The sequence below is a fragment of the Lethenteron reissneri genome, unplaced genomic scaffold (assembly GCF_015708825.2).
Source record: "Lethenteron reissneri isolate LAM-NWPU_2019-01 unplaced genomic scaffold, ASM1570882v1 scaffold_115, whole genome shotgun sequence".
NCBI lineage: Eukaryota > Metazoa > Chordata > Hyperoartia > Petromyzontiformes > Petromyzontidae > Lethenteron > Lethenteron reissneri.
The window spans coordinates 221,745-285,604 of record NW_026890838.1 but is presented as its reverse complement, the minus strand read 5'-3'; the positions used below and the strand labels follow the sequence as shown (position 1 = coordinate 285,604).

Here is a 63,860-nt window from a genome sequence, read left to right as displayed (position 1 = left end):
CAGCAACTTCTGCAGCAGCAGTAACTGCAGCTCCCTTTGATGCTGTTAATCCTACATAATGCAAATGCATATGCAGTACTAATTACATTCCTGCATTTCCCATAAATATGCTAAATTCCTGTTGATATGCAAATTCCTTTGTCAATGCGCCCAGCTTATATATATGCTCTAAGCCCGTGTGCTGTTTCATTCAGACTCTGTCGCCTCGACGGACCTGGTTTTCACCTGAGGACGGCTGCTTGCGTTGTGGCCGAAACGTCGTGAGAATTGTTTTATTATGTTTTATTTTTATTATTTTATTACTTCCCTTCTAAGTGACTTTACCGAAAGAACCAAGAAGAAGACAACTGTCATTCGCCATGAAGTGGCGGTGACGTCACCACGACGCTTGTTCCAGACTATGTTTTCAGTTTCATTTATTAGTTACTAGCGGTAAGTACCCGGCGTTACCCGGGTGAAAAATATCTTTAAAAACTTCTCTTAAAATTTTCGATTTAAAGCTTTCATGACTGCAGGGATTCATCTTCTTGGTTCTTTCGGTAAAGTCACGTAGAAGGGAATTCTCACGTTTCGGCCACAACGCAAGCAGCCGTCCTCAGGTGAAGAACAGGTCTGTCGGAAAGACAGCGTCTGAATGAACACCACCAGGCCTGGCAGCGTATATTTAAGCTGGGTTGGAGGGGGAAGAGCGCCTTGACAAAGGGATTTGCATATCAAGAGGAATTTAGCATATTTATGGAAATGCAGATATGGGATTAGTCACTACTTGTGGAATGAGTTACAGCAGCAGAGGTTAGAGTAAATGCGATTGGTATTACCTTAGAGTCGCGGCATCTCTTCAGAAAGGTGAGAGACTCGATTAGCTGAGCCTTCTTATCACGGAGTTTGTTGTCTCTTAAAAACCTTACATATACACACACAGATACTAAGGTATTGTGAAAGCCCGGTGGGCCGTTTGTACATTTCTCCACCAACAAAATTATAAGAAGCTTGCAAAAGTCCAAAATGTTGTAGAAATTGTGGGGTAAATAGTTGATGTAAAAGGTTTCCGAAAATTGTGGACACCCCCCCCTCAAAAATTATATTTACATCAGCCTACATACAACAGAGGAAGTAGTATCTATTGACTCTGTAGTTGTATCTACTGACTGTACAGTAGTATCTACTGAGCCAGTAGTAGCTACTGACTGGAGTATTATTTACTGATTGTAGTAACGACTGACCGTAGTAGTATCTACTGGGCCTACAGTAGTATCTACCGACTCTATAGTAGTAACTAACTGTATAGTAGTATCCACTGACTATAGTAGTATCCACTGACTAGTAGTAACTACTAACTCTATAGCAAGATCTACTCACTATATAGTAGTATCTACGGACTCTAATAGCTACTCACCGTACTAGTATGTACTGACTGTATAGTAGTATATACTGACTGTAGCAGTATTGACTGACTGTAGTGGTATATACTGTTTTAGTATCTACTAACTCTATATAGCAGTATCTACCAACTCGATAGCAGTATCTACTATCACTACAGCAGTGTATACCGGCTGAGGTGGTACCTGCTATCACTACAGCAGTGCATACTGACAGTGATGGCACCTGCTATGACTACAGCAGTGCATACTGTGTGGTACCTGCTATGATTACAGCAGTGGATACTGATTGTGGTTGTATCCTATGACTACAGCTCTGCATACTGTGGTGGTACCTACTTTCACGACAGCAGTGCATACTGCTGTGGCAGTACCTGCTATGATCACAGCAGTGCATACTGTGGTGGTGGAACCTGCCATGATTACAGCAGTGCATACTGACTGTGGTGTTACCTGCTCTGATGACAGCAGTACATACTGTGCTGGTACCTGCTATGACAGTACATACTGTGGTGATACCTGCTATGACAGCAATACATATCGACTGTGGTGGTACCTGATATGACAGCAGTACATACCGATTGTGGTGGTACCTGCTATGATCACAGCAGTACATACCGAGTGTGGTGGTACCTGCTATGACAGCAGTACATACTGTGGTGGTACCTGCTATGATGAAAGCAGTACATACTGTGGTGGTACCTGCTATGACAGCAATACATACCGAGTGTGGTGGTAGCTGCTATGATTACAGCAGTACATACTGCTGTGGTGGTACCTGCTATGATTACAGCAGTGCATACTGTGGTGGTACCTACTTTACTTAATAAGCAGGCTACAGTCTGCATTATAAACTGCCAGTACACTCACCCAGCTTAATAACCAGGCTACAGTCTGCATTATAGACTGCCAGTACACTCACTTTACTTAATAAACAGGCTACAGTGGACATTACTGACTGCCAGTACACTCACCCAGCTTAATAACCAGGCTACAGTCTGCATTACTGACTGCCAGTACACTCACCCAGCTTAATAACCAGGCTACAGTCTGCATTATAAACTGCCAGTACACTCACCCAGCTTAATAACTATTTATACAGTCTATATTTAAAGAATCGATTCATGGCGCGCTCGGGTTTATTTTAATTTACTGAGTTTGATTTTCATTGCTATGTTATGTTTTAAAGTTTTCAGAAGTTTTTAAATGTATTTCCCCCCCGGGCAATGCTGGGTATATCGACTCTAACAGGAGTGGGGTGTCGAGGCCTAGTCCCGTGCAGAGCCTCTGGCCTCGCCTAGATTGCCCAGCCGGGCGAGGCTGGGGGCTGGGCCGCTACCCCCCACCCCTGCGCTAGAATAAGTCTAATCTCTATAATTGTATTATCTACCGACCCTATAATAGTAATTGCACACATTGGGGTGGGGGGGGGAGAGAGTAGAGGACGTGAAACTTTGATGTATTTACCGCAGCGTCGCATGTAAATGTGTGCGCATATTTTTTAACGCGGGTGAGAAATGGCGTCCACCCTGCAGCAACGGTGTGCTGCCCGTTGCCAGGGGCAACCCTTGGTCAGCGTTTCGCGCATGCGCAACGGTGTGCTAAATAAATAAATATCGCACTAAATGGATAATTAAACCGCTTTAAAGTTTAGGGACTAAAAAACGGAAATGCATATTCCCACCGCGGGGCTCGGGGCGTGCCTCCTGGCAAAACATTTCTCGGTAAACCCCACGGTTCGAGAGCCAAATCCCCCGCAAGCGAGTGTACGCAGACGGACAAAAAATGCCTTTTATAGGTTAGAAAGATATTATGCATGGACTTAGGAAAACACCACTCAGACTCTTCTGTGTTAAACAACTTTAATCTAAAAAAAAACACGTAACGTTCTAATATGCGAACTCTTATGCTAAGAATGCCAACACAGTACTCCTGGAGATGTCCTCATTGATCCGTACATTTAACCCTCAAAAATTATGTTTGTCAAACTGGGTAACAGAACAATTGGCTCATTCTTCAGAGTAAGGTGATCATACACAGCGACAGGAACATTTTTTAAATTAATGTGACAATATTCATACGAACGGTAATAAAGAAACGTGCCTAAGCAAAGGTAGACCTCAATGAATTTGTTAGATTATGCAATTAACGTAATGCCTTGAAATAATGGTGTGCGGTAGTGTGCTTGCTTGTCTAACAAATGTTCATCAATTGGCTAAGGGCTTTAATACATTCGCGGGCAAGATTCTGTGATGAAAATAAAGCTTTTAACACAATTGTCTCCCTGTGTGTGTGTATTCGGTTTGGGCAGCGTTCCCCACAATCCCATAACGGGTTGGAAGTGTTCAAAAAAATTTGCATCAGACTTGCAGTCTCTGTCAAAAAGGGGTGCTGTGGCCTTTGAAGTCGTGACCTATTGTGCAAGAGTGTGCTTGCTGTCACCATGTATTCTGTCCTCTCATCACGAGTTGGAAGTAAAACAAAATTTTATTCACCTCTTATAGCTTGGTACCATACAACTTTCCGCAGTTTTGACTCTGCAAGTGACTCGAAGTACGTTTAGAGCAACATTCACTGCACTCACGTCGCTGTTTGGAATTCTTGCATGGTATTTGATATATTAGGGGAAGACGCCCCCCCGCATACATAATTTACTGCTACCATGTGCTGTTAGCTACTGGAAGACGAAGGCGTTTGGTGAGACTCTGATCCCGTGGAATACATTATCTTGTTCGTGAGATTGACATATTTCACATTGTATCTCTTCTGAATGACCCTAGGTCTAATACTTTCATAATTATTATTTGGTTCATGCTTAACCAAGATATGGTATACCGTAGTTGTTACCGAGTATATTCCGAGGGTTTTATTAACCTTTGTTCCCTGTCTATATCGCCAGGGATCTGTGCTTCTTATTCTCAAGTATATTTTGATATCCTGAGGTTGAAGATATAGCTAAGCTTCGAAATTCACTGTTGTATTTTTAAAAACCCAGTCAGCTCATGATGATTAACTGCCCTTGGGTGGATTTCAAAGTCCAAGGGAGGTTCGTGACCCCTGCTGTTTCCATCTTATGGTTTGCCATTTTTTAAAATTAAATTGTATTACTTTCCAAGCAGGCTTGTGAGTTATTATCCTCCACCGGTCTGGTGGCAAGGTAGGAGGCAGGGGGGGCGACTCACCCTTTCTGTGCCCCAGCGCTACATCCCGATCAAAATTATTACCAAAAAAGGCAGAATCGCTTAATACATTTTTTTGGAAAAGGCATATGCACAACATGCTCTTCAAGTGTTTGTGATGAGATATGATACAAAACTCCGAGCTGCTGAGGCTATTAACAAGCATCATTATAATATTATAACATGAATGCTTGGGAGCGTATTGGCTCTGGCTCCTGGTTAGAGATCTACCCAATCCACAGGTCTGCAAATACTGGCCCCTCTTACTCGGCAGGCTGAACCTAAGAATTGAGGGTGCAACTTCACTTTAATGTAATTAAAGGCCTGTGACAAAGGTGAATCTACTGGGGCTTCATTGTCTCAAGCTTACATATCTACCGGGTCTCCATTTGACTTTGTATTGTCTAAGAAGTCCACCCACACCTCCACTTCCACAAACTCCTGGGAGTTACCTCGCTCTACCTCACAGTGAGAATTCTCCTCCTGCTTTACGTTGCCTTGATCGATGTGAAGGTCACATTTTGGAGTTGATTCTTCATCTTCACATTTTACCATCGCTTCTTCGCTCTTCACCATCACTTCTTCACATTTCACCTTTTCAAAATCCACCTTGACACATTTCATTACGTCCAAGCTAAAATTAAATTCTGGTTCTTTTTTCAGCAGGGATGGGCTCATTGCAGCACTTGGACTTACACAAGCCGATTTCAGACTCCACTCCTTGGGGATCTTCTGATGCCTGTGTGTTCTCTGGTGTCTTTGAAGATGTGATGACCGTGCAAATGCCTTCCCACACACAGTGCACTTGAAGGGTTTCTCCCTTGTGTGCTTTCTCTGGTAACTATGAAGATTAGATGACTTTGCAAATGCCTTCTCAAACATAGTGCACTTGCAGGGTTTCTCTCCTGTGTGTATTCTCTGGTGTCTTTTAAGATTTGATGAATGTGCAAATGCACTTCCACACACAGGGCACTTGAAGGGTTTCTCTCCTGTGTGTATTCTCTGGTGTTTTTTAAGATGTGATGACTCTGTAAATGCCTTCTCACACATAGTGCACTTGAAGGGTGTGTCTCCTGTGTGCGTTCTCTGGTGAATATGAAGATTTGATGGATTTGCAAATGCCTTCTCACACAGAGTGCACTTGACGGGTTTCTGTCCTGTGTGTGTTCTCTGGTGGCTCTGAAGATGTGATGACTGTGCAAATGTGCTTCCACACACAGTGCACTTGAAGGGTTTCTCTCCTGTGTGTGTTCTCTGGTGTCTTTGAAGATTTGATGACTTTGTAAATGCCTTTTCACACATAGTGCACCTGAAGGGTTTCTCTCCTGTGTGTGTTCTCTGGTGACTCTGAAGATTTGAGGACTTTGCAAATGCCTTCTCACACACAGTGCACTTGAAGGGTTTCTCTCCTGTGTGTATTCTCTGGTGTCTTTTAAGATTTGATTTTAAGATTTGATGACTGTGCAAATGCGCTTCCACACACAGTGTACTTGAAGGGTTTCTCTCCTGTGTGCGTTCTCCGGTGTGTTTTAAGATGTGATAACTCTGTAAATGCCTTCTCACATAAAGTGCACTTGAAGGGTTTTTCTCCGGTGTGTATTCTCTGGTGTCTTTTAAGAAGTGATGAATCTGAAAATGCCTTCTCACACACAGTGCACCTGAAGGGTTTCTCTCCTGTGTGTGTTCTCTGGTGTTTTTTAAGATGTGATGACTCTGTAAATGCCTTCTCACACATAGTGCACTTGAAGGGTTTCTCTCCTGTGTGCGTTCTTTGTTGATTTTGAAGACTTGATGACTTTGAAAATGCCTTCTCACATACAGTGCACTTGAAGGGTTTCTCTCCTGTGTGCGTTCTCTGGTGACTCTGAAGATTTGAGGACTTTGCAAATGCCTTCTCACACATAGTGCACTTGAAGGGTTTCTCTCCTTTGTGTATTCTCTGGTGTCTTTTAAGATTTGATGACTGTGCAAATGCGCTTCCACACACAGTGTACTTGAAGGGTTTCTCTCCTGTGTGCGTTCTCCGGTGTGTTTTAAGATGTGATAACTCTGTAAATGCCTTCTCACATACAGTGCACTTGAAGGGTTTTTCTCCGGTGTGTATTCTCTGGTGTCTTTTAAGAAGTGATGAATCTGAAAATGACTTCTCACACACAGTGCACCTGAAGGGTTTCTCTTCTGTGTGTGTTCTCTGGTGTTTTTAAGATGTGATGACTCTGTAAATGCCTTCTCACACATAGTGCACTTGAAGGGTTTCTCTCCTGTGTGCGTTCTCTGGTGACTCTGAAGATTTGATGACTTTGCAAATGCCTTCTCACACACAGTGCACTTGAAAGGTTTCTCCCCTGTGTGCGTTCTCTGGTGTGTTTTAAGATGTGATGACTCTGTAAATGCCTTCTCACACATAGTGCACTTGAAGGGTTTCTCTCCTGTGTGCGTTCTCTGGTGATTTTGAAGACTTGATGACTTTGAAAATGCCTTCTCACATACAGTGCACTTGAAGGGTTTCTCTCCTGTGTGCGTTCTCTGGTGGTCGTGAAGAATTGATGACTCTGTAAATGCCTTCTCACACACAGTGCACTTTAAGGGTTTATCTTCTGTGTGTGTTCTCTGGTGGTGCTTAACATTTGATAACGTTGCAAATGCCTTCTCACACACACTGCACTTGAAGGGTTTCTCTCCTGTGTGCATTCTCTGGTGTGTTTTCAGATGTGATAACGTTGAAAATGCGCTTCCACACACAGTGCACTTGAAGGGTTTCTCTCCTGTGTGGGTTCTCTGGTGGTAGTGAAGAGTTGATGACTCTGTAAATGCATTCTCACACATAGTGCACTTGAAGGGTTTCTCTCCTGTGTGCGTTCTCTGGTGACTCTGAAGAATTGATGACGTTGCAAATGCCTTCTCACACATAGTGTACTTGAAGGGTTTCTCTCCTGTGTGCGTTCTCTGGTGGTAGTGAAGAGTTGATGACTCTGTAAAGCCCTTCTCACACATAGTGCACTTGAAGGGTTTCTCTCCGGTGTGTATTCTCTGGTGTCTTTGAAGATTTGATGACTTTGCAAATGCCTTCTCACACATAGTGCACTTGAAGGGTTTCTCTCCTGTGTGTGTTCTCTGGTGGTCGTGAAGAGTTGATGACTCTGTAAATGCCTTCTCACACATAGTGCACCTGAAGGGTTTCTGCCCTGTGTGTGTTCTTTCGTGGTCGTGTAGATGTGATGACCGTGCAAATACCTTCCCACACACACTGCACTTGAAGGGTTTATCTCCTGTGTGTATTCTCTGATGGGTCTGAAGATTTGAAAACGTTGCAAATGCCTTCTCACACACAGTGCACTTGAAGGGTTTATCTTCTGTGTGTGTTCTCTGGTGGTGCTTAACATTTGATAACGTTGCAAATGCCTTCTCACACACACTGCACTTGAAGTGTTTCTCTCCTGTGTGCATTCTCTGGTGTGTTTTCAGATGTGATAACGTTGAAAATGCCTTCTCACACACAGTGCACTTGAAGGGTTTCTCTCCTGTGTGTGTTCTCTGGTGTCTCTTAAGATCTTTTGACTTTGCAAATGCCTTTTCACACACAATGCACTTGAAGGGTTTCTCTCCCGTGTGTGTTCTTTGGTGTGTTTGAAGATGTGATGACTCTGTAAATGCCTTCTCACACATAGTGCACTTGAAGGGTTTCTCTCCTGTGTGCGTTCTCTGGTGATTTTGAGAACTTGATGACTTTGAAAATGCCTTCTCACATACAGTGCACTTGAATGGTTTCTCTCCTGTGTGCGTTCTCTGGTGGTCGTGAAGAATTGATGACTCTGTAAATGCCTTCTCACACACAGTGCACTTTAAGGGTTTATCTTCTGTGTGTGTTCTCTGGTGGTGCTTAACATTTGATAACGTTGCAAATGCCTTCTCACACACACTGCACTTGAAGGGTTTCTCTCCTGTGTGCATTCTCTGGTGTGTTTTCAGATGTGATAACGTTGAAAATGCGCTTCCACACACAGTGCACTTGAAGGGTTTCTCTCCTGTGTGGGTTCTCTGGTGGTAGTGAAGAGTTGATGACTCTGTAAATGCATTCTCACACATAGTGCACTTGAAGGGTTTCTCTCCTGTGTGCGTTCTCTGGTGACTCTGAAGAATTGATGACGTTGCAAATGCCTTCTCACACATAGTGTACTTGAAGGGTTTCTCTCCTGTGTGCGTTCTCTGGTGGTAGTGAAGAGTTGATGACTCTGTAAAGCCCTTCTCACACATAGTGCACTTGAAGGGTTTCTCTCCGGTGTGTATTCTCTGGTGTCTTTGAAGATTTGATGACTTTGCAAATGCCTTCTCACACATAGTGCACTTGAAGGGTTTCTCTCCTGTGTGTGTTCTCTGGTGGTCGTGAAGAGTTGATGACTCTGTAAATGCCTTCTCACACATAGTGCACCTGAAGGGTTTCTGCCCTGTGTGTGTTCTTTCGTGGTCGTGTAGATGTGATGACCGTGCAAATACCTTCCCACACACACTGCACTTGAAGGGTTTATCTCCTGTGTGTATTCTCTGATGGGTCTGAAGATTTGAAAACGTTGCAAATGCCTTCTCACACACAGTGCACTTGAAGGGTTTATCTTCTGTGTGTGTTCTCTGGTGGTGCTTAACATTTGATAACGTTGCAAATGCCTTCTCACACACACTGCACTTGAAGGGTTTCTCTCCTGTGTGCATTCTCTGGTGTGTTTTCAGATGTGATAACGTTGAAAATGCCTTCTCACACACAGTGCACTTGAAGGGTTTCTCTCCTGTGTGTGTTCTCTGGTGTCTCTTAAGATCTTTTGACTTTGCAAATGCCTTTTCACACACAATGCACTTGAAGGGTTTCTCTCCCGTGTGTGTTCTTTGGTGTGTTTGAAGATATGATGACTTTGCAAATGCTTTATCGCACAAAAGGCACCTGAAGGGTTTCTCTCCCCTGTGTGTTTTCTGGTGTCGTTTCAGAGGAGATGAACCTGAAAATACCTTAACACACAAACTGCACTTGAAAAGTTTCTCTTCCGTGTATGTTCTCTGGTGGATCTGAAGAGTTGATGACCGTGCATATGCCTTGTTACACACAGTGCACTTGAATGGTTTCTCTCCTGTGTGAGTTCTCTGGTGCTGTGTCAAACTTCCAGTACGATCCGTGCTGTCTGCATACTGGTCGCATTGTTTCCTTCTTGTACCGAGCTGCGCCGAGTCCCTTTGCTCCATCAGACCAATTCTGCAGAGGAAGAGTCAGAGGAAGCGTCAGCTGCAGACAGAAAACATATCCACACCATCTACGTCAATATCAAGGCACAGAGGAATGCATATACACAGTCACACATGACATACACATCTATACTTATTCATATTTTCATGATATAGTGAAAATAATTCCCCAATTCATCACGCGGGCTGTTAAGGCACACAATGAGAGGGCCAATGGTCATAAATATGCATGGACACCCTCGTGTCTTCAAAATGAATGCTTACCAAAAACTCCAAGCACACAATTTCGGTTGTCTAGCTACGACAGGAATATTTAAGAAAAATTAGCTAACATAGCAAAGGCTGTTGAAAAGAATATTATTTGTATTATGCAGAAATGTATAAATTAATGTTCATTTGCAACTTAGAGGGGTGGAGCCAGGCTCAGATGAGCTTGAATGCAAGGATGAACAGATCTAACTTCAGCTGCATATGTGCAGTGTTAATTTCCTGACTGTTTCCATTCTTATAAAATCTTGTTCTGTACCTGTTGAATTCCATGACGAAATGGGGCCTTGCATATGTTCTACAAAAAGATCACCTCCATGGGAAAATCTTGACTTAAAACTTTTGTGATAGCGGGAATTCATATTCTTTGGTTATTTCGGTAAAGTCACGTAGATAGAAAATAATAATACAAATAAAGTGAATAGAAGAAAAAAACCGACTAATGTAGACTGTAGCCTGGTTCTTAACCTCGGTGAGCGTACTGGCAGTCTATAATGTAGACTATTGCCTGTTTTTTTGACGAGACCTTTGCAATGGACTAGACCTTTGCAATGGGCTAGACCTTGGCGATGGACACTCACAGCTTTGTATGTGTAATAATGGACTCGACCACGATGTCTGGCTTGGTGTCCTTTATTCGGTTCTTCTCTCTTAACCCGCACGGCTGTCCTTCTATAAGACTCTATACTGACACTGATACTGCTCTCCTGCAGTTTCCCCCCTCGTCGTTCTCTCAGCCTCTCTCTCCTCTCGTCGCTCTCGTAGCCTCTCCCTCACACACAGCCTCGCCGGCTGTGTTCCCCGCAGCTCCTCGTCCGCCTTCTCTCCAGCCGCCCCACCGCTGTCTTCTCTCGCAGCTCCGCTGGCTGCTCCCTTAGCTGGCCACCGCTGGCCGCCGCCGCCACCCCTTGGCTTTGCCCACGTGGCCTTACTCTGGTCCAGTCCCACTCGTTCTGCCTTCCTCTTCCGGTCTCCTCCCTTAAGAACCTTAACCTTTCCTCCCACGTCACCTAACTCCACCTCTCCGTGACGTCACATCCGGGAGGTCGCCCGCGCCCGCATTACACCACCCTCCCCCGTGGAGAAAAACCCAGCCGACCTCGGCTGAACAACACCAACAGTAATGCGGGCGAACCCGAGCGTAACACACCAAAGGACACCAAGCATGCAATATAACAGTAAGAACAATCAACACAACTCAACAATCAATAACGTAGCAGAAGCAGGCAATAAATACACAGTAAGAACAATACAACATAACAATCAACGAAACACAAGGGATTTAGAGCGTGTGCGGGTCGCCGGCCCGTCCCGGACGGTCGGCGGCCCATCCGCGGAACGGGAACGTGATTGAGTTTGAGGAGCGACAGGGTGAAATCCCCCTGTCGCTGTTGGAAGTCCACCAACGTCCCGTGTCCTTGAAGGATCAGTCTTGGGCTTGTCCCGCGGATGCGTCTGCAGCGGGGTCGGAAGGGCTGCAGGGCTCGAAGGACCCGCAGATCTGGCAGGCACCCTCCGAGCAGAGCGCCTCGTCCCCTCCGGTGTCAAGGCCGGCCTGCCTGGAACAGGTACGACAGGCGCTCTAGCAAGATCAATGGACGCAGGCGGGGGAGAGTCGGCAGCAACAGACCCCGGCAAGGCAACATTGGGAGATGATGCATCATGTAGGGGAGCAACATACGGTTTCAAGCGCGACGTGTGAACAAACCAGCGGCGAGAACCAATTTGAACACGCGCCGACTGAGGATTAGGAACCTCAATGAGGCGGACAGGCCCTCGCCAAGGTTTGTGAAATTTGGGAGAGGTACCCGGCCGCACCTGCGGGCAATGGAGCCAGGCCAGGTCCCCAACCTTCCAGGGGCACTCCCCTTTGGAACGCCGTGCGTACCTCTCATTTCGGGCCTGAGCTTTGGCCGTAGCCACACGGGCACTCTCCCGCGCCTCCGAGACCCGGCGAACAGTGTCCCGAATGTAGTCAGGAAGCGGTTTACAAGGTCCCCTCACACCGGTTCCCATCTGCACATCCATTGGCGGCACGTTTTCCCGACCATACATAAGGTAAAATGGCGAATAACCCGTAGCCGCATGAGGAGTCATCCTGTACGCCGAAAGCACCCCCGGGATGTGCAGGTCCCAATCCGATTGTTGCTCACTCACCGTGTGGCACAGCATGGCAGACAATGTCCGGTTTAGCCGCTCAACCATACCATCCGTTTGCGGATGGTATGGGGATGTCCGGACCTTCTTAGTCCCTAGGCCCGCGCATACTTCCGCCAATAATTTCGAAGAAAAATTTCGGCCCTGATCCGTAAGGAGTCTCTCCGGCGCACCCTTGTCCATAACATATCCGAACAAAAAGGCGTCGGTAATGGCCGCGGCCGATTGATCGGGCAACGGCCAGGCCATCGGCCAACGGGAGAGGTACTCAACCCCGACCAGCAAATATTTATTACCCCTCGCCGAAGGTGGGAAAGGTCCCAAAATGTCCAGTGCCACCAATTCATTGACCCGAGACACCCGAATTGACTGTAAGGGTGGCACATAAGGATGTTTAGGAGGCTTACGCCGGGCACAGTCAGGGCACGCGCGGACGTGCCCCACGACATCCGTCGACATGCCGTGCCAAAAATAATGACGTTGCAACGTCAACAAGGTCTTCTGCACACCCAGATGTAATAGCGTGTCACAATGGAGAGTTATAATCAACTCGTATCGGAGGGACGCAGGCACCACTAGACGCCAGTGTTCCTGGAGACTTTCCCTCCACATAAGCAGACCATCTCGGACCGCGGTTTCCGGCGCACCCTCCGTAACCGGACCCCCAACCTCCACTTTGGATCGCTTCCGCAAGGACACTAACGACTCATCCATCATTTGCTCCCTTATCCAAACAGACCGTGGCAGATTCAAAACCCCATCAGTCGGCCCCGGTTCCACAGTAGCATCCGACTTCTCCACAGCCAATACCACCGGCTGAGGGGGGGGTAGGCTGGGCGCACATCTCTGCGTCCCCGACGCACATTTGCAAGGGGAGCGCTGCGGCAACCTAGAAAGTGCGTCTGCGTTCGCATGGCGCACCCCTTTACGATGGTGAATTTGAAATGAAAATTCTTGCAGCGTGTCCAACCAACGCGACAGCTGGCCGGAAGGTTGATCCATTTTAAGGGCATATTGCAAGGCCGCATGATCCGTACGTACGATAAAGGAACGGCCGTACAGGTACGGTCGAAACTGACGTAGGAAAAAAACAACGGCTAAGAGTTCCCTGCGAGTGACACAGTAGCGTGTTTCCGCGGGCGACAGGACCCGGCTACCATACGCAACGACGCGCTCTACGCCCCCTTTAGACTGAGACAACACCGCGCCAATACCTGTGTCGCTCGCATCCGTATCAAGAATGAACGGTTGATTGAAATCCGGATAATCCAATGTTGGGGCGGTAGCCAACAGATTACGCAGACTCTGAAAGGCCGCCTCTTCCGGCGGTCCCCACGCAAACTTACGTCCCTTACCCGTAAGGAGGTGCAAGGGCCTCGCGATGGTCGCAAAATTCGGTACAAATCTTCGATAATACGAGGCAAATCCCAGAAAGCGACGTACATCCCCCACGGTGACCGGAGTCGGCCAATCTCGGACGCACGCCGTTTTTTCCGGGTCCGTAGACACCCCCTCAGCACTCACGATGTGCCCCAAATAACGGACGGACCGTTGCAGTAGGTGACATTTCTTTGGTTTAAATTTCAAGTTCGCGGAGCGCATCCTCGCGAACACCGTCTCCAGCCGCCTTAAATGTTCATCAAATGTGCGGCTGAAGACGATGATATCGTCCAAATATATGAGACATGTCTCCCACTGCAACCCCGTCAAAACGAGTTCCATGAGCCTTTGAAATGTGGCAGGGGCCGCATTCAGCCCCATCGGAAGGCAGTTAAATTGAAACAACCCCTGCGGCGTACGGAATGCGGTCTTCTCCCGTGAGGGCTCGTCAAGGGGAAGCTGCCAAAATCCCGAAGAGAGGTCCAGTGTAGAGAAATACTTAGCCCCCGACAATGCGTCGAGGGAGTCGTCCATACGCGGCAGGGGATACGCATCTGCCACCGATATCTTATTCAATTTTCGAAAGTCAACACAGAATCGCAATTTGCCATCCTTTTTCTTAACCAAAACCACAGGCGCGCCCCATGGGCTGTTCGACGGCGATATAATATCCGCAGCCAACATATCCTCCACTGCCCCCCGAACGTGTTCTCGCTCGGCCGGACTCATTCGGTGCGAATTCAACCGAATAGGGGCAGCGTCGCCTGTAGCAATGTGATGGTGAAGCAATGAGGTGCGTCCCAAATCCAAATCATTGGAGCTAAACACATCGGAATACGTCAATAACAATTTATGAAGCGCACCCCGTTGATCCACAGACAGGGAAGAATTTCCGTCACATAAGCTAGCAATCCAGCGGTCATCCGAAGCCACAGGCTCGGAAACACCAGCAACCACTCCCTGGCTATGCGAACAATCGTGAGCCGTAAATGCCGTGGTGGCATGTGCCACAACCGTGCCGGCTGGGACACAGACATTTTCCGTACCCGCATTGAGCACCTGCAAAAACGGTAATTGATCTGGCCGGACGATGGTCTGCGCTCCGACCAGCGCCGATCCGGCCGTTATCGAGGCTGAAGGTGACAACAAGATCCCAACCGCTCCCAGCCGACCAGGCAGGGGCTTCCGATACCGCAGGGGAATAAGCATCTGTGAACCAGGTGGAATATCAACAGATGCCACGGATAGCGCCTGCACTTGTACGGCCGAAGCAGGTCGCCCCCAGGGCGACGGCAGAAACGAAATTTGACGGCCACCCGGCAGTTCAATACAATTCTCATTAATTTTGATCAAAATAGGCATCTTAGCCAGAAAATCAGTGCCCAATAAACAGGGAACTGCCAAGGATCTTGAAATCAACACAACGCCCGAGGCCGACACATCCCCAATAGATATTTTAGCGTCCACCTGGCCCACGATGCCCATACTACCCCCGTTCGCAGCGACGCACGACCCGTAAACCGGACGCACGGCCCCGGGTGGGATGCCTAACAGATGAAAAATGACATCCGAAATAATAGTCGCGGACGCCCCGGAATCGACCAAAATGCGCACGTCCACCCCTTGTATAGACCCCGGCACGGTGGACGAACCCGTAGCGGCCGCAACAACCCTCCGTGCCAATTTGCGCCACTGCGTCACAGAGCGACAAGGCCCCGTCGAAGGTCCCTCTTTAACAACAACACTATGACCGCACAACGAAGGTGATGGGTGAGGTGTAAAGCCTTGCCGGGTGTCTGGTGCGTGCCGACTTGCCTGTTTCGGTGGATCCTTGGGCGGCTTGGCCGGTAATGAGGCCTCCTGTTGTGGCGGACCCGGGATGCGGGCCCAGCAGTCCTTCGCGTAGTGGCCCTTCCGTCCGCAGCGGAAGCAATCGGCGTCGTTGCGCCGAAGCGCAGGCCTTGCATCGCGCCGCCCGCGTATCGGCGGTGCAGCACGAGAGGCCGGTCCACCGCGGCCTGACCATGGCACCGAGGCGGCCGTCAGCTCCTGAGGGCCCCGCTCATCCGGCACGTATACCGACTTCGTAGGGTCCCAACCCAGAGCGCCACCCTCCGCGACGGGCCCCCCTGTCCACGCCGTGACCTGTTTCCATCGTCGTAGGTTGAATTGTGCATCCAGACATTTCGCCGCCGCCCGGGAGGTGAGCTTCTCATGCCCGCACACCGGCATGGGAATCCCAAGATCCCGCGACAGCTCGAGCATCTTGCCCAAGATGAGAGGCTCGAGCAGGTCAGGCGTTGTATCTGGATACGCGGCCATAGCCAAATCAAGCACTGCACCCCTGTACGCCACAGGCGACTCCTCGGGCGCTCGTTGTCGTTGAGCGAATCGCCGATGCGCGTCGTCAGGTGGCTCGTAGGCGTCGGCCATTTCTTGAAAAACTCCATATAATGTCCTCTTCTTCTCGGCCTTAATGGAGCGAAAAAAACGAACAGATTCGTCGTCCAGAAGAGTCGGCAACACTTCCAAGGCCTCAGCATCGGTCCATCTCGCAGAACGGACCGCCGCTAAAAATCTGCAGGCGAAAGCGCTCCAGTCGCCCCCAATGGCGAATTCCTTGACCGTGGTGAGATGGCGACTCCGACTTCGCTTCACTCCGCCCTCCGCCGATGGTTCCTCCGGAGGCAAATTCAAAATGGCGTCGAATCGCGGCGTGGTCAAGATGGCGGATTCCCGCCGCGGCACGCGCAAGATGGCGGCCTCCTGCCGCGTGGCCCATGGCGCCGGGAGTGAAGAACCCGTGGCGGCCTGTGGAGCACTCTCCGCTCTCTCCGTCGCCGTGCTTGGGGTGACGAGATGACACAATTGGCCCAGGGCGTCCTTGAGAGTCTCCAGTTGCTCAGCCACCTGCAGCCATCGCCGATCAGCGTCTGATGGTGTCGGCGGCCCTGACACTGTGGCTACATCTTCCACTCCCGTCCCCGCACTCGTTTCAGCAGGGCTCTCCTCCACCACCCTGGCAGGATCCATGTTTGGAGGGAAGTCTTCGTCTTCGGACGAAGAAGCCGATGCCGGCGCTGGAACATTTTTCTTTCTCACTTGTTTCGACATGCCGTTGCACTTCCGACACCAATGTAATAATGGACTCGACCACGATGTCTGGCTTGGTGTCCTTTATTCGGTTCTTCTCTCTTAACCCGCACGGCTGTCCTTCTATAAGACTCTATACTGACACTGATACTGCTCTCCTGCAGTTTCCCCCCTCGTCGTTCTCTCAGCCTCTCTCTCCTCTCGTCGCTCTCGTAGCCTCTCCCTCACACACAGCCTCGCCGGCTGTGTTCCCCGCAGCTCCTCGTCCGCCTTCTCTCCAGCCGCCCCACCGCTGTCTTCTCTCGCAGCTCCGCTGGCTGCTCCCTTAGCTGGCCACCGCTGGCCGCCGCCGCCACCCCTTGGCTTTGCCCACGTGGCCTTACTCTGGTCCAGTCCCACTCGTTCTGCCTTCCTCTTCCGGTCTCCTCCCTTAAGAACCTTAACCTTTCCTCCCACGTCACCTAACTCCACCTCTCCGTGACGTCACATCCGGGAGGTCGCCCGCGCCCGCATTACATATGTAAAAAAGTCCAGGCAGCTTCCACATAGTGTTACAGAGCCTAATGAAAGAATGCTGCTAGACTAATTTTAAAGTGAGACTTTGGATGCCAAACCAGAGCTGGTCGTGAACACATTAACCAGGTATAGGAGCTCCTCCACCACGTGTAGAACTACCTGATTATTCATGGAGAGCTGAGCAGGTGCAGTGTTGTATGAGATTAAATTCCCAGGGAGGTGTTCTTTGAGTCTTTCGGTAAAGTCACGTCACTTAACCAAAGAATATGAATTCCTGCAGTTACGAAAGCTTTTGGTCAAGATTTTCCCAGGGAGGTGATATGTTTGTAGAACATATGCAAGGCCCCATTTCGTTATGGAATTCTCCAGGTACAGAACAAGATTCTCCAACTCAATATCATTGAGTAGCCATGACCAGATCATCAACATGCGTAACAAATCCCTTGACTTCAGCCAGGCATCGATTAGCATATCATTGTTACTGTATGAAATGCAATTTTTTATAGGGCCATTGTGAGCTTCTCAAAACACGTAATTATTTGAAAATGCTACGTAATGTAATGCATGGGGCCAGAGGGAATTTCGGCCACAAGCCATGTTGAACAGGAAAGGGATCCGACTCCAGGTCACACAGCTTTAGACGGGCCTGCCTAAAATCATAAAAATCCTCAACGAATGTGAGCAGAGGCAGAGATATTTAAAACAAAAAACAATCCAAAACCCCAAGCCTCTTTATGGTACTATAGGCCGTAATTACACCAAGAAAGCAGAGATCTAGTTTCTGCTGAAAATCCGTACTCCTGTGCTATAGCTGATGGATAGAATTTACAGCAGCCCCTTGAATAGCGCGGAGGTTACATTCTTGGAAAGTGCCGTGCGAAAGCTAAAATGCCAATATTAAATATTTAATCCTTACCTAAATAATGGAGTTAGGTAAACGGCATATAAAATATACATCACAATTTAAATAAGTACTGTACTGTATTCCCAATAAACTAAATTACTGAAATAAACGTCGAGAAACCGTATACAAAACATTCCAAGATGAGTATCTTACCTATAAACGTCACTTTTTGTCTGTCTGTCCGTCTGTCTGTCTGTCTGTCCGTCTGCGTACGCTCCCTTGCGGGGGATGTAGCTCTCGGACCGTGGGGTTCGCCGAGATAAAATTTTGCAGGTGGGCACGCCCCCGACCCTGCGGTAAACTTAGGCATTTCCGATTTTTCGTCTCTAAACTTTAAATCGGACCGATTATCGATTTAGTGCGATTTCTCTTTATTTATTTATTATTGCCGACCAGCACGTAACGAAGCACGCCGTTGCGCATGAGTGAAGGCGGTTGCCCCTGGCAACGGGCGGTTGACCCCTGGCAACGGTTAGCAACGCCGCTTCGAGGTGGACGCCATTTTTAATTCCCGTTAAAAATATGCGCACGCATTAACACGCGACGCTGAGGTAAATTCATCAAAGTTTCACGTCCTCTTCACTCCCCCCCCCCACCCCAATGTGTGCAATTACTATCATAGGGTCGGTAGATAATAAAATAATAGCGATTAGCCAGTATTATTGTAGCGCGGGGGGGGGTGGGGTGACGGCCACAGCACCCAGCCTCGGCCGGGTGGGCAATCTAGGCGAGGCCGGAGGCTCTGCACGGTACTAGGCCTCGACACCCCACGCGTCTCAGGCGACGACTTTGTGGTATAAATTCGATATACCCAGCGTTGCCCGAGAGGTACGTCCCTTGCCCCGCGGTGGGAATAGGCAGGTCCGTTTTTCATCCGTCACCTTTAAAGTGGTTTAATTATCGATTAAATGATATTCAACATTATTTATTTTCCCCTGCCGCTCCGCGCGCGACATTTGCGCATGCGCGAAACGCTGACCGGGGATTGCCCCTGGCAACGCACACACGCGCCGTCGGTGGAAGGGGAGGGGGATTTTCATTCCGTGGACAAGCTTACAAGGTGAGTCGCGCTTATTAACAGCTCTGTTATGTTGTATATGTTGGATTATGAAATTTTGATGAAAATAATAAAAATTAATAATTTTCCGAAAAATGTGCAAATCGCATTAATTATGTTAATGTGTCTTAATATGCATACATTATGATGTGTGTAATTATATGCATAAATTATTATAATCACGGAGATAATCGTAGTAATTTATGCGGAAGCTTGCGACTATGTTAATGTGTGCAGTTATGATAATTAGGCTTAGTTTCGTTTATCCAGAGTTATATCAATCAGGATAACACGATTATCATTGATTAAACATTTACCGATTATCCTAGTGTGTTTTATGATATTTTAGGTCTCCAGTTTCATATCTCATCACAGGCTACAGTTCTCAAGAATAAGACAGTTTTGCATGGACTTGGAAGGAACACTCGATATGCTTCTGTGATAACAATTTTATTATAACAAGCATGTGACATTCTATCATGCAGGTCAAACATGCGTCAATAATTCATGAGCAAGATTATGCAATTAACGAAAATGGATGACAAAACTTATGCATTTGCGAGATTATGCAATTACGAAATTGAATGACTAAAAACCCTCCTAACAATCGTAACCTCTACCTTTCCACCAGGCATCTCATTAGTTCCCCCATGTATCGATCACAATCGGCGACTGGCCGAGTTTGAAAACCAGCATGACACACTTCATATGGCGGTAATAAAAGCACTTATTGTATCCCAGAGGCGAAAGTCTATGTCAATAGATTCATCGGCAAGTATAAAATCCTTTTAACGGAATGTTTGATATAATGGTGGGTGAGGGCGTGTGTGGTGGTGTGAGAGCGAATCTGGCTCTGTTTTAATTAATTCTTCGGCGAGACTCTGACAAAGAAACCGGTTTGACAAGATATTCTCTGTGCGCTTCCTTGAGTCTGTGTGTGGAGAGCGATACGACCGATTAGGAGATTCCTCTGTCCGTGCGAGTTGCAGCCGAGACTTTCTGCGCTGCGAGGTGAGCGGTGGCGCTTGGCGGCGCTCGTTCTGAAGGTTTTGACTCTCTTTCTCCACTGCTCGATTGATTTTGCACGACGCTCGCCGTCGTGTTGCGCGATGATTCCGTCCTCGCTGCTGGACGTCTTGTGGTGCTCACTGGGTGTTGGTGTGCATCAAACACACTGCGCATTCGATAGCTCTTGCTCTCTCTTGGTGGCAGCCCCCGGCTTCTCCACTGCTGGACGATTGTTGAGTCGGCACGATGCTCGCCGTCGCTCTGGACGTATAGTCTGTTCTCACTGGCCGTTGGTCGGTGTGAGCCTCAAACACACAGCGCATGCGATGGCGCTGTGTTGTGTATATGCCCCCTTTTAATTTTTTAGAATATTTTTTTTTTTTAAGAATTATTCTGCCAACATATATAATATCGTTTTTTTAATAGACACGGGGCAATGTGGAACGAACACGCCCCCACACTTCCACAGATGCGCACATACCTCATTTCAAAGGAAAGAGGGCATGAAAGAGGGCAATCAAGGTCATAAAAGCTCCCCGAATTTCACACAAGAGGAACAAGAGAGGGGAGAATTGCAGGCGGGGGGGGGGGGGGGTTAGAATGACACCCTTTCGTTACAAACCAGGCACCACGGAGGAAGAGATAATTATATTCTTAACAAAGAAACAGCACTGACGACAAAAAGCACAGACGGGTCTTTGAACCATGTTAGATACACAAAGTTACCAACTTAGCCATGAAGATTAAGCAAACAGTATCTATCCTCACTCCAATTGGAAATCAGATTACAGTCTGCACCAGAATCGCGACCCATCATTGTTAATTAAATACTGACATTATTTACCTTTAAAGAATTTCTACACGGCCGGGCCGAAGCATCAAAGAATAATTATGGCATCTATTTCGCTCCAAAACAAAGATCCCTAGCCGGGATATCAGATTAAATAATCACAAGAAGTCAAATAATAAGTACGAAATTAAAGTAGAAGAAGAATCAAGGGCGGAGAAGGCTCTCAAAATTAACCAAACACAACACCCCATGGGAAGCGAGCAACACAGCCGTCTTTGTCTTTCCGAGAGAATCTCCACACGCAGGCACAAAGCCAGGAAATGACACCCATAAAGGTTGGGGCAATGGCTCAAAGGAAATTAACACACGCCTTCGAATAAATAAATAAGCGCATGCGCCGGGTGCTTCCACCGTGGAAACAACCGTCTTTGTCTCCCCGCAACACGGACAGCAAAAATTGCCCACGCAAGCAAATAACATTTCCATGAGAGATCGGGTCACGATGAAACATCGTGAACACGGTTTCGGCATAACTTGGGCATAATGGAAATAAGTCGCATTTCAACTTCCAAACCAAAACAACTTAAGCTGTGTGAGACAAAAGATATGATCCCCGAGCAAGGGAGGGAATAATTAAGCTCGCTTAACACGTAGGTTTTCGCGACAAATATTATTCAGTAACAAAAACATGGATTCGAATACCTTTTTTATAACTCAATGCGAACGCGAATCATCGGTCTGGTTAATGGATAACTTAGGTGGCGCCGTCACGAAGCCCCCCCACCCCTTTCTTCCAGAACGACACACAGCTGTGTCTTCAAAGCTAATAAACACACGGACGGACACGCACACGACACACACACGGACGCAGATGGTTCACACCCACAGGAATGTTTTATGACAGACCTTGAACTCGGGAAACTGAGTGGAATTTTCCCATATAAGTCGAAGGAAATCCATTCAACACAGATCGTCAAGGGCTTCGGCCCCCACCACATCTCGTCAGAGGCCCTGGGCCCCATCTCATCTCAACGCCGACAACGAAGAAGTTTTCGTCATCCAGAATGACGAGGTTCGCGGGGTAGCGACGCGCAGCTGAAAGCCGAGGTCTGCACCACCTGAGAAGAATCGCTACCCTGTGTCGCCGAGCTGCGAGTGAAGCCAACAAAGACGCCAACGTCCACCCTGCCACGAACGAAGCATCGCTCCTCGTCAGAGTGACGACCAGCGAACAACCCGCAGGAAAGGCGGAGATCGCCAAGCGAGCAAAGCAGAGAGTCAAAGTCTTCCGAACGAGCGCCACCGAGCGCCACCGAGCGCCACCGAGCGCCACCGAGCGACACCCAGCGCCAACGAGCGACACCGAGCGCCACCGAGCGACAACGAGCGCCACCGAGCGCCACCGAGCGACAACGAGCGACAACGAGCGCCACCGAGCGCCACCGAGCGCCGCCGGTCACCTCGCAGCGGAGAAAGTCTCGGCTGCAACTCGCACGGACAGAGGAATCTCCTAACAGGGTCGTATTGTTTCCACATGCACAGGCTCACGGAAGCACAGAGAACATCTTGTCAAACCGGTTTCTTTGTCAGGGTCTCGCCGAAGAATTAATTAAAACAGAGCCAAATTCGCTCTCCCACACACACGCCTCACCCACCATTGTATCAAACATTCCGTTAAGAGGATTTTATACTTGCCGATGAATCTATTGACATATACTTTCGCCTCGGGTATAATAAGTGCTATATTACCGCCATACGAAATGTGTCATGCTTGTTTTCAAACTCGGCCAGTCGCCGATTGTGATTGCATAATCTTGCTCATGAATTATTGACGCATGTTTGACCTGCATGATAGAATGTCACATGCTTGTTAGAATAAAATTGTTATCACAGAAGCATATCGAGTGTTCCTTCCAAGTCCATGCAAAACTGTCTTATTCATAAGAGCTGTTACCTGCGATGAGATATGAAAATGGAGACCTAAAATATTATAACACACACTAGGATAATCGGTAAATGAATCTATGATAATCGTGTTATCCTGATTGATATAACTCTGGATAAACGAAACTAAGCAAATTATCATATCTGCACACATTAACATAATCGCAAGCATCCGCATAAAGTACTACGATTATCTCCGTGATTATCATACTTAATGCATATACTTACACGCATTATCATAATTTATGCATATTAATACACACATTAACATAATTTATGCGATTTGCACATTTTTCGGAAAATTATTAATTTTTATTATTTTTATCAAAATTTCATAATCCAACATATACAACAGCTGTCCTCCTCCTCACAGCCGTTCAATCAGGCTTTCTCCACTGTTTTGCGCTCTCTGCTTTGCTCGCTTGGCGATCTCCGCCTTTCCTGCGGGTTGATCGCTGGTCGTCACTCTGACGAGGAGCGATGTTTCGTTCGTGGCAGGGTGGACGTTGGTGTCTTTGTTGGCTTCACTCGCAGCTCGGCGACTCAGGGTAGCGATTCTTCTCAGGTGGTGCAGACCTCGGCTTGTTGCTGCACGTCGCTACCTCGCGAACCTCGTCATTCTGGATGACGAAAAACTTCTTCGTTGGTGGTGACGAGAGGAGGTGGAGCCGACGCCCCGGAGACGAGATGGGACCCAGAGCCCCTGACGATCTGTGGTGGGCTGAAGCCCCGGAGACGAGATGGTGGTGGAGCCGAAGCCCCGGAGCCGAGATGCTTTGAATGGATTTTGCCTTTGCTTATATCGGGAAAATCCACTAGTGTTCCCGAGTTTGTTCAAAGGCTGTGTCATGTAACTTTTCTCTTTGTTCGTGTGCATTGTGGGCGTGTTCGTCCGTTCGTTTATTAGCTTTGAATACACAGCTGTGTAATTATTCTGGAAGGAGGGGTGGGGGCCTCGCGACGGCGCCACCTAAGTCATCCATTAACCAGACCGACGATTCGTATCGCATCGAGTTATAAAAAAAATATTCTAATCCATGTTTTTGTTTCTGAATAATATTTGTCGCGAAAATCTACGCGTTAAGCGAGCTTAATTATTCCCTCCCTTGCTCTGGGCGTTATCTTTTGTCTCACACAGCTTAAGTTGTTTTGGTTTGGAAGTTGAAATGCGCTTAGTTCCATTATGCCCAAGTTATGCCGAAACCGTGTTCACTTTGTTTCATCGTGACCCGATCTCCCCTGGAAATGTTATTTGCTCGCGTGTGCAAATCCTGCTGTCCGTGTTGGAACGCCCTGCACGTGTTTTATTTATTAATTTCCTTTCTCGAGTCGTTGCCCGCGCGCTACGATCTTTATGGGGCCATTTCCTGGCTTTGTGCTTGCGTGTGGAGATCCTCTCGGAAAGACAAAGACGGCTGTGTTGCTCGCTTCCCATGGGGTGTTGTGTTTGGTTAATTTTGAGAGACTTCTCCGCCCTTAGCTCCTCTAGGAGATCCACTTTAATTCCGTACTTATTATTTGACTTCTTGTGATTATTTAATCTGATATCCCGGCTAGGAATTTTGTTTTGGAGCGAAATAGATGCCATAATTATTCTTTGATGCTTCGGCCCGGCCGTGTAGAAATTCTTTAAAGGTAAATAATGTCAGTATTTAATTAACAATGATGGGTCGCGATTCTGGTGCAGACTGTAGTCTGGTTTCCAATTGGAGTGAGGATAGATACTATTTGCTTAATCTTCATGGCTAAGTTGGTCACTTTGTGTATCTAACATGGTTCAAAAACCCATCTGTGCGTTTTGTCGTCAATGTTGTTTCCTTTGTTAAGAATATAATTATATATTTCGTGGCCTGGTTTTGTATTTATCAAAGGGTCTTTTTTTTATAAGGCTTTTTAACAAAAGGATGTCATCCTGACCCTCCGCCTGCCATTCCCCCCTCCCTTGTTCCTCTTGTGTGAAATTAGGGGAGTTTTTATGATCTTTATTGCCCTCTTTCATGCCCTCTAGCCCTTTGAGGTGAGGTATGCGCGCATCTGTGGAAGTGTGGGGGCGTGTTCGTTCCACGTTGCCCCGTGTCTATTAAAAAAACGATATTATATATGTTGGCAGAATAATTCTTTAAAAAAATATTAAAAAAATAAAAAGGGGGTATATACACAACAGTTAAAACATAGCTAGATATTACTGTTTACAGTACTACTTTTTCTTACTCTGAATTATTAGGTAAGAAGATGATAGAGGTTGAGCAATGTTTGATGATCGTACACGATGTAACACGATTTTTTCCCCTGGGTAATAAATGTTACCTTTTACGTGCTTATGCCTCAAAAGTTCAAAAAAGGCTATAATTCCCCACAAACTTTGCTTTTGTGACCAGGACTTTACGTGAAGGAATGACACAAATGCACACCGCGTTTTATCATTGAAAATAGCTATACAGTATTTCTAAATATCACTCTCCTTGTCACAAAAGCTACGTTTGAGGGGAATTATAGTATTTTTGGTACTTTTGAGGCATAAGCATGTATAAATTAACCCTGACTACCCAGGGACTAAAACACTAATCACTTTTCTGTTGCAGTGTTTATTATCGATACAAAATTTGATCATTTAAGAGTTTTTTTTTTAATAAATTATAAATAAATCTCTTTCTTTTTCGCTCCAGTTTATTCACACTTCCCTCCTCCTTGCGAGGGCTGGTCAGTGAGATTTGTTGATTCGGGTTTATTTGTGTGAATTTGGACAGTTACAGGTAACATAAGTTTATTAATATGAGTAACTTTTTATTTCACACTTTCGCTCGCGGTAAATTTAAAAATCAAAATGGCGGATAATGTATTATCGTACTTAATTTATTATTTAAAACAGGTGGCTTTCATTTTATATTTGCCTCTTTCGGTAATGTCACGTAAATAGAAACAAGTACAATACATTCAGTTTTAAGCATTTTTTTTAGGTGTGTATGTCCAAGTGTGTGTGTAACGCTTAATACCCAGGGACTAACAAATGTGTCCTTTTTGGTAAATAAATTGTAAATATTTACGATTAAAATTTTATCACTGTTTGTGTCACAAAAACTAAGTTTGAGGAGAATTTTCGCCCATTTATAACTTTTTAAATGTCAGCGCATAGAAAGTAACACTACCCAGGGACTAACAAATGTGTACTTTTTGGAAACATTTTTTAAAATATTTATGAATAAAATTTTGATCACTGTCCATGTCACAAAAACTAAGTTTGAGGGGAATTTTAGCCCTTTTTTAACTTTTGAGATGTCAGCGCATATAAAGTAACACTTACTACCCAGGGACTAACAAATGTGTACTTTTTGGTAAATTTTTTTTAATATTTACGATTAAAATTTTTATCACTGTCCGTGTCACAAAAACTAAATTAGGTTTGTTTTAAGATTTTTTTTTAGGTGTGTACGTCCAAGCGTGTGTGTTTGTGAGTCCATGTATGTGTGTCAGTCCGTGTGCGTGTGTTGGTAGTGTACCCGTAACGGCACTGCACCACGAACCTGTCGACCCCAGTTCCATTCCTGCTCACGACCAACACACGGCACCAGCTACCCCATTTGAGGCTGAATCGACCTAGGGGAGGCCCAGGGCCGGTTCCAATATTCGTCACCAGTGTCTGCCGTGAGTGGGAATCGAACCCGGGTAGCCGGGTTCGTTGCGCAGCGCGCTAACCGCTACACTACCTGCTCTATATACACACCACGCATGCAGCAGCGCGGTGTGCGTGCGTGATAATGACGTCCCGACGCGATGGGCGCGTGCTCTGTGTGCCGCCTTTCTTGCAGAGGAGCTGCCTGGAGGACGCGCGCCGGGTGCCAGGTGAAAATCGTCCAAGCGGGCGTGAGCGAGGTGAGCGTCGCCGCGGTGGCGTCGATTTGTAGTAAACATCGCCATCATGGACTAAAATTTTTTTTTTATACAGTATTTATACTCTTTTTTTTTACTAATTATTTTAGTTCTAAATACGTGACTTTACAGAAAGAATCAAAGAAAGAATGGTTGCTTAATATCTTCATGGTCATTTTTGTTATTTGCCTAATTGATGGTATATTACCATAATTTGATTAGAATATCTTGCAATATTTCAATATTTTATTTATACTGTATTATCACAGTGGCTGACGAGCATTTAGTATTAAATACTCTATATATTTCTATTACATAGTTTGGTTAAATGTTTCATTTTTCGGATATTTTTTAAAATGTTAAATCTTTCCGATGTTATACGTTTAATGTGCATTATGATGCCTAAGTGTTATAATTTTTGACATTCCGCTGGACACTGTATAGGTGAGACAGATTTACAGCTCCCTAAAAACACGTAAATGATTACATTTTCTAAATAGTTTATCTGTTCTTTTATATTCACTGCTAGGGATTAAACTATGTTTCATGATAGTAAATATATTCACATTTAAGAGTTTGATATTTTATACACTTTTTCTAATTTGATTAATATCTAGTATTAACACTTCCAATCAATCCTGTCCATACAGGAATTGAGCCATTAGGTGATGTTCATTCCGTTTGATTGCTGTCCATCTACACATTTACAGGTGTAATGCGGGCGCGAGCGACCTCCCGGATATGACGTCACGAGGAGGTGGAGTTATGTGACGTGGGAGCAAGGTTCGGGTCCTTAGGGGAGGAAACCGGAAGGAGACGGGGGAGAGTGGGAGACTGAGCAAGGGTAAGGCCACGTAGGGCGAAGCTAGGGGAGAGTGGCGCCGTCGGCCAGCGGTGACCAACTAAGGGAGCAACAGCGGAGCTGCGGGAGGAGACAGCAGTGGGGCTGCTGGAGAGAGAGAGCGGTTGAGGAGCTGCAGCGAGTATAGCCGGGGAGGCTGTGTATGGGAGATAGCAGCAAGGCTGCTAGGAGCTACGGGAGCGACAGGGAAACAGCCGCGAGGCTGTCCGAGGCTACGGGAGCGACACAAGGAGAAGCTGCAGCGAGTACAGCCAGGGGGGGCTGCGTGAGGGTAACAGCAGCGAGGCTGCTAAGAGGCTACGGGAACGGCGGAGATCAACAGCGGGGCTGTTAGCGGTGACGGGTGTAACAACAGCGTCGGCACCGTGTGGAAAGTCTCAAAGGAGGACAGCCGTGTGGGAGACAGCAAACGAACCGAATAAAGGACACCAAGCCAGACATCGTGGTCGAGTCTTTTATTTACATTGGTGTCAGAAGTGCAACGGCATGTCGAAGCAAGTGAGAAAGAAAACTATTCCGGCGCCAGCATCGGCTTCTTCGTCCGACGATGACGACTTCCCTCCAACCATGGATTCTGCTGGGGTGGTGGAGGAGAGCCCTGCTGAAACGAGCGCGGGGACTGGAGTTGAAGATGTCGCCGTGGTGTCGGGCCCGCCAACAACATCGGACGCTGATCCGCGATGGCAGCAGATGGCGGAGCAACTGGAGACTCTCAAGGACGTCCTGGCGCAGTTGAGTCATCTCGTCACGCCAAAGGCGGCGACGGTGAGAGCTGAGAGTGCTCCACAGGCCGCCACGTTGTCTTCGCTTCCGACGCCATCGGCCACGCGGCAGGAGGCCGCCATCTTGCGCGTTCCGCGGCGGGAAACCACCATCTTGACCACAACGCGGTTCGACGCCATTTTGAATTTACCACCGGAGGAGCCATCGGTGGAGGGCGGCGTAAAGAAAAGTCGGAGTCGCCATCTTACCACAGTCAAGGAATTCGCCATCGGCGGCGATTGGAGCGCTTTCGCCTGCAGATTCTTGGCGGCGGTCCGTTCGGCGAGGTGGACCGATGCTGAGGCCTTAGAAGTGTTGCCGACTCTTCTGGACGACAAATCAGTTCGATTTTTTCGTTCCATAAAGGCCGAAAAGAAGAAGACATTATATGGAGTTTTTGAAGAAATGGCCGACGCCTACGAGCCACCTGATGATGCGCATCGGCGATTTGCTCAACGACAACGAGCGCCCGATGAATCGCCCGTTGCATACAGGGGTGCGGTGCTTGATTTGGCCATGGCCGCATATCCAGAGACAACACCTGAACTGCTCGAGCCTCTCATCATGGGCAAGATGCTCGAGCTGTCTCGGGATCTTGGGATTCCCATGCCTGTGTGTGGGCATGAGAAGCTCACTTCCCGGGCGGCGGCAAAATGTCTCGATGCACAATTCAACCTCCGACGGTGGAAACAAGTCACGGCGTGGACGGGGGGGCCCGTCGCAGAGGGTGGCGCTCTGGGTTGGGACCCTACGAAGGCGGTCTATGTGCCGGATGAGGGGGGCCCTCAGGAGCTGACGGCCGCCTCCGGTCCATGGTCGGGACGCGGCGGGCCGGGCCCGCGCGCTGCACCACCGGCACGGGGCCGGCGGGATGCAAGGCCTGCGCTTCGGCGCAACGACGCCGAATGCTTCCGCTGCGGGCGGAAGGGCCACTACGCAAAGGACTGCTGGGCCCGCATCCCGGGTCCGCCGCAACAGGAGGCCTCATCAACGGACAAGCCGACCAAGGAACCTCCGAAACAGGCAAGTCGGCACGCACCAGACACCCGGCAAGGCTTTGCACCTCACCCATCACCTTCGTTCCGCGATTCAAATGTTGTTCTTGAGGAGGGGCCATCGACGGAGCCTTGTCGCTCGGTGACGCAGTGGCGCAAGTTGGCACGGAGGGTTGTCGCGGCCGCTACGGGTTCGTCCACTGTACCGGGGTCTATACAAGGTGTGGGCGTGCGCATCTTGGTCGATTCCGGAGCGTCCGCGACTATTATTTCGGATGTCATTTTCCATCTGTTGGGCATCCCACCCGGAGCCGTGCGTCCGGTTTACGGGTCGTGGGTCGCTGCGAACGGGAGTAGCATGGGCATCGTGGGCCAGGTGGACGCTAAAATATCTATTGGGGAGGTGTCGGCCTCGGGCATTGTGTTGATTTCAAGGTCCTTGGCAGTTCCTTGTTTATTGGGCACTGATTTCCTGGCTAAGATGCCTATTTTGATCAAAATTAATGAGAATTGTATTGAACTGCCGGGTGGCCGTCAAATCTCGTTTCTGCCGTCGCCCTGGGGGCGACCTGCTTCAGCCGCACAAGTGCAGGCGCTGTCCGTGGCATCTGTTGACATCCCACCTGGCTCACAGATGCTTATTCCCTTGCGGTATCGGAAGCCCCTGCCTGATCGGCTAGGAGCGGTTGGGGTTTTGTTGTCTCCGTCAGCCTCGATTACGGCCGGATTGGCGCTGGTTGGGGCACAGACCATCGTCCGGCCGGATCAATTACCGTTTTTACAGGTGCTCAATGCGGGTGCGGAAAACGTCTGCGTCCCGGCTGGTACGGTTGTGGCACATGCCACGACGGCATTTACAGCTCAGGATTGTTCGCATAGCCAGGGGGTGGTTGCTGGTGTTTCTGAGCCTGTGGCTTCAGATGATCGCTGGATTGCTAACTTATGTGACGGAAATTCTTCCCTGTCCGTGGATCAACGTGGTGCGCTTCACAAATTGTTATTGGCGTATTCGGATGTGTTCAGCTCCAATGATTTGGATTTGGGACGCACCTTGTTGCTTTCCCATCACATTGATACAGGCGACGCTGCCCCTATTCGGTTGAATTCGCACCGAATGAGTCCCGCCGAACGGGAACACGTTCGGGGGGCAGTGGAAGACATGTTGGCTGCGGACATTATATCGCCATCTAACAGCCCATGGGGCGCGCCTGTGGTTTTGGTTGAGAAAAAGGATGGCACATTGCGATTTTGTGTTGATTTTCGCAAATTGAATAAGATATCGGTGGCAGATGCGTATCCCCTGCCGCGTATGGACGACTCCCTCGATGCATTATCGGGGGCGAAGTTCTTTTCTACACTGGACCTCTCTTCGGGATTTAGGTAGCTTCCCCTTGACGAGCCCTCACGGGAGAAAACCGCATTCCGTACGCCGCAGGGGTTGTTTCAATTCAACTGCCTTCTGATGGGGCTGAATGCGGCCCCTGCCACATTTCAAAGGCTGATGGAGCTCGTGTTGACGGGGTTGCAGTGGGAGACATGTCTCATATATTTGGACGATATTATTGTCTTCAGCCGCACATTTGATGAACATTTAAGGCGGCTGGAGACGGTGTTCACGAGGATGCGCTCCGCGAATTTGAAATTCAAACCAAAGAAATGTCACCTACTGCAATGCTCCGTCCGTTATTTGGGGCACATCGTGAGTGCTGAGGGGGTGTCCACGGACCCGGAAAAAACGGCGTGCGTCCGGGATTGGCCAACTCCGGCCACCGTGGGGGATGTACGTCGGTTTTTGGGATTTGCCTCGTATTATCGAAGATTTGTGCCGAATTTTGCGACGATCGCGAGGCCCTTGCACCTCCTTACGGGTAAGGGACGTAAGTTTGCGTGGGGACCGCCGGAAGAGGCGGCCTTTCAGAGTCTGTTGGCTATGGCCCCAACATTGGATTATCCCGATTTCGATCGCCCATTCATTCTTGATACGGACGCGAGTGACACAGGTATTGGCGCGGTATTATCCCAGTCTAAAGGGGGCGTAGAACGCGTCATGGCGTATGGTAGCCGGGTCTTGTCTCCCGCGGAAACCCGCTACTGTGTCACTCGCAGGGAACTCCTAGCCGTTGTTTTTTTCCTACGTCAGTTTCGACCGTACCTGTACGGTCGTTCCTTTGTCGTGCGTATGGATCATGCGGCCTTGCAATATGCGCTTAAAATGGATCAGCCATCCGGCCAGTTGGCGCGTTGGTTGGACACGCTGCAGGAATTTTCCTTCCAAATTCACCATCGGAAGGGGGTGCGCCACGCCAACGCAGACGCACTTTCCAGATTGCCGCAGCGCTCCCCTTGCAAATGTGCGTCGGGGACGCATAGATGTACGCCCAGTCTATCCCCCCCTCAGCCGCTGGCGTTAGCTGTCGAGAAGTCGGATGCTCCTATGGAACCGGGGCCGACTGACGGGGTTTTGAATCTGCCGCGGTCTGTTTGGATACGGGAGCAGATGATGGATGAGTCGTTGTTGTCCTTGCGGAAGCGATCTAAAGGGGAGAATGGGAGTCCGGGTACGGATGGGGTACCGGAGCGCTCCCCTTGCAAATGTGCGTCGGGGACGCATAGATGTACGCCCAGTCTATCCCCCCCTCAGCCGCTGGCGTTAGCTGTCGAGAAGTCGGATGCTCCTATGGAACCGGGGCCGACTGACGGGGTTTTGAATCTGCCGCGGTCTGTTTGGATACGGGAGCAGATGATGGATGAGTCGTTGTTGTCCTTGCGGAAGCGATCTAAAGGGGAGAATGGGAGTCCGGGTACGGATGGGGTACCGGAAACCGCGCTCCGAGATGGTCTGCTCATGTGGAGGGAAGGTCTCCAGGAGCGCTGGCGTCTGGTTGTGCCAGCGTCCCTGCGATACGAGTTGATTAGAACTCTCCATTGTGACACGCTATTACATCTGGGTGTGCAGAAGACCTTGTTGACGTTGCAACGTCATTACTTTTGGCACGGCATGGCGACAGATGTCGTGGGGCACGTCCGCGCGTGCCCTGATTGTGCCCGACGTAAGCCACCTAAACATCCTTATGTGCCGCCTATACAGTCAATTCAGGTGTCTCGGGTTAATGAATTGGTGGCACTGGACATTTTGGGACCTTTCCCACCATCGGCAAGGGGTAATAAATATTTGCTGGTTGGGGTCGAGTACCTCTCCCGTTGGCCGATGGCCTGGCCGTTGCCCGACCAATCGGCCGCGACCATTACCGACGCCTTTTTGTTCGGGTACGTTATGGATAAGGGTGCGCCTGAGAGACTCCTCACGGACCAGGGCCGAAATTTCTCTTCTAAATTATTGGCGGAAGTGTGCGCGGGCCTTGGGACTAAGAAAGTACGGACGTCCCCATACCATCCGCAAACGGATGGTATGGTTGAGCGGCTAAACCGGACATTGTCTGCCATGCTGTGCCATACGGTGAGTGAACAACAATCGGATTGGGACCTGCACATCCCGGGGGTGCTTTCGGCGTACCGGATGACTCCTCATGCGGCCACAGGTTATTCGCCGTTTTACCTTATGTATGGTCGGGAAAATGTGCCGCCGATGGATGTGCAGTTGGGAACCGGTGTGAGGGGACCTCGTAAACCACTCCCTGATTACATTCGGGACACTGTTCGCCGGGTCTCGGAGGCGCGGGAGAGTGCCCGCGCGGCTACGGCCAAAGCCCAGGCCCAGAACGAGAGGTATGCTCGACGTTCCAAGAATGAGTGCCCCTGGAAGGTTGGGGACCTGGCCTGGCTCCATTGCCCGCAAGTGCGGCCGGGTACCTCTCCTAAATTTCACAAACCTTGGCAAGGGTCTGTTGCTGCCGACTCTCCCCTGCCTGCGTCCATTGATCTTGCGGGAGCGCCTGTTGTGCCTGTTCCAGACAGACCGGCCGTGACGCCGCAGGTGACGAAGAGCCCTGCTCGGAGGGTGCCTGCCAGGACTGCGGGAGCTCCGGGCCCTGCGGCCCTTCCGACCCCGTTGCAGGCACAGTCGCGGGACACGTCCGGGGCTAATTCTTCAGGGACACGGGACGTTGGTGGACCTCCAACATCGACAGGAGGATTACGCCCTGTCACTCCTCGACCTCCGTCACGTTCCCGCTCTGCGGATGGGCCGCCGACCGTCCGGGACGGGCCGGCGACCCGCACACGTTCTAAATCCCTTGTGTTTCGTTGATTGTTATGTTGCATTGTTGTTCTTACTGTTATATTTATTGCCTGCTTCTTGTACGTTCGTTGATTGTTATTATGTGTTGATTGTTCTTACTGTTACTTACTGTTACTGTTATACTGTTATATTGCATGCTTGGTGTCCTTTGGTGTGTCAAGGTCGGTTTCGCCCGCATTACTGTTGGTTGGTATTGTTCAGCCGAGATCGGCTGGGTTTTTCTCTACGGGGGAGGGTGGTGTAATGCGGGCGCGAGCGACCTCCCGGATATGACGTCACGAGGAGGTGGAGTTATGTGACGTGGGAGCAAGGTTCGGGTCCTTAGGGGAGGAAACCGGAAGGAGACGGGGGAGAGTGGGAGACTGAGCAAGGGTAAGGCCACGTAGGGCGAAGCTAGGGGAGAGTGGCGCCGTCGGCCAGCGGTGACCAACTAAGGGAGCAACAGCGGAGCTGCGGGAGGAGACAGCAGTGGGGCTGCTGGAGAGAGAGAGCGGTTGAGGAGCTGCAGCGAGTATAACCGGGGAGGCTGTGTATGGGAGATAGCAGCAAGGCTGCTAGGAGCTACGGGAGCGACAGGGAAACAGCCGCGAGGCTGTCCGAGGCTACGGGAGCGACACAAGGAGAAGCTGCAGCGAGTACAGCCAGGGGGGGCTGCGTGAGGGTAACAGCAGCGAGGCTGCTAAGAGGCTACGGGAACGGCGGAGATCAACAGCGGGGCTGTTAGCGGTGACGGGTGTAACAACAGCGTCGGCACCGTGTGGAAAGTCTCAAAGGAGGACAGCCGTGTGGGAGACAGCAAACGAACAGAATAAAGGACACCAAGCCAGACATCGTGGTCGAGTCTTTTATTACACAGGTAAGAAACGTTTTTATTTATGAGTTTGATTTTTTTATTTCATCCTTTTGCTCGCGGCAAATTTATAAAACAAAATGGTGGTTAAAATGTTTTACATTCGTTTTTTATTATTAACAATTGCATTTAACTTGTTGGGTTTGCATGGGTCAGGTTTATATTTTTTATATAGTACTGTGAGGGTGATTTATATGTTATAGTGATTCGAAATAGGACGTTTTTTTCATGATATTTGATTACATTTAGTGCTTTATTTCGTTATAATGTTTTTTGCGAAATTAACCATTACTAAATGGCCATCCTGCAGCTTTAATTTCAACATTGAGCTGATGGAGAAAGCACAATTACATTGTTATTTGTGGAAGAGTTTGTTTTCATTCAGATATAAAAAAAAGTTTATCATTCATTGCTAAATATGTTATTTTTCAATATTGTAGGCTCATATTTTGCGTTCATATATTACTTCATTTGTGCTTTGTTATCAGTGCTTGACTTTTATAGATTGTTTTGAAAATACTCTACATGTTTCTAGAAGATAGTTTTGCTAAATGTTACATTTTTGAGATGTTTATTTTATTTTACATCTTTTAGATGTGATATGTAGACTGTGTATTGCATCTGATCAGCAGGTCTTAACATTATTGAGAATTCGGGTGGACATTACAGGCAACACACAGATTTACAGCACCTTTAAAACATAGATAACTACTACCTTTTAAAATGTATGTTATTGCAATGTTTATATTAACTGACAGGGATTAAGCAATGTTATTTTTCTGATGAATTTTTCTGATGGCAAATATATTCAGAGTTAAGAGTTTGATCTTGAAACACGATTTTTATCATTTAAGACATTACATATTTTCGTCATGGTTCTAGAACAGGGGTCCTCAAACTTTTTAAACAGGGGGCCAGTTCACTGTCCCTCAGACCGTTGGAGGGCCGGACTATAGTTAAAAAAAACTATGAACAAATTCCTATGCACACTGCATATATCTTATTTTGAAGTGAATAAACAAAACGGGAAAAATACAATATTTAAAATGAAGAACAAGTAAAGTTAAATCAACAAACTTGCCAGTATTTCAATGGGAACTATGGGCCTGCTTTTGGCTAATGAGATGGTCAATGTCCGGTTCCATATTTGTCACTGCTAGTCGTAACAAGTGATGCAAGTGTGCATCCGTTAGTCTAGATCTGGTTGGAGATTTCAAATGTTTCATTCTGGAAAAAGTCTGTTCACAGACTTGTGCTGCCAAAGATGGTTGCCATTTTGAGTGCATGGTTCCTGAGATGAGGATATGTCTCAGAGGAGAGAGATGCATAGAAATTATGAAGGCTGCTTGACTTGAATGCGTCTTTCAGAGTCACAATTCTGCAGTTCAGCCAGTTCCATTTGGTAAATTGTATCCACATTTTCAATGTCAATAGAAAATGGGTTACGGAAAAGCTGTATGTCCTGTTCATGGAGATGAAGCTCTTTAAATCTAAATTGGAACTCCTTTTGCAATTTTTCCAGTGAATCCACACATGTTTTGTTTGGGAATGCAACCAATGGTTTTTCCGCTAACAGATTTTGAGTTGTGGGGAGATGGCAGAAGTTTTCCTCCTTCACTTGTTTGATGAGGAGGCCTAATTTTACTTCAAATGCTTGGACATGTGATTGCATATCACAGATGAGCTTCCCCTTTCCTTGAAGTTGCACATTGAAACTGTTGAGTAGCTCTGTTACATCTGTCAGAAAGGCAAGGTGCCATTTCCATTCTGCATCATTGAGCTCTGGTACTTCTTTGTTTTTTGAAAGCAAAAAAGCTGTAATCTGTGGAAGTAAGTCATAGAAACGTTTCAAAACTCTCCCTCGACTCAGCCAACGGACTTGTGTGTGGTACAGAACATCTTCATAGTCAACATTTAGCTCCGACAGAAATTCCTGAACTTGTCTGTGGTTTAGTGCATGACCTCTAATGAAGTTAACACAAGATACCACAATTTTCATAACAGAGTCCCACTTCAGTGATTTACTACACAGCGCTTGTTGGTGGATGAGGCAGTATATGGCTATTGGATGAGAATGGTTATGTTTGTCCATCTCTTGGTTAATGCGAGCAATTACTCATTTCTTAGACCCCACCATGCTAGGAGCACCATCAGTTGTCACACTGGCTAGTTTAGCCCAGTTCAGCTCCAAACCATTCACAGTTTGGCAAACCTTTTCATAGATATCCTCTCCTGTAGTTGTTCCTTTGATGCTTTGCAGTGCAGCAAGCTCTTCTGTGACTTCGAAATAGTCATTCGTCCCACGAATAAAAATTAAAAGTTGTGCAGAATCACGAACATCATTGCTTTCGTCGAGTGCCAAGGAAAAATAGGAAAGTTTTTTTGTGGAGTTTTGCAAATGCTGATGCAAATTGTCTCCCATTTCTTCAATCCTCCGTGTAATTGTAGGTCCTGAAAGACTCACTGTACTAAACAAATCGGCCTTCTCTGGACACATCTCTTTGGCAACAGAAAGAAGGCATTCTTTAACAAATTCTCCCTCCACGAATGGTCTGCCAGTGCACGCTATTAGCTTGGCAACTTGAAAACTTGCTCGCAGTGATGAAATATTTAGCTGCTTCTGCTTCACAAAAGTATTTTGCTGAGTTGTTAATGTATTTTTCAGTTTTAATATTTTATCTTTTCTCATTTTTCCGACCAAACAATCATATTTATCTTTATGTTGAGTTTCATAGTGTCGACGTAAATTGTATTCTTTGAACACAGACACTATATTCTGGCATATCAGACACACAGCTCTTTCCTTGTACTGCATGAAAAAGTAATCATAAGTCCACTGTTCTTTGAATATCCTACACTCCGAGTCAATTTTTCTCTTTCTTGACATCATTGTTTCCTAGGGAGTCAAAATTGCTATTAGTAAAATACCAATATATATACAGCGCTACAAAAACAATATACCTGCAATAACTTTGCCCACACAGAGACATACAAACTGCACTGCCCATCAATGCAGTCTGATTGGGGGAACTCTGCTTTTACCCCAGGCTCACACTGGTGCGGGTGCCATTAAAAAGTTAATTACATCTGCAGTTTTGTTCACAGATCGCAGTGCGGTGGGCCCAATGAGTGCCCACCGCCGCAGCTCAATCAGTGCTCACCAGCGCAGCCCAATCAGTGCCCACCAGCGCAGCTCAATCAGTGCTCATCAGCGCAGCCAAATCAGTGCTCGCCACCGCAGCCCAATCAGTGCTCACCAGCGCAGCCCAATGAGTGCTCACCAGCGCAGCCCAATTAGTGCTCACAAGCGCAGCCCAATTAGTGCTCACAAGCGCAGCCCAATTAGTGACCATGGGCCGGATAAATGTCCTCAGCGGGCCGCATGTGGCCCGCGGGCCGTAGTTTGAGGACCCCTGTTCTAGAATATTTGCAATCTATCCCATACAGTGGTTGAGCAGTGCGGTGATGTGAATTGGCTTTGATTGCTGTGCATCTGCTCATATTTTCAGGTATGATACTTTTTTTCCTGTTCATTATTTATTTCGTTTGAAATTATTTCTTGGCAAAGTTGAAAAACAACCTGCTGGAAAAACCCTCATGATTCTACTTCATTTATTATCAACTTATAGTTTGATAAGTTCATAATATTCTTTTAGATATAGTCCTGAGGTTATTATATTGTTATGTTGGTAAAATGATAGGAGTCACATTTTTATGCTTTATAAAATTTTGTTGGTGTGCATCTCATAATTACAGATACATGAATGCTCCTCTAAAGAAAACTTGGAAATAAAGATCACAGGAGGAGAGAGATAGGCCAGGCCTATTACGCTAACAAGCTTGCTGAGTGGTGACGGGAGTGAGGTTTTTCTTCGCGGCAAAAATGCCAAAAAGAAAAAAATCAAGCCTCTCCAAGAAAAAAAAAACACCCGAAGAGAGTGGCGCTGTACCACGCAAAACAAACAACGCAGGAGCAGCAACTTTCTCAAACAAACAACGAAGGTGTCTCAGTAGCACAGGCTGGGGAAACTGAAGACCAGCGTGCACTAAAACAAACGACTGACTGCACAGCCACTGCAGCAACCCAAGCTGAAGTCAATCATGAACAGGGTACATCTCGACAAGCCAGAAACCGGACATGGACTGCAGCAGCATGGACTAAAGAACACCCTGAGCATCGTGCATCTCGACAAGTCAGGGACCGCACAGTCACTGCAGCGGCACGGGTTGAAGAAAACCCTGAGCATCGTGCATCTCGACAAGTCAGGGACCGCACAGTCACTGCAGCGGCACGGGTTGAAGAAAACCCTGAGCATCGTGCATCTCGACAAGTCAGGGACCGCACAGTCACTGCAGCGACACGAGTTGAAGAACACCCAGAACATCGTGCATTTCGACAAGTCAGGGACCGCACAGTCACTGCAGCGGCAACGGTTGAAGAAAACCTTGAACATCGTGCATCTCGACAAGCCAGGGAGCGCACAGTCACTGCAGCGGCACGGGTTGAAGAACACCCTGAACATCGTGCATCTCGACAAGTCAGGGACCGCACAGTCACTGCAGCGGCACGGGTTGAAGAAAACCCTGAACATCGTGCATCTCGACAAGCCAGGGACCGCACAGTCACTGCAGCGGCACGGGTTGAGGAACCACAACATCATAAAATAGTGCGCCAAAGGCAAGTCCGTGATGCGGCTGCATTGAGAACAAGAAGAAATAACCCGGACTGGAACAGAGCAGCTTTTATTTACCAACCAGAGATCGATTATCAATCCATGGTGATATTAGGCTGTATGTCAATTACTTGCGCAGAATGTGGTGCCAAAAAGTGGAAAGGAGAATCCAAGGGAATGTGCTGCAGTGATAGAAAAGTCAAACTTTGCCTTGTGCAGACGCCCCCCCGAGCCACTCAAATCCTTGGTATCTGGTCATACCCCGGAGTCTAAACACTTTCTGACCAACATCAGGAAGTACAATTCCTGCTTTCAAATGACTTATTTTGGTGCGACTAAAGAGATAGTGGAGCCAGGATTTATGCCCACATTCAAAGTTCAAGGCCAAGTCTATCATCGAATTGGATCCATTCAGCCACTGACTGGCGAAGAGCCAAAGTTTCTTCAGATATACTTCATGGGAGATGAAGGTCAGCAAGGCAACCAGCGATGCAGCAATGTTCCTGGTGCCAGACTAGAAATTGTCCTCTCCCTCCAAGGGATGCTCAACCAACACAATTTATTGGTTACGAGTTTCAAACACGCAGCACAACAAGTCACCTCCAATGATTATCAGGTTGTAATCAGTGCATCCAAGGTCCCAAGCGGGGAGCATGCACGGAGGTTCAATGCCCCAACTTGTGGTGAGGTTGCTGTTCTCATGGTGGGTGAAGAACATGGTAAGAGAGACATTGTGCTTTGATACCAAGACAACACCATCAAACGAATTCCTGAGACAAACAGAGCATATGATGCCCTACAATACCCCATTATACTGTGGCAAGGGCAAGATGGGTACCACATCCAGATTCCTCAAATTATAAAAGCAACTGGACAAAGTCATCCTCGAAAAACTGTCTCCTCTAAGGACTTCTATTCCTTCATGATCATGGACAGGGAAGGCGGAAATCACATATTGAGGTGCGCCAACCTCTTTCACCAGTATGTTGTTGACGAGTATGCCAAAATTGAGAGTGAGCGCCTTCTTTACATTCAACTCAATCAAAAACGCCTACGTGTAGAACAGTATGTTCATCTCAGGGACGCTATCAATGCCGACGGAGATGCAAACGTTCAGAATGTGGGGAGATTAGTTATCTTGCCTTCATCCTTCACAGGTGGCCCAAGATACATGCACGAGAGGACTCAAGATGCCATGACCTATATCAGGCAATTTGGCAGGCCCAATCTCTTTATCACCTTCACTTGCAATCCAAAATGGAAGGAGATCCAGGTTGAGCTTTATCAAAACCAAAAGCCAACAGAGAGACATGACATCATTGCAAGGGTGTTTAAACTCAAAGTAGATGAACTCATGAGGCTCATTACTACAAAGGAAGGTGGCGTCTTTGGGAAGACAAGATGTAACTTGCACACAATTGAGTGGCAAAAACGTGGTCTTCCTCATGCTCACATATTGCTATGGATGAGGGAAAAAATTCATGCAAATGCCATTGACTCAATCATCTGTGCTGAGCTACCCGACCCGAATCAAGACCCTGCCCTATTTGATGTGGTCTGCAAGCAAATGGTCCATGGCCCATGTGGGGAGTTCAATCCAAAATCGCCATGTATGCAAGACCGCAAGTGTACCAAGAAGTATCCAATAAACTTTTTGAAAGAAACTCAGGCAGGGCATGATGGCTATCCTCTATATCGTCGCAAAAATATAGAAGATGGTGGATTTGAAACAAAGCTCAGACCTGGCACTAACTCTGAAATGAAGGTTGACAACCAGTGGATCGTTCCCTACTGCCCTCTTCTTTGAAAGATATTTGAGGCCCACATTAATGTGGAATTCTGCAATTCTGTGAAAGCCATCAAATATGTTTGCAAATACATCAACAAAGGGTCTGACATGGCCGTATTTGCCTTACAAAAAGAGGGGCAAAGTGTGGATGAAGTTCAGCTTTTTGTCAAAGGAAGATACATCAGCACCAATGAGGCCATTTGGAGAATTCTTGGCTTCCCCATCCATGAGCGTTCCCCCACAGTGGTCCATTTGGCAGTTCACCTCGAAAATGGTCAACGCATCTACTTCACCGAAGGAAATGCCCAAGAACAGGCCCTGGCTCCACAAGATACAACCCTGATGGCGTTTTTTGTTTTGTGCCAAAGTGACCCATTTGCTGCCAACCTGCTCTACCATAAAGTTCCCTCCTACTATACGTGGACTGCTCAAAAGAAATGGAAGCGACGTGCTGGTGACGGTGAATCTGATGCCTTGGGAAGAGTTAACACAGTTCATCCCAACAATCAGGAGTGCTACTTTCTGCGAATGCTTCTCCATGTTGTGAAAGGGCCAAAATCTTTCCAAGACCTCAAAACAGTGGAAGGAGTTGTTTGTGAAAAATACAGGGAAGCTTGCAATCTTCGTGGAATTCTTGAGGATGATCAGCATCTTGATAAAGCTATGACAGAAGCTTCTGTTAGTCAGTCCCCTTCTCAACTCAGATTGCTCTTCTGCATAATTCTTCAAGTTTGCAGCCCATCTAACCCCATGGGGACTCTGGGAAAAATACAAAGAGGGCATGAGTGAGGACATCCTCCACAAAGCTCAACAAGAAAATCCCAACCTCGAGGTGACCTTTTCTGATGTCATCTTTAACCAGGCCCTCATCCTCCTTGAAGACAAACTTCGCTCCATTGGTGGAAAAGACCTCAACGCTTTCGGACTACCAACACCCTCCAGGGACAACCTGCATGCCCTTGCCCAAGAGATCGTACGTGAAATATCCTATGATGGTTTAGAGCTTCTTAAATTTATTGAGGAGAATGAACCAAAGCTGATGGATGCACAAAGAGAAGCCTACAGGAAAATCTTGGAAGACATTAAGTCTAAAAATGGAGGCATGTTTTTCCTTGATGCACCTGGCGGTACTGGGAAGACCTTTGTTCTCAACCTGCTCCTGGCTAAGGTTCGCCAGAGGCAGAAAATTGCTCTGGCTGTGCATCGTCAGGGATTGCATCGACTCTGCTTATTGGAGGAAGAACTGCCCATTCCACATTCAAGCTTCCATTAGATCTATCCCGACAAGAAAACCCCGTTTGCAATATTTCAAAGGGGACTGCCCTTGCACAAGTCCTGGTAAATTGTGAATTAATAGTGTGGGATGAATGCACCATGTCCCACAAGGGAGCATTTGAGGCTGTCAACACAACTTTGCAGGACCTCCGCAACAATTCCAGGATTATGGGTGGTGTAACTTTTCTTATGGCTGGTGACTTCCGACAAACCTTGCCTGTGGTACTTCGAGGGACCAAAGCTGATGAGTTAAATGCCTGCATCAAGTCTTCATTCCTCTGGAGGCACGTAATGAAACTGAGACTAACTACAAACATGCGTGTATATCTCCATGGAGACCAAGAGGCAGGAAACTTTGCTGAAGCTCTCCTTGATATTGGAAATGGCAGAATTCTTGCTGACGGCACAGATGGACTTATCACCATGTCTAAAGGCATCCTTTCCACTTCGGAAGAGGAACTGGAGGAAAAAGTGTACCCAAACATGCAACAACACTTTCAAGATGTTGTCTGGCTAGAGGAGAGGGCCATTTTGGCTCCAAAAAATGATGCCGTTCACAGAATAAATTCCATGTTGTTGCAGACATTATCTGGAGAGAGCAAGTCCTACAAATCTATTGACACAGTGTTGGACCATGATCAAATTGTTCACTATCCAGTTGAATTCTTGAATTCTCTGCAGCTCCCGGGTGTACCACCACACAACTTGCTACTAAAAATTGGGGCACCTGTCTTGCTATTGAGAAACTTGGACCCACCTAGACTATGCAATGGCACAAGGTTAATTGTTACAGAATTATATTGTAATGTTATCAAAGCTACAATTATTACAGGCAATTCTAAAGGTGAGGACGTCTTTATCCCTCGCATACCTATAATCCCAAATGACACAGTCTTTGAATTTAAGATGCTTCAATTCCCCATCCAGCTCAGCTTTGCCATGTCCATTAACAAGGCACAAGGACAATCTTTAAAAGTGGTGGGACTGAATTTGGGAACTCGGTGCTTTTCTCATGGCCAACTTTATGTTGGATGCTCTCATGTAGGCAGTGAAAACTATTTACATTACTTTGCACCAGCAGGCAGGACCAGAAATATTGTTTACAAAGAAGCTCTTTGATAGGGGGGGGTTGGTCAGCAAAAAGTGGCAGTTTTACCTGTCGGCGATCTTGCAGTCAGCGGTTGTTTGCGGCACCGCCCGTGCGCTGTTGTTCCTTCGCCTCGGATCTTACCTGCCCTACTTCCCTTCTCCCCATTTCCCCCTTTTTCCTATTACAAGTTATATAGTCTGTGTTTTTTGCAGTGCCTTACTATAGTACAAATAAATACGTGTTTTTCTACCATTGACCATCTACTTACGACTCATTGGACTCGATAAAAGACAAAGGCATGTACATGTTATGTAGTAGTACAGAGTTAGCCTGATAACTTTAATCTAAATTGTTGTATGGTTGTTATTGTTAGACTTGCATCCCACTGGGATTTTTGCGCACAGCGTTGATATACGGAGTTTTTTCAGGAAGATTTAGCAGTTTTTTCCTGGATGTTTTTGTCGCGCGTCGTCACTTTAAGATGTTCTTTGTTAATGTTTTGGTTTGTTGCGGTTGAACCTGAGTCAAGAGTCGTATAAAAAGGCACTAAATAAATGTTAACTACAATTAAATACATGTTTCTGTTTGTCTTCTTGCGTATGGCACTTTTGGAGAGCTAAATGTCAATGTTCAGGTCTGCTGGCAACGAAAGGCCTTCAGGAGAGAGCTTATGCAAGTCCTGTTATTCCTACATTGAAGAGATGGAAACCACACTGGCTTATTATGTGGTCCATCATTTGGGTTCACAGTTCCATTGCTTATTTAGTATTACAGTTTTTATTCTCCTAAACACGTTAAATTAATACACAAATACTTTTTACGTACATTAAACTTTTTGTATTTGTGTATGTAATATATGTACTACCACACTCGGTATGTACTGCTGTCATCACAGCAGGTACCACCACACTCGGTATGTACTGCTGTCATCATAGGTACCAACACAGTATGCATTGCTGTAGTGATAGCAGGTACCACCACAGTCGGTATGCACTGCTGTAATCATAGCAGGTACCATCAGTCAGTATGCACTGCTGTAATCATAGCAAGTCCCACCACAGCAGTATGCACTGCTGTAATCATACCAGGTACCACCACAATATGCACTGCTGTAGTCATAGCAGGTACCACCATCACCAGTGAGTGGTTAGTGGTGAGTGTTGATGTTGAGGGTGAGTGGTGAATAGTAAGGGTGAGTGGTGAGGGTGAGTGGTGAAGGTGTGTGGTGAGGTTGAGTGGTGAGTAGTAACGGTGAGTGGTGAGGGTGAGTGGCAAGGGTGAGTGGTGAGGGTGAATGGTAAGGGTGAGTGGTGAGGTTGAGTGGTGAGTGGTGAGCGTGAGTGGTGAGGGTGTGTGGTGAGTGGGGAGGGTGAGTGCTGAGGGTGTGGTGAGAGTGAATGGTGAGGGTGAGTGCTGAGGGTGAGTGGTTAGGATTTGTGGTGATGGTGAGTGGTGAGGGTGAGTGGTGACGGTGAGTGTTGATGTTGAGGGTGAGTGGTGAATAGTAAGGGTGAGTGGTGAGCATGAGTGGTGAGGGTAAGTGGTGATGGTGAGTAGTGAGGGTGAGTGGTTAGGGGTGAGTAGTGAGGGTGAGTGGTGAGGGTGAGTAGTGAGGGTAAGGGTGAGTGGTCAGTGGTGAGGTTGAGTGGTGAGTAGGCAGGGTGAGTGGTGAGGGTGAGGGGTCAGGGTGAGTGGTGAGGGTGAGTGGTGAGGGTTAGTGGTGAGGGGTGAGTGGTGAGGGTGAGTGGTGGTGGTGAGGGTGAGTGATGAGGGTGAGTGGTGAGCGTGAGTGGTGATGGTGAGGGGTGAGGGTGAGTGGTGATGGTGAGTGGTGAGGAAGAGTGGTGAGGTTGAGTGGTGAGTAGTAAGGGTGAGTGGTGAGGGTGAGTGGTGAGGGTGAGTGGTGAGGGTTAGTGGTGAGGGTTAGTGGTGAGGGTGAGTGGTGAGGGTGAGTGGTGAGGGTGAGTGGTGAGGGTAAGTGGTGAGGGTTAGTGGTGAGGGGTGATTGGTGGTGGTGAGTGGTGAGCGTGAGTGGTGAATGGTGAGGGTGAGTGGTGAGGGTGAGTGGTGATGGTGAGTAGTGAGGGTGAGTGGTGATGGTGAGTGGTGATGGTGAGGGGTGAGAGGTGAGGGTGAGTGGTGAGGTTGAGTGGTGAGTAGTAAGGGTGAGTGGTGAGGGTTAGTGGTGAGGGTGAGTGGTGAGGGTTAGTGGTGAGGGTGAGTGGTTAGGGTTTGTGGTGAGGGTGAGTGGTGAGGGTAAGTGGTGATGGTGAGTAGTGAGGGTGAATGGTTAGGGGTGAGTGGTGGGGATGAGTGGTGAGGGTGAGTGGTAAGGGTGAGTGGTGAAGGTGAGTGGTGAAGGTGAGTAGTGAGGATGAGTGGTGAGGGTGATTAGTGAGCAGTGAGGATGAGTGGTGAGGGTGATTAGTGAGGGTGAGTGGTAGTGGTGAGGGTGAGTGGTAAGCGTGAGTGGTGAGGGTGAGTGGTGAGTATTGTCAAAGCCCACCGGGCTTTGACAATACCTTAGTATCTGTATATATATGTAAGGTTATTAAGAAATATATTTTTCACCCGGGCAACGCCGGGTACTTCTGCTAGTCTTGTATATAAAAGTCTTCGCGTGCTCGCGCTTGCGGGGGGTTTGGCTCTCGGACGGTGGGCTGAACGTAGAAATTTTTTTTACAGGCGGCACGCCCTAAGCCCCGCGGTGGGAATAGGCTATTCCGTTTTCCAATCCGTAAACTTTAAAGTAGTTTAATTAACACATTTGTGCCGTTTTTATGATTAATTATTTACTTATTGCGCCACATCGACCGTACCAAGTGACGCTAATTGCGTTGGGGGGGGGGGGGGGGTGGACCCTGTCAAGTGGTGCGCGTTCACTCGAGCTCACGGGGACATTTTATTTTACGCATTTAACAAGGAATAGATATACACATCACGCTGCCGATTTCTCTTCACAGTGTGATGTCCTCTTCCCCCCGCCACCCCCAATGCGTGCAGTTACTGATATAAAGTCCTTAGATATTAATTTAATGTTATTTAAGCGCTTACATAGTATTATTCTGGCGAGGGCGGGCGGATGGTGGGGGGGCGAGGGTAGTGGCCCAGCCCGCAGCCTGGCAATATCTCACCTCCTCTGGCTTGCCAATCTGGCGAGGACGCGGGCTCTGCACGGGACGAGGCGTTACTACGCCAATGTAAAGTACTATTTTATTCAATCTTTCGCTAACAACTCAGGTTTATTGCTTTCTATTATTAAACAAATACATTTACAAATATTACAATGATAATGTTTGTGTACACATAACAACTTCGTCTTCATTCTTTACTATTATTAAACTAATAAGTTGCTTAATACTCTATTACTATTATAATGTTCGTGTGCAGAAACTACATGCGTGTGCCTAAAGTCGATGTCTGTGTGTGTGAGTCCATTTGTGTTTGTGTGCGTGTAAGTCGATGGGTTTCTACGTGTGGGTCCATGTGTGTGTGTCTGTCTTTTTGAAACGGACAATGCCCCGTGTGTGTGTACGTACAATTGTTTGTGTGTGTGTCAGTCCATTTGTGTGCGTATCTGTCGCTGTGTGTGTTTTAGTCCACATGTGTGTGTAAGTCCATACGTGTGTGTTTCACTCGATGTGTATGTGTGTAAGTCAATGCGTGTGTGTGTGTGAGTCGATGTGTGTGCATGGCTCCATCTGAGTGTGTAAGTCAATGTGCGTTTGTGTGTCTATGTGTGTAAGTCGATGTGTGTGTGTGTTAATCCATGTGTGTGTATCTAAAGTAGATGTCTGTGTGTCACAGTCCATATGTCTATGGGTGTGTAGGGAAATGTGTGTGTCAGTCTTTGTAAGTGTGTGTAAGTCCATGTGTGTGTGTCTTAGTCGATAAGTGTGTGTAAGTACATGTGTGTTTACATCAATGTGTTTGTGAGTCCACGTATGTCTGTGTGTGAGTCGATGTGTGTGAGTCACTGTATGTGTGTACGTCGATATATGTGTTTGTAACTCCATGTGTGTATATCTAAAGTGCATGTCTATACGTGTGTGAGTCCATATGTGTGTGTGTAAGTCCATGTCTTTGTGTGTGTGAGTCGATATGTCTGTGTGTCAGTCCATGGCCGTCTGTGTTAGTCGCTTTGTGTGCATGGCTCCATGTCAGTCAGTGTAAGTCCATTTCTTTGCGTGTCTGTAGGTCCATGTGTGTATGTGAGTGAATGTATGTGCTTTATTGACCTGCTCAAGGCCTATGATACCATCAGTAGGCCTGGCCTCTGGGTTGTTCTTCATGCTTTCGGAGTCCCTCAAACTTTGCTCACGATCCTTAAGGACCTTCATGTTGGTGAGCGGCCCCGCGTCAAACTACGTGGCTGTCAGTCAGAGCCATTCCCTCTACACCTTGGGGTGTGACAGGAATGTCCTCTGGCTCCACATTATTTAACATATCTTTTTACCACGTAGTTGGTGAAGACTTCAATGGCTGTTCCCGAGGAATTACCATATGGTACAGATACAATGGGAGGTTGATCGATGCCCGGGTGCGGTCAAGGGATGCCTCCCTATTGCTCAACCATGTTATGTATGCCGATGCTCTAGTGATTGCTGCTCACTGCGGCTGAACCTGGAGCTTGCCACTAAGAGGTGGGGCCTTACCATTAGCCCCACCAAAACTAAGCACCTGCCTGCGTATTTTGTACCATCGAACAATCCACCCCCACAACTCACAATTGGTGATGCGGCAGTTGTGGAGAGATTGCCGAGATTCCAATACCTGCCCAGTGTGCTCATGACCGGCTCCGGTTTAACAGCAGAGGTCTCACTCCAAATCAGTGGAGCGGCATTATCTTTTCATCAGTTGCGTAATGCTGTGTGGAAGCTACCTGGTCTTTCGCTCCGCATGAAGCTCCAGGTCTTCTCGGCCACGGTAATTCCCTCCCTTCTCTACGCTTGCGAAACATGCACCCCCCTAATGGAACATCTTCGCCAGTTAGAAACATTTAGGCTGGCCTGCTAACGATCCTTTCCTGGATTTAACCATATTTGTGTGTGTGTGTCTAAGTTGATGTGTTTCTATGTGTGTGGGTCAATGTATGTGTGTAAGTCCATGTGTGTATCTTCCTTTTTCGCCCAAGCAATGCCGGGTACTTATCGCTAGTAAATGTATACAAATGAAGCAGACTTCCTGTGTTTTTTTGAGAACCAAATTGCGCCAACACTATGAAACCTACACACCCCATATTTTCCATGTGTACTCAAGGGTAAGTTATTATGTTTTCACGCAATTTTTAGCTTACCTGTTCACCTTCAACACCTGTAACACCTGCACACTCCAACACCCCGCTGCTGCTATATTTTTTCTCATTTACCACATTATCCTTACATATTATCAGGCCTGCATTTTTGCCACAAAATTCATTCACTTCCGACTCCTTACTGTCCTCTCTGCACACGCACGGCTCACCTCTAATATACTGCAATATTTCATCATGGAACCTTTGCCAGTACCAAAATATGAGAACAGGTTTTCCCCGTTTTTCTGGCAACAAAACAGGTGTTAAGATGTTAAAACACCAAACTGAAACCTTTTACAAGGAATCATGTGTGCATTAACCACAATACTTGTGGTCAGAATGCAAACAAAAACACTCTGATAGAAAATGAATGGTCTGCTGCTGAGGCAGACTGTTTTAGAAGGTTTGAAATGGGTGTAGCCCAAGGGTCATAAAGAAGTGGCCGGGGCAAGTGATGTTAACGTAATAAATTAGCATGTTAATGTGAAATCGAAAAGTGGTGCAATCCAAAGTGGCCTCCCTACAAGACAGAGAAGGAGCGAGGCTCTACCTGGGTAAACAACAACTACCACCACGAAAACGATGTGAACTTCTCACTTCGGATCTCAGTGAGCACGCATGAAAATAAATCACGCTTGCTAACACAGAGCGCACGCCTGGGATACACTGCCGAGTTCATAGATGACCTCGCCACCGAGAAAGTTCAGCATTATCTGACAAGCACAACGGGGTGGCAGCCAGATGCGAACTGCCCATATCCCCCATTTAACACCCTTGCCGTGCACGCGTGTGTGTGAGAGATTTGCTCGCGAGCGTGCGGAATTCCGACGGCTGGGACGGGATAGAACCATTGCAAGTCTTCTTCCAGAGGAGGAGGTGAGGGGGGGGGGACGAGGGAGCCTCCGGGATCCCGTGAGACAACCCCAGGATGGGTGGCAGGGATACAGACCGGCATAGGAGATAACGCAGGCCATGAGACCCAAGTACGCGAGGAGGTAACCCAAGTATGCGGGGAGGTAACCCAAGTACACCTGAATGTGACCAAGCTGCAGTCCACAGCGGAGATAGTCCAGTCCGAGGTGGGAGGGCTGCGCTCCATGGTCGGGGGACTAACCAGGCGAGTATCTCAATAAGAGGCAGAACTCGAACAAATGCGCACTGGGAGGGTAAGGGGGAGTGGGAAAGAGGCCTCTTATGGAGCCACCGCCCTTCCCCGTGCGTGCTATCTATGCGACCAATGGGGGCATCTCGTGAGAGACAGTCCCCAGATCGCCCGCGTGAGTGAAGCACCAGGGTTAAACACCAAAGGCCTCCCTAAAGAGGGGACCACAGAGGAGTGCAATCCACGTGGTCCCAACACAAATAAACTGTCGTGATAATGGTGAGCGAGTGACCCCCACGCAGATGCCGACAACAACACCCCAGAATGCGGCGACTGTGAGTGACTGGCTGCGGGAGCTGGTGGCAGGAATAATGGGGGCCACGTCGCTCGTGGAAGGGCAGGTGAACAGGCGGCGTACCCGGATTCTGCTGGACACGGGGAGCGGTAACGTCACTCTTGAGTGCAACACACGGCAGCGTGGTCGGGGTTGAAGTGAGCCGCCTACAGGCCCCGGATCGTGCGCTGCACACTGCAAGTGAAACTGGGATGGGACTGCTGGGGAGGGTCACCCTTAAGGGTCGCCTCGGACACCAGGTGTGTAACCAGGAGTTATACGTGTCGAGCGTGTTATGCCACGAGTGTATTGCAGGTACCGACCTCCTGAAAAAGTTGGGGATCAGCGTGCAGCCACCGTGGAGGGCAGCGGGGAGCGGATTCCTTTCTTGGGACAAGAGCCGGGTTGCCCTAGCTTCGAGCCCGTGGTCGCTATCCTGGCGTCGGCCGTCACCGTCAGCATTGGTGTTCCACTGGGTTTTCCGTTTTTCTCCCAAACCTAAACTCAAGATATATTTGGAGGTGGTCAAACAGTCCAATGCAGGACCCTCCTGAAACATAATCTTTAACTGCTAAATAAAAAATTAAATTGAAAAACCCTCAAACACAGTACCATATTTTTATTTTACCAGGTGAGGCCCACTGAGCTGCATAGTTATTTTTCAGAATCGACCTGGACACAAATGATAGCTCAACATTGTGGGTTATAATATGGAAATGTTTTCCAGCAAAATTCTCAAAATGCATGTTTCTAAATGTGGAGAAAAATCAATGCCACAACAGGGAGAGAGAAAAAATAAAACATATAAACTGCAATTATAAATGCGTCAGGGTTGGAATCGAACCCACGACATTCTGCATACCATGTGAGGTAGTTGACATCTTGCCACCCTAGTACAATATATCACACACAAACAAATTACAGTGAAACCTTGGATAAGCCACTTTTTGTGAGCTGGTCGCTTCTGAAAACAAGAGCGCTATAGCAGCTGAAGTCGGCTTGACCTGGTAGGACAAAAAAAACTGTAGAAATATTTTAAAGAAAAAAAATTCAAAGTAGTGAGCCAGATGAAGACAAATTGAACTTAAGCAGAGAATTAAAGCAAATGCAATCAGGCGAGGGCAGGAGGCAAGGCCCCGCATGGCTAGGCCCCGCGTTGTAATGTTCCAACCTGGACATCGATTCCATCCTCGCTGCTACTCAATTGATATCCCTACGAGAGAGAGCGAGGCTCTACCTGGGTAAACAAAAACAACCACCACGACAACAACCACAACAACAACCACCACAACAACAACAACCACCACGATGTCAACTTCTCACCTCGGATCTCAGTGAGCGCGCGCGCGGTGCAGCAGCTTCCGGATATATCGTGACGTCACGCGGCAGCAGGAGGTGACATGACGTCACTAGCGGGGTTCACCACACAATCCCCTCCCCCAACGAGCAGCGGTGTAATTGAATAAATTATGTTAATGAGCCGGGCCCACGTGGGGTGATTGGCCTTGGCTACTGAACCCGTCGCAATGAAATAGCGACGGTTTTTATGAATAAATTATGTTAATGAAACGCCAGTCAAACGCGCGGTTGAGGGGGTGGGATCGAATATCTTGGTGACATGACGTCACTAACGGGGAACAGCTTTCCCTGGCGTCTCATGCCGACGAGTTAATGAGTGGTGACGTCACTGTGTGTGTGTACACTGTGTGTGTACAAACTGTGTGTGTGTACCCTGTACGTGTATCCTGTGTGTGTGTACACTGTGTGTATACACTGTGTGTGTGTACACTGTGTGTGTGTACCCTGTGCGTGTACACTGTGTGTGTACCCTGTGTGTGTGTACACTGTGTGTGTGTACACTGTGTGTGTGTACACTGTGTGTGTGTACCCTGTGCGTGTACACTGTGTGTGTACACCGTGTGTACACTGTGTACACTGTGTGTACAAACTGTGTGTGTTTATACACTGTGTGTGTACACTGTGTGTACAAACTGTGTGTGTGTACAAACTGTGTGTGTGTACAGTGTGTGTACACACTGTGTGTGTGTGTACACTGTGTATACAATGTGTGTGTGTGTACACAGTGTGTGTACACACTGTGTGTGTGTGTACGTACACTGTGTGTGTACAAACTGTGTGTGTGTACACTGTGTGTGTGTACACTGTGTGTACAAACTGTGTGTGTGCAAACTGTGTGTGTACACTGTGTGTGTGTACAAACTGTGTGTGTGTGTACACTGTGTATACAATGTGTGTGTGTACACTGTGTGTGTACACTGTGTGTTGGCACAGTCGGGGGTACAGATGGTGCATCGGCCAGTCAACTGAGTCAGTCGACCCATGGCACCTGGGTCTACCCCGTGCACATAGCCTGGCACAAGCGCCATGGTGACGTGACCGCCACTTAGTGGCGAATGGCGGTTGTTGTTAATGTTACTGTGTGTCCGGCAAAACAAGAGATGACACCTCAGCCAGCCATCTCATTGAGTAGAATTACCAGATCATCAGCAGATGCAACAGGGCTGACCAGCAGGGAAACAGGTCCCTGCGGGGTGGGCTGGTAGGAACGAACAAATGAATGGCTATAATAAAATGAAATGGCGGGGGTACGATACGAAGGGAGAGTTTGAGGCTTAGTTCTAGGCTTTAGGCCGCTGTGAGTTAATTTTAAACTATCTCAGGTAATTATAAGGGAATGTTACACTGGTTTAGCCAGGAAAGCCTCACTGAGTCTAAAGGTTTTTGTAGGGTCCTGCCAAGTGTTTGCAGTAGGGGGCGATGTTGCTACACGTAATCGGACATCGGACGGACGGACGATATAATCTATTGTAGGCTGGTTCACTTCGTTCCTACCAGTATAATCCCTTAACTATAACCAGTCATCGATAAGCATATTATTTTTAACCGCGACGAATGCAATTTATTTATACGGCCATTGTGAGCTTCTCAAACTACATAATTATTGAAGATGCTATGTGATGTGTAATAAACCCCGTTGAGACGACATCGTGAATTGAGAATTATTTATTCAGTTTCGTTCACAGCTTCCACCACATTCGTTCCTCCAGTTCCCTTGCTCCTTCACGCTGTTGGCTGACAGCGAGAGAGACTGCGGGGCCCGCTACGTGGCAGGCTCCGGACCACGGCACCAGCGTGGCTTCTCCGCTCCTTTAAATCCCTGGCCCACGTGATGCCCCGCAGCCAATCCTCAGCCACACCCCTGGAACTTTCCCGAAGCTAATGTACGGCTCCAGGGCCACGCCCCTAACTCGACTCCCCATTGGTTGCGGGCTGAAGCCAGCAGAGCCAATTATCATCATCCAGGTGTAACCTCACATTACAAATGAAATGCATTGGGGCAGAGTGAATTTCTGTCACAAGCCGAGTTGAACAGGAAATGGTTCCAACTCCTGGTCACGCACCTTTAGATGGGCCTGCCCAAAATCATAAAAATCCTCAATGAATATGAGCAGAGGCAGAGACATCGAAATCAAGGAACCCAAAGCACCAAGCCTCTTTATGGTACCATAGGCCTTAATTACATCAAGAATGCAGAGATCTAGTTTCTAGTAAAAATCCGTACTCCCTTGCTGTACTCGATCGACAGAAAATACAGCCGCCCCTTGAATATCGGAGGTTACGTTCTTGGAAAGTGCCACGCGACAGCTAAAAACGCGATATTCAATACTTAAGCCTTACCCAAGTAATGGCGTTAGGTAAACGTCAACTAAAATTTACATCACAATTTAAATAAGTACTGTATTCCAAATCAACTAAAAACTAAACAATTGAAATAAACATTGGGAAACCGTGTCTCATGCTTTTGGTTACAGGTCTACCCAACACTTATGGTCACACATGCTGTCTGCTTCTACTCTCTACATTGTCCGAAAAGTCCTCCAAAACCTCCACATCCACAAATGGCTGTGATTCGTCTCGTGCTCCATTAGCGACCTGGAACTCAAACCCTGGAGCCTTCACAGGTCACCTTCACGAATGGTGACGTTTCCCAGCTGCCATTTTTATTGGGTCCTTGAATCACAAACGATGGGCTTATGGAACTTCAAATTTCACACGTCAATCTCAGACTCTGCTCCTTGTAGACCTCCTTACGCGTGTTTCAGTTTCAAAACAATTCAAAAGGCCTTGCAAGTGTACTTTAAGTGGTTTTTAATGTGTGTTCCCTGGCAGTTGTGAAGATTTGATTACTGTGTAAATGCATTCCAAGACAGTGCAGTCGTTAAGATTCCGTGGAGGCGAGTTCTGCTCTTGGTGACATCACAAGCCAGAGAGAGGGGGAGGCCCTGACGTAACCCACTCGTTAATTTGAGGTGACGTCTTCAGAAGGAGCGTCTACATATTTAAGTAAACATGTGGTAAACAAGGTGGGATATCAATTGTTGTGTATGTACCCCCTTTTTATTTATTTTTAAATTTTTTTTTAAGAATTATTCTGCCATCATATATAATATTGTTTTTTTAATAGATACGGGGCAACGTGGAACGAACACGCCCCCACACTTCCACAGATGCGCGCATACCTCAATTCAAAGGAAAGACGGCATGAAAGAGGGTAATCAAGGTCATAAACTCCCCGAATTTCACACAAGAGGAACAAGGGAGGGGGGAATGGCAGGCAGGGGGGTCAGCAGGACATCCTTTTGTTAAAAAAACCTCAAACCAGGCACCATGGAGGAAGAGATAATTATATTCTGAACAAAGATAAGCCGGGATATCAGATTAAATAATCACAAGAAGTCAAATAATAAGTACGGAATTAAAGTAGAAGAGGAATCAAGGGCGGAGAAGGCTCTCAAAATTAACCAAACACAACAACCCATGGGAAGCGAGCAACACGGCCGTCTTTGTCTTTCCGAGAGGATCTCCACACGCAGGCACAAAGCTAGGAAATGACACCCATAAAGGGGGCAATGGCTCAAAGGAAATTAACACGTCTTCGAAGATCAATAAATAAAAGCATGCGCCGGGTGCTTCCACCGTGGAAACAACCGTCTTTGTCTTCCCACAACACGGACAGGAAAAAAATTGCACACACGAGGAAATAACATTTCCATGAGCGATCGGGTCACGATGAAACATCGTGAACACGGTTTCGGCATAACTGTGCAGATGGAACCAAGCAGCAAATAAGTTGCATTTCAACTTCCAAACCAAAACAACTTAAGCTGTGTGAGACAACATAATGGGTGGCTCGACCGGGATCTCTCGCAGACAGTGTTTTGCATGGATGATGGAATGAATCACTTCGTGTTAACCAGAATATCGGGATCGAACATTGCATGGTAATTGTGAACGGGCGGAAAACTAAAAAACGCCCTCTAAGGTTAAAACCCAGAATAGCAGGTTAAAACAGAGACAGTGGAATTAAGATAATACCGTATCAAACCAATTGCATCCTGTGATAAATGGTGTTAGAGGTACGCACTCTGAATCGGAAAATAACAGATAGCTCGAGTCAAATTGACTACACTCTGTGAGATAATTGTTTTATATGCACTCTGAAAGGGAATGTCAAAGTAACTCCCGCCACACTTTGAGATGCTGGGATTAAGAATAATTTTTGAATGGGTTACAGGATACTGGGAACTCGTATTAAAACGTACCGACCAATCTGTTACAAAGCAGTACAGTCAGAGAGACATATGGGAAGGGAGCTATATCGATAACACGAACACACCTCGAGGGAAACTAAGTGACTGGATAAGATGTAACAAAGGCGAACACGATGCAAAAACTGCAGAGAAGGCAGGACAGGACTCATGCCTTCCCACACAGGCATACAGACAGGGATTGTGGAATGAGGAAAATTTTGGAAAGGAAACGGGAGAGAAATCGTCTCTAATAAACGAGGAGAAATGTCCTCACACCCTCGAGAGGGAGGAGAAATCAAAGCTCGCGACACCAGCGAAACTCACAGACGTTGATCCACAGAATAAATATGGAAGTAACATTAAATCACACTCTTGGGTACGTGGACAGAGTCCAGGGATTGATCGCACAAAAATTATGGATATCGAACAAAAAATCCTTGACAAAGGGAAACCCTCACAATTCGAGAGAGGGAGGAAAAATGTTAAAGTAAAGTCGACAGGACATGCTCCACTAAGGGCAGAGGCAAAAACTGAAGGGAAATGGCAACACGCCCGACACAGCACAGACCAAAGTGACAGATTGCCTGATGATAACTTGTTTGATGATGACGCTGTCGGCGATCAACTTTCGGAATACCTATTCACCAGTAAAACCCTTAAATTGATGGACAAGGCTCTAGTCAGAATTCCCGATTTTGACCTCCACAATAAGACTATGGATATCCACACACATATCGCAACAGTAGAAGAGGAGGCAATGATTAGAGGGCTGAGGAGACGGGATGAAAAAGCGAGTTTGTTGAAACGGACCTTACATAAAGAATCTATCCCATGGGTAAAGTCACTACCACACAAGGTTAGAAATGATTTTAAACAACTGAGCCTGGCAGTGATTCGGAAGTTTGGAGAATATTCGACACTCACTGAGGGGTTTTATGCTGTAAAATCGATGACCCAGGGCATGGACCAAGATCCACGTGACTACCTCGTCCAATTTAAAAGAGCATATTACGCAGGCGATGTGAATCAATACCACGAAGGAGATAAAATGTTCAAAATTATGTTTTTTGAATCATTGAGCCCAGAGATTACAGAAAGGGTGAGGATGGTTTTGAATCCAGAAACCGCATCCTTACGCCGCATAGAGAGCAAGGCGTACATGGCATGGTTGTACAGAGCTAAGAATCATAATTCGGATCCAGAACACAGGGAGAGGGATAAGGAACCCAGCCTCTCAGAGAGGAATAAAAATCACCGAGCAGTCCCACCATGCAGGACGGAGCAAACACGCACGCACACATGGCAAAATAACCCAGAGAGAGGTTGGCACGAGAATGAGAGCGGCACAAAGCCGAACATTCAGAGGAATCGCAGGAGGGGGAGGTTCAGAACAGAACCATACCAACACACCATGCCACGACACACACAAGATCAAAATTACCCACAAAGATGGCGAAGTAACAATCCAGGAAAAATTTGGCACCCAAATGGGAGAAACACTGGGCCAAAAATGTACGAGAATCGCAGGAGGGAGAGGTTCAGAGCAGAACCATATCAACACCCCATCCCACGACACACGCAAAGTTCAAATTACGCACAGAGATGGCAAGATAACCACCTAGCGGGAAGGTGTTACACAGACCGCGGAGGTATGGATGCGAACATTCAGGAGAATCGCAGGATGGGAGGTCAAACACAATCGATCCAATTCCGACCAATGCCTCCACCGGCTATACCAGGAGGGAATAGAGGAATAACACAGAATGCGGTCCAAATACGTGATGAACCATCCACAGCGATTGAGAGCGGGCAGCCCATACGCGCCACGCACGCTGAAGTTTTGTTAAACCCTGGCCTCATTGGGAAATACAAGCAGGCTGCAAGTGATAGGGCTGAATTGAAGTGTGATCGGACAATGGATAACAGACAGCAGAGACAAAGAGAGAACACAGAGACACGCCCTGAGGAGCGCAGGCGTGAGCCTTTGAATGGAAAATATCCAAGGGAAACCAAAATGTATGTGGATCGGAGTGCTAAAATGGAGACGAATGTTCATGACATATCAGGAATGGTGTTGGAATCTAACACACTCGTAAAAACAAAGAGGGCAACATTACGAGGCACAGAATTAAGTCGACACACTGACTCGGCAAATGTGCATGTAATCGCAGAGAGAGCGAATGCCACGAACCAAGTGTCAAAGTGGGTCGTGTGCGCGAATTCTGGTTACGTGCAGCACAATTTTTCACCACACACTCCCACGACGCGAGAGAGTGAGAGAGGAAACTACAAAAACGAACCCGAAAACCGTGATCAAATTATCAAAGTGATAAGTGGTAAACGAGGCAACATGAGGAAGGTAACGCATAAATGCGTTCGAAACCGCTACCTAGCGTTTCCCAGGATTTAACAAAAACAAAAATTAAATTCGTCGGAGTTATGATGTATGAGAACCATGTAACTGATGATATCGATGTTTTAACGTGTTGTTATTTTCTTTGCTTAATTCAAATGTAACCATGTTAAGCAAAAACAAAAATGAATATTCGTCGGAGTTATGATGTATGAGAACCGATGTAACGCAATATCGATGTTAACGTGTTGTTATTTTCTTTGCTTAATTCAAATGTAACCAGGATTTAACAAAAACTAAAATGAATATTCGCCGTAGTTATGATGTATGAGAACCGATGTAACGCAATATCAATGTTAACGTGTTGTTTATTTTCTTTGCTTATTTCAGATGTAACCAGGTTAAGATTGTAATACGTGCACGCGCGTCGTAAGAAATAACCGCCGAGAGTAAGGGCGGCTGATGGGATTCATGACATAAAAAGGGGGCATTACTTTGTTTGAAAATTCGCCAGTGGCCAAATCGACCCCTGATAATTTTCAAACGGGCGGACTGTTGTGTATGTACCCCCTTTTTATTTATTTTTAATTTTTTTTTTAAGAATTATTCTGCCATCATATATAATATTGTTTTTTTAATAGACACGGGGCAACGTGGAACGAACACGCCCCCACACTTCCACAGATGCGCGCATACCTCAATTCAAAGGAAAGACGGCATGAAAGAGGGTAATCAAGGTCATAAACTCCCCGAATTTCACACAAGAGGAACAAGGGAGGGGGGAATGGCAGGCAGGGGGGTCAGCAGGACATCCTTTTGTTAAAAAAACCTCAAACCAGGCACCATGGAGGAAGAGATAATTATATTCTGAACAAAGATAAGCCGGGATATCAGATTAAATAATCACAAGAAGTCAAATAATAAGTACGGAATTAAAGTAGAAGAGGAATCAAGGGCGGAGAAGGCTCTCAAAATTAACCAAACACAACAACCCATGGGAAGCGAGCAACACGGCCGTCTTTGTCTTTCCGAGAGGATCTCCACACGCAGGCACAAAGCTAGGAAATGACACCCATAAAGGGGGCAATGGCTCAAAGGAAATTAACACGTCTTCGAAGATCAATAAATAAAAGCATGCGCCGGGTGCTTCCACCGTGGAAACAACTGTCTTTGTCTTCCCACAACACGGACAGGAAAAAAATTGCACACACGAGGAAATAACATTTCCATGAGAGATCGGGTCACGATGAAACATCGTGAACACGGTTTCGGCATAACTGTGCAGATGGAACCAAGCAGCAAATAAGTTGCATTTCAACTTCCAAACCAAAACAACTTAAGCTGTGTGAGACAAAAGATATGATCCCCGAGCAAGGGAGAGAATAATTAAGCTCGCTTAACGCGTAGGTTTTCGCGACAAATATTATTCAGTAACAAAACATGGATTCGAATGTTTTTTTTATATATAACTCGACGCGAATCATCGGTCTGGCTAATGGATAACTTCGGTGGCGCCGTCACGAGGCACCCCCACCCCTTTCTTCCAGAACGACACAGCTGTGTCTTCAAAGCTAATAAACACACGGACAAACACGCACGCGAAACACACGGACGGACACACACACAACGAACACAGATGGTTCAGCCCACAGGAGGGTTTTATGACAGCCTTTGAACAACTCGGGAAACTGAGTGGAATTTCCAGATATAAACCGAAGAAAAATCCATTCAAAGCAGATCATCCGGGCCACGAGCCCATCTCGTCGCCAGGGCTTCGGCTCCACCAGCAGATCGCCAGGGCTCTTGAGCCCCAACTCGTCGCCAGGGCTTCGACTCCACCACAGATCGTCAAGAAGTTTTCGTCATTCAGAATGACGAGGTTCGCGGAGTAGCGACGCGTAGCTACAAGCCGAGGTCTGCACCACCTGAGAAGAATCGCTACCCTGAGTCGCAGAGCTGCGAGTGAAGCCAACAAAGACGCCAACGTCCACCCTGCCACGAACGAAGCATCGCTCCTCGTCAGAGTGACGACCAGCCAACAACCCGCAGGAAAGGCGGAGATCGCTGAACGAGCGCCAACGTGCGCCACCGTGCGCCACCTTGCGCCACCGTGCGCCACCGTGCGCCACCGTGCGCCACCTTGCGCCACCGTGCGCCACCGTGCGCCACCGTGCGCCACCGTGCGCCACCTTGCGCCACCGTGCGCCACCGAGCGACAACGAGCGACACCGAGCGACAACGAGCGACACCCAGATCGACCAGCATCAACCAAAACCGACTCGTCATCCCGCCGTGGAGAAAAAGAGTCAAAGTCTTCTGAACGAGCGCCGCCGCTCACCTCACAGCGGAGAAAGTCTCAGCTCCTGCTCGCACAGACAGCAGAGAGGTCGTATCGCTCCCCACATACAGACTCAAGGAAACAGAGAAATCTTGTCAAACCGGTTCCTTTGTCAAAGAGTCTCGCTGAAGAATTAATTAAAACAGAGCCAGATTAGCTCTCCCGCAACACGCCCTCACCCACCATTGTATCAAACATTCCGTTAAGAGGATTTTTATACTTGCCGATGAATCTATTGACATATACTTTCGCCTCTTGGGTATAATAAGTGCTATATTACCGCCATAGGAAGTGTGTCATGCTTGTTTTCAAACTCGACCAGTCGCCGATTGTGATCGATACATGGGCGAACTAATGAGATGCCTGGTAGGAAAAGTAGAGGTTACAATTGATAGAAGTGTTTTTAGTCATTCAATTCGTTAAATGCATAAGTGTTTATTCATTCATTTTAGTCAAATGCATAAGAGTTTTCGTTATTCATATTGCATAATTGCATAATTTCGCAACTGCATAAGTTTTGTCTTTCATATTAGTTAATTGCATAATCTTGCCCATGAATTATTGACGCATGTTTGACCTGCATGATAGAATGTCACGTGTTTGTTAGAATAAAATTGTTATCACAGAAGCATATCGAGTGTTCTTTCCAAGTCCATGCAAAACTGTCTTATTCATAAGAGCTGTTACCTGCGATGAGATATGAAAATGGAGACCTAAAATATTATAACACACACTAGGATAATCGGTAAACGTTTAATTGATGATAATCGTGTTATCCTGATTGATAACTCTGGATAAACGAAACTAAGCAAATTATCATAACTGCACACATTAACATAATCGCAAGCCTCCGCATAAATTACTACGATTATCTCCGTGATTATCATAATTTATGCATATAATTACACGCATTATCATAATTTATGCATATTAATATACACATTAACATAATTAATGCGATTTGCGCATTTTTCGGAAAATTATTCATTTTTATTATTTTTATCAAAATTTCATAATACCAACACATACAACACAATGCAGACAGATATATCTAAAGTTTTATTTAAATAGAAGTTAAAATTCAATAAAACCTAGGCTAGAATACAAATCTGTAACAAAAATCCACGATGCCTTCAAATGTGCTCTTTAAAGTACCTCCTTGCGAAAAAACAGATCGGCAGACATCTTTCATTGAACGTTCTCTACACGAAACAAAGGAATGTTTTACACAAACTATAAATACCACGGCCTTTTAGGAATGCATGTGTAATGGGTTCCAGAGACACTTGAGGTATCTTCTTTATTACAATAAAACACTCCAACAGTCCTGATACTCTGTTACAGCCTAGGTACAGCCTAGGTACACAGCCTAGATACACTACTCTGGCTACGCTCTGGGGTCCTCCGGCTGCAATTACCCTAGGGGAGGCTAATTGACCCGACCCAGCCAAGGTGCGGGTCTGGACTCTGGCTTCCTCGGAAATCGCCCTTACAAGGGTGTAGAGCCGGGAGTCCCAGAGTCCCACCACTGGCCCTCACAGTGTCCCGGCCCTTACAAGGACAAGCGGGACGAGGGGGTCCAGGGTCCTAAGCTGGCTGGTCTTGGGTCTTGAGCTACAACTGGCCCCGATCGGCCAGGGAGCTGCCTCTTTTATGCCTCGTCCCCAACGAGGGGTGGGGTTGTGTGCGACCCCAGATATCCCACAGAGCACGCACAGCCCCCCCGTTGGTGGCGCCAAGGGGCTTAACTGTTTGGGGTGCCTGGGATACTAGCGCCTGGCACCGAGGGCTTATCTGCCTAGGATCCGAGAGCCCCCAGCAACCCCTCCTCTCTTATGGCACACACAATGCACTTGAAATCTAACCAGAAAACTATACAGACATATTAGCAGACAGATATCACCAAGATACATCTTAGATTTTATGTCGCTATTTCATTATACCTGATGATGATTGCTTGTGTTGCAATCGAAACGTCGTATGCTATTATTTAATTAAATTTATTATTTTATCTTTAGACGTGACTTAACCGAAAGAACCAAATAATCTCCATTTGACTTTGTATTGTCTAAGAAGTCCACCCACACCTCCACATCCACAAACTCCTGGGAGTTGCCTCGCTCTGCCTCACAGTCAGAATTTAGTTCCTGTTTCACACTGCCTCCATCTATGTGAAGGTCCGATTTGGGAGTTGAATAATCTTCAAATTTAACCTTCACTTCTACGCTCTTCACTGTTACTTCTTCACATTTCACTTTCGCCTCTTCATATTTCACCTTGATACCTTTCAAAGTGTCCAGGCTGGGATTGTCTTCTGGTTCTTGTTTCATGAACAATGGGGTCATTGCAGCACTTTGACTTTCACAAGCTGATTTCAGATTACACTTCTTGTGGATTTTCTGATGCGTGCGTGTTCTCTGGTGTTTTTTAAGATTTGATGAATGTGCAAACGCTTTCCCACAAACACTGCACTTGAAGAGTTTCTCTCCTGTGTGTGTTCTCTGGTGTTGTTTAAGAGTAGATGAATCTAAAAATGTCTTCCCACACACTGCATTTGAAGGGTTTATCTCCTGTGTGTGTTCTCTGGTGTCGTCGAAGAGCAGATGAATCTGAAAACGCCTTCTCACACACACTGCACTTGAAGGGTTTATCTCCTGTGTGTATTCTCTGGTGGGTCTGAAGAGTTGATGACTTTGCAAACGCCTTCCCACACAGAGTGCACTTAAAAGGTTTCTCTCCTGTGTGTGTTCTCTGGTGTTGTTTAAGAGTAGATGAATAAAAAAATGCCTTCCCACACACTGCACTTGAAGGGGTTATCTCCTGTGTGTTCTCTGGTGGGTCTGAAGATATGACGACCATGAAAATGCCTTCTCACACACAGTGCACTTGAAGGGTTTCTCTCCTGTGTGTGTTCTCTGGTGTCTTTGAAGATGTGATGACTGTGCAAACGCCTTCCCACACACAATGCACTTGAAATGTTTCTCTCCTGTGTGTGTTCTCTGGTGTCTTTGAAGATGTGGTGACTGTGCAAACGCCTTCTCACACACAGTGCACTTGAAAGGTTTCTTTCCTGTGTGTGTTCTCTGGTGTTGTTTAAGAGTAGATGAATAAAAAAATGCCTTCCCACACACACTGCACTTGAAGGGCTTATCTCCTGTGTGTGTTCTCTGGTGGGTCTTAAGATTTGATGACATTGCAAATGCCTTCCCACACAGAGTGCACTTAAAAGGTTTCTCTCCTGTGTGTGTTCTCTGGTGGATCTTAAGATTTGATGACAATGCAAACGCCTTCCCACACAGAGTGCACTTAAAAGGTTTCTCTCCTGTGTGTGTTCTCTGGTGGGTCTGAAGAGTTGATGACTGTGCAAACGCCTTCCCACACACAGTGCACTTGAAGGGTTTCTCTCCTGTGTGTGTTCTCTGGTGTGATTTAAGAATGAACGACCATGCAAACGCCTTCTCACACACAGTGCACTTGAAAGGTTTATCTCCTGTGTGTGTTCTCTGGTGTCTTTGAAGATGTGATGACAGTGCAAACGCCTTCCCACACACACTGCACTTAAAA

At 47.2% G+C, this 63,860-nt stretch overlaps 2 pseudogenes; both read right to left on the bottom strand.

The window, feature by feature from the left end:
* Positions 1-3,373: 3,373 nt before the first annotated feature.
* LOC133361589 (zinc finger protein 721-like) lies at positions 3,374-50,613 on the bottom strand (annotated as a pseudogene).
* Positions 50,614-61,372: 10,759 nt separating this feature from the next.
* The window catches only part of LOC133361629 (zinc finger protein 721-like), a 7,427-nt pseudogene continuing 4,939 nt past the window's right edge, over positions 61,373-63,860 (bottom strand).